General features: G+C 40.4%; 1 protein-coding gene across 1 annotated transcript; it reads left to right on the top strand.

Annotated features, from left to right (window-relative positions):
- The first annotated feature begins 17,395 nt into the window (after positions 1 to 17,395).
- On the top strand, positions 17,396 to 45,697 carry CPO (carboxypeptidase O). Its single transcript, XM_060193401.1, has 9 exons — positions 17,396 to 17,465; positions 17,576 to 17,685; positions 31,827 to 31,928; positions 35,627 to 35,731; positions 37,461 to 37,571; positions 38,863 to 38,953; positions 41,332 to 41,534; positions 44,024 to 44,108; positions 45,242 to 45,697. The coding sequence occupies exons 1-9, from the start codon at positions 17,396 to 17,398 to the stop codon at positions 45,502 to 45,504; spliced, it is 1,140 nt and encodes a 379-aa protein (XP_060049384.1). The 3' UTR covers positions 45,505 to 45,697.
- Positions 45,698 to 72,089: the final 26,392 nt, after the last annotated feature.

The raw sequence follows: 72,089 nt of genomic DNA, 5'->3' as shown, positions 1-72,089 counted from the left end.
AAAATCAAAATCAAAATTGCATTTGGCTTCCACAATGCCATAATAGTTTTAGTGACAATTATGTCCTTATGCATAAAATTAATCACAGCTTGGAGCTAGGTGGTGGCACACCTGGTAGAATGTATATGTTATCAGACACAAGCCGCTGGCCCCTATTTGTTGTGGAGAAGATTCCTAAGTGGTGATGCAGTGCTGCAGGTATCTCTTGCTTTCTCCCTCTCTTGCCTCTTTTTTAATTTATCTCTGTCTCTATAAAATAATAAATAGGGGGGATATAATAAATAGACATTAAAGTAAATAAATCACAACTTATGAAATAATGTAGGACTCTCCTTTCTTTTACAGAAATTATTTTAGAGACACAAGAAAATTGATGGGAACAGAATATAAGAATTACATTTGATTTATTTATTTTTTGCCTCCAAGGTGATTTCTGGGGTTCAGTGCCTGCACCACGAATCCACTGCTCCTGGAGGCCATTTTCCCCCTTTGTTGTCCTTGTTGTTTATTACGATTGTTATTAGTATTATTGTTGTTGCTGTCATCATTGTTCGATAGGATGGAGAGAAATTGAGAGAGGAGAGGAAGATAGAGGAGGGGAGAGAAAGATAGACACCTGCAGACCTGCTTCACAGCTTGTGAAGTTACCCCCTTGCAGGTGGGGAACCAAGGGCTCACACCGGGATCCTTGCACTGATCCTTGTGCTTAGCTTCGTGTGCGTTTAACCTGCTGTGCTACCACCAGGCCCCCAAGAATTGCATTTTATTAAGGCTATTTTCCAAGTGAAGTTAACTTTTCTGGAATAAGTTCTCACTTTATAAGTGTTATTATATAGTTTATACATGTTTATTTCTTTTTAAAAATTTTAAAAGTATTTTATTTTTTTTATTATTGTGTAGAGACAGAGAGAAATTGAGAGGGAAAGGGGAGATAGAGAGGGAGAGAGACAGAAAACTACAGCCCTGCTTCACCATTCATGAAGCTTCCCCCCTGCAGGTGAGGAACAAGGGCTTGGTCCTTGCACATTGTGATGTGTGCCCTTAACCAGGTGTGCCACCGCCTGGCCCCTATATATGTTGTCTATTTCTGTAACTAAATTAAATTTCATTTTCAATAATAGCTGTATTTCAGATATGCATTCAACAATATGTTTTTATAATATTTATAAAAGTAAAAGGCATGTCCTGTTCTGCCTTTAAGACAATCTTTAGAAACAGTCTGGAGATATGGATCAACCTGCCAACATCCATGTCCAACAGAGATGCAGTTACAGAAGCCAGATCTTCCACCTCCTGCACCATATAAAGAATTTTGGTCTATGATCAGAGGATTCTGAAACCCAATTCCATCAGGACCCAGAGAGAGAAGAGGGAAAAAGGAAGGGCATTCAGAAGCAGTTACAGGTATAGGTGTCACATAGAAAGGAAAACAAGGCAGGACCGTGGGGGGGGGGGGTGTGGACAGGAGCCGGCGGTAGGGCAGCGGCCTCATGGGCAGGGGGTTCCCTCCACAGGCGGTGAAGCAGGTCTGCAGGTGTGTCTCTTTGTCTCTCCCTCTCTGTCTTCCCCTCCTCTCTCCATTTCTCTCTGTCCTATCTAACAATGACAACGTCAGTAACAATAATAATAATTACAACAACAATGAAAAACAACAAGGGCAACAAAAAGGAAAATAAAGAAAAATTTTAAAAAAGAAAAAAAGGACAAATAAAAATAAATAAATAATAATCATCCCATATCTGTGGCATTGGTAGAACCACTTCAGTTTCCAGTGGAGGGAATGAGGACACAGAACTCTGGTGGTGGGAATGGTGTGGAATTGTGCCTTCGTTACCTTATAATTTTGTAAAACAGTATCAAATCACTACTAAAAATCTTGTAGTCAGTTTCATAAATATTATGATAAAAGAGAAAAAATTCACTTTTTTTTTTCTACTTGAAGTGTTTGTTTCTTCTTTCTCTGTAGAGTGTGATTATCATGTTAGAGGAATCCTATGTAGAACTATAATTTAGTTACAGATCTTTGTGATTATTGTCAATAATAACTTGATGGTTTTTATAATCTTTAGAGACTTTCATACATATACTACTTCATTCAATAGGCTCTACAAATTTGAACAGGAAGCCATAATTATTTTTGAAGGAATTCACATGAAGTTTTCCTCAAATAAAAAATTATTCAGAAATGGCAGAACCAGAGTTAAAGCCAAGGCTTCTGGTTTCTAACCCAGTGTTCTGCCCTTGGCCCATATAAGGTTGCTCTGAGATGCTGACAATGAATGCTATAACTTTCCAAAACTGAACCAAGAAGAACTACAAAATCTAAATGCACCAATCACAGACAAAGAAATTGAAACTGTTATTAAGAATCTCCCCAACAACAAAAGTCCTGGACCAGATGGCTTCACAAACGAATTCTACAAAACTTTCAGGAAACAGTTAGTACCAATACTTCTTAAGCTTTTCCATAAGATTGAAGAAACAGGGATACTCCCTTCCACCGTCTATGAAGCCAACATCACCCTGATACCAAAAGCTGATAAGGACAGAACAAAAAAGGAAAACTACAGACCAATCTCTCTGATGAGCATAGATGCCAAAATATTAAACAAGATCACGGCCAACCGGATACAGCAACATATCAAAAAGATTGTTCATCATGACCAAGTGGGATTCATCCCAGGAATGCAAGGCTGGCTCAACATCTATAAGTCAATCAATGTCATTCACCACATCAATAAAAGCAAAGCCAAAAACCACATGATTATCTCAATAGATGCAGAGAAAGCCTTTGACAAAATCCAACACCCATTCATGCTCAAAACTCTACAAAAAATGGGAATAGATGGGAAATTCCTCAAGATAGTGGAGTCTATATATAGCAAACCTACAGCCAACATCATACTCAATGGACAGAAGCTGAAAGCATTCCCCCTCAGATCAGGGACTAGACAGGGCTGTCCACTGTCACCATTACTCTTCAACATAGTATTGGAAGTTCTTGCCATAGCAGTCAGGCAAGAGAAAGAAATCAAAGGAATACAGATTGGAAGGGAAGAAGTCAAGCTCTCACTATTTGCAGATGATATGATAGTATACATAGAAAGACCTAAAGAATCCAGCAGAAAATTACTGGAAGTTATTAGGCAATATAGCAAGGTATCAGGCTACAAAATCAATGTACAAAAATCAGTGGCATTTCTTTATGAAAACACTACTGAAGAAGAAGACATCCAGAAATCACTCCCATTTACTGTTTCAGCAAAATCAATCAAATACCTAGGAATAAAGTTGACCAAAGAAGTGAAAGACTCGTATGCTGAAAACTATGAGTCGCCACTCAAGGAAATAGAAACTGATACCAAGAAATGAAAAGATATCCCATGCTCATGGATTGGAAGAAAAAATATCATCAAAATGAATATTCTCCCCAGAGCCATATACAAATTTAATGCAATACCCATCAAAGTTCCACCAAGCTTCTTTAAGAGAATAGAACAAACACTACAATCATTTATCTGGAACCTGAAAACACCTAGAATAGCCAAAACCATCTTGAGGAAAAGAAACAGAAATGGAGGCATCACACTTCCAGACCTTAAACTATATTATAAAGCCATCATCATCAAAACAGCATGGTGCTGGAACAAAAATAGGCACACAGACCAGTGGAACAGAATTGAAAGCCCAGAAATAAATCCCCACACCTATGTACATCTAATCTTTGATAAGGGGGCCCAAAGGATTAAATGGGAAAAGGAGGCTCTCTTCAATAAATGGTGCTGGGAAAACTGGGTTGTAAGAATGAAATTGAACCACTTTATCTCACCAGAAACAAAAATCAACTCCAAATGGATCACAGACCTAGATGTCAGACCAGAAACAATCAAATACCTAGAGGAAAACATTGGTGAAACACTTTCCCACCTAAACCTCAGGACATCTTTGATGAATCAAACCCAATTGCAAGGAAGACTAAAGCAGAAACAAACCAATGGGACTACATCCAATTGAAAAGCTTCTGCACATCCAAAGAAACTATTAAAGAAACAAAGAGACCCCTCACAGAATGGGAGAAGATCTTCACATGCCTTACATCAGACAAGACACTAATCACCAACATATATAAAGAGCTCAGCAAACTTACCACCAAAAAAGCAAATGACCCCATCCAAAAATGGGCAGAGGATATGAACAAAACATTCACCTCAGAGGAGATCCAAAAGGCTAACAAACATATGAAAAACTGCTCTAGGTCACTGATTGTCAGAGAAATGCAAATGAAGACAACACTAAGATACCACCTCACTCCTGTAAGAATGGCATACATCAAAAAGGACAGCAACAACAAATGCTGAAGAGGATGTGGGGACAGAGGAACCCTTTTACATTGCTGGTGGGAATGTAAATTGGTACAGCCTCTGTGGAGAGCAGTCTGGAAAACTCTCAGAAGGCTAGATATGGACCTTCCATATGATCCAGTAATTCCTCTCCTGGGGTTATACCCCAAGGACTCCATAACACCCAACCAAAAAGAGGTGTGTACTCCTATGTTCCTAGCAGCACAATTCATAACAGCTAAAACCTGGAAGCAACCCAGGTGCCCAACAACAGATGAGTGGCTGAGAAAGCTGTGGTATATATACACAATGGAATACTATGCAGCTATCAAGAACAATGAGCCCACCTTCATTGACCCATCTTGGACAGAGCTAGAAGGAATTATGTTAAGTGAGCTAAGTCAGAAAGATAAAGATGAGTATGGGATGATCCCACTCATCAACAGAAGTTGACTAAGGAGATCTGAAAGGGAAACTAAAAGCAGGACCTGATCAAATTGTAAGTAGGACACCAAAGTAAAAACCCGGTGGTGAGGAGTAGACATGCAGCTTCCTGGGCCAGTGGGGGGTGGGAGTGGGTGGGAGGGATGGGTCACAGTCTTTTGGTGGTGGGAATGGTGTTTATGTACACTTCTAGTAAAATGTAGACATATAAATCAGTAGTTAATTAATATGAGAGGGGGAAAATCAATCGTATGTCTCAAAGTTTTTCAAAACACAAACTGAATCTTTTTAATATATAGGCTGTGCAATTGATATGCGGACTCTCTCAAAAGCCTAGACCAAGTAGATCAGAAGCAACCAATAGCACAGCTATATACAAGATACTGGGTACTGTACAGCAAACCCTAACAAAAGGACTTTTCAAAGTTAACCCAATTACCAAATAATGTGATGATAACATTAACTATGGATTGTCTTTTGGAACCCTAAGACAGCAGGAACCTCACATCTCCACTATAGAGCCTCTACTTCCCCCAGTCCTGGAACCCTTGGATAGGGCCCATTTTCCCACATGCCTCTCCCAATCCATATCAAATAATATTGCATTTGCTGATCACAGCCTAACCAACGCAACGATTGCCACCCCAACATGCTTCACTTCAGACTGTGTCCAGAGACTTCACATGTGGAATGACAACCCTTCAGCTTCATTATTCGGGTGAGACCTTTCCTTTCATAGTATACTCTAATTTCATCTCAGGTGGTTCACTTTCTAACAAAGTCCCAAAACCTAGATATACACCAGTTTCTGTGAGAGAGAGCATAAACTACTGCAAAATATATACCTGAAAGCAGAAGTACACTAGAGTTTGCAGTGAGTACCTCCCTAACACTTCCTCTCCACGGTTCCAAGCTTTGGGTCCATGATTGCTCAACAATTTGTTTGGCTTCATATGTTAACTCTCTTTTCAGTCACCAGGTTCCAGACGCCATCAGGATGCTGGCCAGGCTTCCCTGGATTGAAGACCCCACCAATGTGTCCTGGAGCTCAGCTTCCCCAGAGACCCACCCTACTAGCAAAGAGAGAGACAGACTGGGAGTATGGACCGACCAGTCAACGCCCATGTTCAGCAGGGAAACAATTATAGAAGCCAGACCTTCTACCTTCTGCAACCCACAATGACCCTGGGTCCATGCTCCCAGAGGGACAGAGAATGGGAAAGCTATCAGGGGAGGGGGTGGGATATGGAGATTGGGTGGTGGGAATTGTGTGGAGTTGTACCCCTCCTACCCTATAATTTTGTTAATTAATCCTTTCTTAAATACAAAAATGAATGCTATAACCTGTACTAACATATTGTTGAATATATTAAACATAACTGAGAAATTGTAGATCAGTAACTTTAGGGTAAAATTCAGATAAGAGAAGGAAGTTTACTTGAATTATGTTGTCTTCCATTATATAACTTTTTTAATTCTATTGAGTTAAAAATTATACAGAGCATTTTGGTATTTATTTATTTATTCCCTTTTGTTTCCCTTGTTGTTTTATTGTTGTAGTTATTATTGTTGTTATTGATGTCATTGTTGTTGGATAGGACAGAGAGAAATGAAGAGAGGAAGGGAAGACAGAGAGGGAGAGAGAAAGAGAGATACCTGCAGACCTGCTTCACGGCCTGTGAAGCAAATCCCTTGCAGGTGGGGAGCCAGGGCTCAAACCTGGATCCTTATGCCAGTTCTTGCACTTTGCGCCACGTGCGCTTAACCCGCTGCACTAGCACCTGACTCCTGAGCATTTTGTAATGTACACCTTAGGTGTACCATATTTGATATATCTCCCTACTAGAGAGTGATTATCACTGCATTGCTTGTTAACAGCTCTCTCACATTGTTTAAAACCTGCTCCCATATGTGTATGTGTGAGTATCTCCTGTCAATATCTCCAGCCAGAATGGTACCTGCATTCAATTCAGTCTTTCCTGATACATCACTGTCACCTAAGATGGTCATAAAGTTTATAGGTCATAACACTGAAGAAAATGTTGTGTAATCTATGGGTTTGGAGAAATTACAATGAAATATTGCCATCATTACAGTATCATACAGAGTAGTTGCATTCCCCTAACACTCCTCTATGCTCTACTTTTTATCTTTCTCTTCCTCCTGGCAACTACTGATCTTACTGTCTGTACTTTTATCATTCCCAGAATATCATACAATTGTAATACAGTATGTAGTCTTTTCAGATTGGCTTTTTAAAATTATTAGTATGCATTTGTAGTCCCTTCATGTCTTGTCAGGACCTGGTAATGCATTTATTTCTATTGATAACACTTACTAATATTCTATTGCTCTCTGTTCCCCATGAGTGGGGGTCAGGGGATGCTTCTCAAGCAGTGAAGCAGGTAATTCAGTGTCTCTCTGTCTCACTCTCTTTCTATCTCTCCTTCCCCTCTCAATTTCTCTCTGTCTGAACAACCTGTCCAAAAATTTATGTGGAACCACAAAAATCCAGAAGTACCAAAGCATTTCTGAGAAAAAAGGAAAAATATGAAGACATCACACTCCCCAACTTCAGCTTATAATACAAAATAATAGTAATCAAACAGCCTGGTAGTGGAATAAAAACAGACACTTGGATCAATGGAGCAGAATCAAAAGCCCAGAAATGAGCCCACATATGTATAGCCATACATGACAAAGGGACAAAAACCATTCAATGAGAGTAAAGAAGAGCTGTTCAACAGGTGGTGCTGGGAAAATTGAACAGCGCTGTGTAAAAAAGTGAAACTAGAGCATCACTTAACACCATGCATCAAAGTCAAATCAAAATGGACCAAACATTTATATATTAAGCTAGAAACTCTAAAATTTATAGAAGAAAACTTTAACTTTGGAGGATCTTCATATCAAAGATATATTAGGAGACTCAACCTCCCCCCATCATGGGAAAATGAGAATAAGAGTAAATAAAGGGGATTACATGGAACTAAGAAGCTTCTACACATCAAAAGCAAACTACACAAGGGTAACCAGGAAACCCAGAACATGTGAAAAGATATTTACACACTACGTAGTTGACAACTCATACCAAATATCTGTACAGCATTTGTACAGATCTACAAAAAAAAAAAAGTAAAAATAACCCAATAAAAAAAGTAGGGTCAAAGAACTAGACAGTCTTCTAAAGAAGAGGTACACATGGCCAGCGGCTGGTCGTTGGTGAAGTGGGTTAAGGAGTAAGGATTCCAGTTCGAGCCCCTAGCTCCCCACCTGCAGGGAAGTTGCTTCACAAGTAATGAAGCAGGTCTACAGGTGTCTGTCTTTCTCTCTCCCTCTCTGTCTTTCCCTTCTCTCTTGATTTCTCTCTCTCCTATCCAACGAGAGCAATAACAACAATGATAAGCAACAAACAGTGGAAAAATAGCTTCCAGGAGCAGTGGATTAGTCGTGCAGGCTCTGAGTCCCAGAGATAACACTGGAGGCAAAAAAAAAAAAAAAAAGAGGCCCACAGACACATGAGGAAATGTCCCACTTCACTTATCAATAGAGTAATGCAAGTTAAAACTACACTGAAATACCATCTCACACCTGAGAAAATGGTAAGGCTGTGGAGAAAAAGGAACTGTGCTACACCGGGAATGCAAACTAGTGCAGCCTCTTTGAAAGACCACTCTTAGGCATTTGTCCAAAGAATACCCAAACAGTAATTCAAAGGGACATTCACACCTTTATGTTCATAGCTGAATTACTCACAATAGCCAAAGACTAGAAGCAATCAAAATGTTTGTCAACAGATGACTAACTAGAGTTATTGTAGGATATCTATTCCATGGAAAACTACTTTGTAATCAAAAAGACGATGTTGTGTCCTTTGGAACAAAATGGACGGAACTGGAGGTGATTATGTTTAGTGAAATAAGCAGAGATGAAAGGCAACTACCAGATTGTTTATTCATGTGTGTAAGGTAGAGAATGGATACACATGAATTTGAAAAAAACAAAAATAGAAACAATAGAAACAAATAATAATAAATAATAAAATAAATAAACCAAAAATAATAAATAATAAATAAATGGAAACAAGCAGTGTTTTTTTATACGGTGGTTATCTTTTGAAGGTGAGAGGGTGGGGGATGCAGAACTTGGTGGTGGGTGTGATGGAATTGTTCATTGTAATCGTACGATTTTGTAACCTACTACTAATCACAAATTAAAATATGAGAAAAAAAGAAAATTGTAGCTTTTTTTTTTAAGTCAGCTAGTATGGTGTGCCATTTAGCTAACATGTAGTTCGTTTTCAGGCTGAGTTTAGTCTGGCCATGTGAGATTGCCATACTTTTCCAAATGTTAGCTTTATTTCTACAATTATCCACAAAGTCCAGAAAGTTCCTATGACTCAAGGCCAATCACAGTTACTTATTTTCATTTGTCCTGGAATCTGGCTGATATGTAGGCCAGATCATATGAGAGGTAGTTGCCAGCCAAGATATAAAATTAAAAGGAAAAGAGATTATAGAAAGTAAATGAAACTTAGAGGGGATAATCCTTATGAAGGCAAAAGTGAGCAGGACGTGCAAGGAGAGCTTTCAATCTATGAAAAGAGAAAGGGAGGGATGGAGAATGGAGTAGAAAGAGCATTGTGTTGTGGTGTAGCTTCAAGAAAGAATCTAACACTGATACACTGGTGAGGCCTTGTGACATTTATTTGCTTGGTCATTCACTGGGAAGTGTTCAGGTTACATTAAGTTTCAGTATTAATATTAAATCATATGCTGAAAGCACTCAGAGCCACAGATTGGTAGCAATTTCTCTCTTGAATATAGATCTTAGTAGGGGACATTTCCACAGCTACCATATATGAGCAAAGGAGGGCAAACAGTCAAAGAATGTTAGGTGCATTTTGTATATCTGAGAGATTAGACTAAGTCAATGAACTTAGGCCATCTAATAAGAACATCGATACAGTCACAAATACATTATCCATTCATATAGTCATTTCTTCTTGGATCCATAGGCCCATCCATTCGTTTGTCCATCCTTTTGTTTGTCCATCTGTCCATCCGTCTATCCAATCACTTATTTCCCTGGATGACAGCAACAGTTTTTAAAGTTCCTGTTGGAACGGGAGTCGGGTGGTAGCACAGTGGGTTAAGCACACGTGGCACAAAGCGCAAGGACCGGCATTAGGATCCTGGTTCCAGTCCCGGGTTCCCTACCCTCACGGGAGTCGCTTCACAGGAGGTAAAACAGGTCTACAGGTGTCTATCTTTCTCTCCCCCTCGCTGTCTTCCCCTCCTCTCTCCATTTCTCTCTGTCCTAACAACGACGACATCAATAACAATAACAACTATAACAACAGTGAAAAACAACAAAAGGGGGAGAAAAGTTCCTGTTGGAACTACAACCTGCAGTTGGTACAACCTGAGAAACCATATCTATGTTTTGACTCTTCTGCTATGTAGGCCACAATTCTGTGTGACAACCAGCCTGTAACTCTGCTGTATCTGCCCCCATTTTGCTTCTGTCCATAAGTCAACCTAAGACACAGCTGAGGCTGAGTTGTTAATCCTACCTATCTGCCAGTATAACAGATCCCTTACTTGAGCCCTACTGTATTTTTCTCCATTGGGTACATTATAATTCTTGCCCCAGTCATTGGATGCAGTATTCTAGACATAAAAGGTGCATGGCAAGTGATAGGGTTCACTGTTTTATTCTAGGACTCAGGGTCAGTGAAAGCAGCTAAATTGGCTTAGCTGTGTGTTTTCCATATCCTAAGTCATTTAAATTCTTAACCTTCAAAATGACCCTGATCTGTAGTGATAGCAGTTCATAGTAACCTCTCTCCTTAGAGCACATTATTCCAAGGGTGAAGCAGGTGGTCTAGTGGTTGTCAGCTAATATACAGAGGTTAATCTTTCAAATAGATATTTCTACTAATTAAAATATAGCTGTTCTTTTAAATCACCAATGTCTAATGCATTCATAATCTATTACTCATGCTATCCATGAGCAATGGTCTCACACCACAACAGGAACTAATTCCCATTTTAAAAAGAATAATATTTACATTTTGGCAAGGCCCTCTCACATACATTTTACAGAACCACATGTGCTTGCAGGCATTCTATCAAGTAGTTTAGAAAACATAAAACTTGCAGCAATATTTTTTGGGAGTAAATTTTATTGTTATGGGTTCAAAACAATCAAATAAAAACAAGAATTCCTCTAGTAGTTAAATATTGTAATAATAGAGTTGAGAATAAATTTTACTGCTATAGGAACTATAAAAAAGCAATAATAAAACACATTATTATTGTGAGTAAATTGTGTTGGAGTGACTAACTAGAAAGCTATAAAATACAATGATAAGAAATGATCTAATCACCAGGAAAGATGTCATAATAATTCATCCTTGTTAATGAGGATCTCATGGTTCCAATTCATTGGCCTTGAGTGCTCTAGGTTACTGCTTGCATTCTACAAGGTTGCAGAAAGATAAAAAGAATCTTTGGCCAGTATTTTGGCAGGAGACCACATTTTACAGTGAAATTGGACATGGTAACTGAGGGAATTCCAATTCTCAGTGACTATTAGGAAACCTATGTTACAATGCTAAATGTCCTTAAAACATATTTTTTAAAAAAATCACTCACAAGTTTATATTATTTGGTCACATTATTGTGTGTTTACTTTTGTATTACTTTTCATTATAAATAATTACGTGGAATTACAAATCTATTAGGGATCTATTTCGAGTTTGCTTCCTATTTAAATCATCTGTGCCTTCTGCTTTTAGTCCACTATTATTCCTACTCCAATAAGCTTGAGAATGGAATATAAACACTCTCAACTTTCAAGTTGCATTTCTCTGACACTCACAGTTCCATTAAAACCCTGGTTTCAGTTAGAACAACAAAGATGGCTGCTCTGCCATACATTTGAGTGAGGGGAAGTCTTGTGGGTGCTGCATTTAACCCCTTGTTCTGAATATCAATAAAATCTAAATGAAAGATTTCTGAACTGATTAACTATCTTATTTTTTAACTATTTATAAAAAGGAAACATTGATAAAACCATAGGATAAGAGGTGTACAACTCCACAGAATTCCCACCACTAGATCTCCATATCCCATCCCCTCCATATCCCATCCCCTCTGGGAGTATGGAACCAAGGTCATTATGGGTTGCAGAAGGTGGAAGGTCTGGCTTCTATAATTGCTTCCCCACTGAACATGGCCGTTGACAAGTCAATCCATATTCCCAGCTTGCCTCTCTCTTTCCCTAGTAGGGTGGGGCTCTGGGGAAGTGGAGCTCCAGGACACATTAGTGAGATTGTCTGTCCAGGGAAGGCTGGTCGGCATCATGTTAACGTCTGGAACCTGGTGGCTGAAAAAAGAGTTAAAATACAAAGCCATGTACACATCTATTAAATTGTAGTCATATAAATCACTATTTAATTAATATGAGAGGGGGAAAATTGATTGTATGTCTAACAAAGGGACTTTTCAAAGTTAACCCAATTACCAAATAATGTGATGATAACAGTAACTATCCATTGTCTTCTTGAACCCTAAGACAGCAGGAACCTCACATTTCCACTATAGAGCCTAAACTTCGCCCAGTCCTGGGACCCTAGGGTAGGGCCCACTTTCCCATATGCTTCTCCCAATTCTGATCAAATAATATTGCATCCGCTGATTGAAACTTAATCAACGCAACAAGTGCCACGCCAGCATGCTTCACTTCAGACTGTGTCCAGAGACTTCAGGTGTGGAATGACAACCCTTCAGCTTCATCACTCGCGTGAGACCTTTCCTTTCATAGTATTCTCTAATTCCATCCCAGGTGGTTCACTTCCTAACAAAGTCCCAAAACCTAGATATAGACCAGGTTCCAGGAGATAGAGCATATGTTCACAGATCCATAAACTAAGGCAAATATATACCTGAAAGCAGAAGTACACTAGAGTTTGCAGTGAGTACCCCGCAACACTTCATCTCCACTATTCCAACCTTTGGGTCCACGATTCTTCAACAATTTGTTTGGCTTTGTATGTTAACTCTCTTTTCAGCCACCATGTTCCAGATGCCATCAGGATGCCGGCCAGGCTTCCCTGGACTGAAGACCCCATCAATATGTCCTGGAGCTCTGCTTCCCCAGACTCACCTACTAGGGAAAGAGAGAGGCAGACTGGGAGTATGGATCAACCAGTCAATGCCCATGTTCAGCGGGGAAGCAATTACAGAAGCCAGACCTCCCACCTTCTGCAACCCTCAATGACCCTGGGTCCATGCTCCCAGAGGGATAGAGAATGGGAAAGCTATTGGGGAGGGTATGGGATATGGAAATTGGGTGGCGGGAATTGTGTGGAGTTGTGCCCTCCCATCCTATGATTTTTTAAATGTCTCCTTTCTTAAATAAATAAATAAATAATATGAAATATAAAGCCAAACAAATTGTTGAAAAATCATGAACCTAAAGGCTGGAATAGTATAGATGAAGAGTTGGGGGGATTCTCCATTTTCTAGATAACTAGTAGGTATATTTTAGTTATATTCCAAAAGGCCTATACTAGTTTTTTTTTCTTTTTCTCCCCCCCCCCCCCGCCTGAAATCTGATATGCAGGTGTATCCAAGTTATTGTCTGGGGGAGATGATATCATAACTGGAAAAGGAACAGAAAGCTGGATAAGGGAAGAGAGTAGCTCCCAAATTTGGGAAAGGGATATAAATATTGCTGACTTTAAACCCCATCGATATCTTTATAATGAAGTTTCTTGTGAGCACCATTATATTAAGCAACCTATCTAAGCTTTCCTATACTCATTTACTTCACTCTGACTTTCCTCCCTTTCTTTAACCAGCTCTAGTCATGGTTTTATTCTTGCCACATGTTGACTGCAATTGCTTTTTCAAAGGCCAGGAGGACCCTCTGTCCTACTGGATGTAGATAGTAGTTCTCAATCCTCATCTGCCTTGACTTTGTTATTTAATTATTATATTTATTTATTTATTTTCCCTTTTGTTGCCCTTGTTATTTTTATTGTTGCCGTTGTTGGATAGGACAGAGAGAGATGGAGAGAAGGGGGAAGACAGAGAGGGGGAGAGAAAGACAGATACCTGCAGACCTGCTTCACCACCTGTGAAGCGACCACCCTGTAGGTGGGGATCTGAGGGCTCCAACCCAGACCCTTATGCTGGTCCTTGCGCTTTGTGCCATGTGCGCTTAATTACTGCGCTACTGCTGGACTCCCCTGGCTTGACTTCTAAACAGCACTTAGCTTAGTTGGTCCCTACTTTCTGAAAATGTTTTCCTCAATTGTTTCTAAAAAAACAATAGTCTCTCAGATTTCCATATACCTTAGTGACTGTTTTTCCTCACTTTGTTACTGGATTTCCTCTTCTATTAAGACATATTATTCCGGGCCAGGTGGTGGAGCACCTGGTTGAGTGCACATGTTACAGAGCACAAGGAATCAGGTTCGAGGCCCTGGTCCCCACCTGCAGGGGAAAGCTTCATGAGTGGTGAAGCAGGTCTGCAGGTGTCTCTCTCTTTCTGTGTCTCTCTCTATCACCCCCTTCCCTCTCAATTTCTGGCTGTCTCTATCCAATATATAAATAAAGATAATAAAAAATTTTAAAGACATATTATTGTTAGATTGACCCCAAAACTCAGTCTTTATTATTCTCATGCAAACATATATCCATACCTTAAATTAACAGCTTCATGACTTCAACCACCAAATGCCTCAAGTCTGGGGGCCAGGTGGTGGTGCACTGGGTTAAGCGCACATAGTGTGAAGTGCAAGGATCAGAGAAAGGATCCTGGTTCCAGCTCTCAGCTCCCCACCTGCAGGGGGGTGGCTTCCTAAGAGGAGAAGCAGGTTTGCAGGTGTCTGTCTGTTTCTCTCCCTCTCTTTCTCCCCCTTCCCTCTCAATTTCTCTCTGTCCTGTCCAACAACAACAGCAGAAGCAGCAACAACAACAATAATAACAACAACAGCAACAATAATGGGAAAAAATGGCACCAGGAGCAGCGGATTTGTGCTGCAGGCACTGAGCCCCAGTAATAACCCTGGAGGCAAAATATAAATAAAACAAAACAAAATAAAATAATAAAATAAAAGCCACAATTCTGAGCACTCAACTCCAGAGTCCTCTGAGCTTTACTGTTTTAGCTGAAGTACATTTGATCATTCCCTGGATTTCTACTAAGAATTTCAAATTTATGAAAGTCAAATAGTTATTTTTATAGTTTATTTTTGTGTTTCTGTAGTCTGTTAATTTACTTTTTTACCACCTAAGAATATATTCATTCAATATTTATCTTTTTTATATGACTTATGTCACTAAAAATGATATCCTTTAGGTTTCATGTATGTTATTATAAATTATAAGTTTTCACCTTTTTTAATATAATGGAGCAATATTCCACTGTGTGTATATGCCACATCTTATCAATTTATTTTAGAGAGCCAGAGAGCCGGCAGGGAGTTGGGGGGGGGGGGAGAACAGAGCACAGCTCAGCTCCAGTGTTTGGTGGTACCAGGAATTGAACTTGGGACTCCTGGAGCTTCAGGCATATAACTCTGGTGCACTACTGTTGCATTATCACACATTCTTCAGTTGTTTCCAACTCTTGGGTATTATAAAAATTTATTGACATTACATATTTTCAATCTGACTCCTTCCGCAATTTTTTCTATCTTATGAATGTCACCACTCCCTATCATGACCTTCTTGATCCCCAAGTCTAAGGGTTGTTCTTGAACTCTGTAATAAACTTATACTTGATACTTATCTCATAAACAAATGTGTTAGATTTGCTTTTAAAATAAATTACCAGTGTGACTATGTCTCACCCCATAGGAATGTTGCAGATGATTGCTTTGATTACATCCTGACCATGCTAGGCAGACGGCCTCACCAATGTGTCCCAGAATTTCACCTGTTCAGAGCCTTACCCCACTAGGGAAAGAAAGAAACACACTTGGGGTATGTATGAACTTGCCAATGTCCATGTCCAGTCACCAGAGAAGCAATTACAAAAGACCTTCCACCTTCTGTACTCCGTAAAGTCTTTGGTCCATACTCCCAGTGGGATAAAGAATAGAGAGGTTTTCAGTGGAGGGGGTGGGACTCAGAGCTCTGGTGATGGGAACTGTATGGAATTATATCCTCGCTATCTTATAGTCTTGTTAATCATTATTAAAATTACTAGACTTCTAGAAGATCCCTCTCTCCACTGTTACTGGTCATATCCATCAGGAACAACATAGTGTACCCCTTTGTGGGCCCCTATAAGACTTTGTCCTCAGTGTGGATCAACAATGGTAGGGACAGCCCCATTCTATGAAGGGAGGTTGGGCCAACATACTCTACCACTCGAGGGAGATGGGTCCTGCAATTAGTGCAGCCTAGAATGTTTCTAGCCATGACCACAGAATGTGAGCTCAAACCTACAGGAATGCAGAGGTTCACAGGCTCCTGTGCTAAATATGGGCCCCAGATCAAATCAATGGGGTTTGCAGTTAACAATATTTATATACTTTTCCCGTATTTGGAAATTATTCTCTGCTTTGATGCAGCTTTCTAGTCCTATTCCCAACTCTGACACCATCTTCCCAGACAATAACTTTGGTCCACCTGCATGTTAACTGTTGGGCTCAGGCAAAAAGTAGCAAAGTCATGGGCCCCTTGGAATATACCTAAAATAGACCTACTAGCTTTTTCCAAAATGGAGACCCCAAATCTCATCTATTATAGTCTTCACAATTACTTAACAATTTATTCTGCTTTATATCTTAGTGCTTTTTCAGCCACCAAGTTCTAGATGCTGCCATGATACCAACTTGATTTCCCTGGGCAGAGGATTTCACCAGTGTGTCCTGGAGCCCCACCTCCCCAAAGCCCTGTCCCACTAGGGAAAGAGAGAGAGAAGCTGGGAGTGTGGATTGACCTGCCAACGCCCATGTTCAGTAGAGAAGCGATTACAGAAGCCAGACCTTCCATCTTCTGCACCCCATAATGATCCTGGGTCCATGCTCCCAGATGGATAAAGAATAGGGAAGCTATCAAGGGATGGGGTGGGATATGGAAATCTGGCAGTGGGAATTGTGTGGAATTGTACCCCTCTTATCCTATGGTCTTATCCATATTTCCATTTTATAAATAAGAAAATACAAAAAATAAAAGGAATAAAGAAAATTGTCTTTAATCAGTCTAAAGAGCTCTCTCTCTCTCTCTCTCTCTTTATGTATGTATCTCTCTGCCTATCCAAAGCACCCATGAGCATCCTTTGCCACCATACTTTGATTTTTCTTTCCTTGAAATTGTATTAGTTGCCTGTACACCTATTTATTCTGTTCACACATGTTTACTTTGAATTCTATGGAGGTGGGCAATGTTTGCCTCATTCATCTTTGAATGGTTTCATCTTTGTATTCATGCCTGGTAAGGAAAGCAAAGTCCTTACACTTTTTTTGTAGAAAGAATGAATGCAAAGCAAAGAGTTTAAACTGAGGCCCCAAATGACTAAAGTTCAGTTTAAGTTCTCTACTTCTCTGCAATAGAATTTGCTTTACTGAAACGTAAATTAAAGCTACAATGAGACATCACATCACACCAGTGAGAATGGCCTACATGGAAAAGACTGGAAACAGCAAGGCTGACAAGGGTATGAAGAAAAAGGAACTCTAGTGCATTGGTGGAGGAAATACAAACTGGTACTGTGTCTATGAAAGCAAAGTACAAGTTGCTTAAAGTACAAGACTGGAAATACCCTAGGAACCAGCAATCCCACTCCTCAGCATTTGTCTGAAGGACATGAAAACACTAATATGAAAGGATACATGCACCTCTTAACTGATAGCTGCACTATTCACCATAGTCCAAAGGTGAAATCGACCTACATCAGCCATTGATGGAATACTAGATGAAGAATCTGGTAGAGGGGTGGGCAGTGGTGCACACGGTTAAACACATATAGTACTAAGTGCAAGGACCTGTTCAAGAATCCAGGTTTGAGCCCCTGGCTCCCCACCTGCAGTGGGAATTCTTCACAATCTGCCAAGCATGTCTGCAGGTGCCTACCTTTCTCTGCCTCACCCCTCTCAATTACTCTCTGTCCTATCTAGTAAAATAAAAAAATGGCCACCAGGAGCAGTGGATTCACAGTGCTGGCATCAAGCCCCAGCAATAACTCTGAAGGGAAGAAGAAGAAAGAAGAGGAGAAGGAGAAAGAGGAGAAGAAGCTAGGAGATGTGCTTAGTGGAATTCTACTTTGACGTTTTGAAAAGTGCATTACAATGCTTTAGGAAGATATACGCCTACGCCTACACTGAACTTCTCTGTTCCAGACTCTTGGAAACAGAGTTGGCAGTCAGCTGAGGTAAAGAACAACCACCTCATCACAGACCCCTGCAAGCGTCAACCCGGCTTTGACCTAACACGTTATGATTGGGCCCTCCTCAATCGCTATCGAACAGGCCATGGCCAGTGCGCCGCTATGTTCCATCGCTGGGGAGCCAGAGACGACCCGAACTGCCCCTGAGGCTACAGACAGACTATGACCCACATAGTCAACGACTGCCACCTCTCCAGATTCAAAGGAGGTCTCGAAACTTTACATCAGGCTCAACCTGACGCTGTTGACTGGCTACAGAAGAAGGGCAAACGCTAGAAGAAGAAGGAAGATATAGGTGGAACTGGAGGTGATTGTACTGAGTGAAATTAATAAAAGACACTACTAGATGGTTTTTCTCACATGTGGAACATAAGTAGCTAGAAACAAACAAAAGCTTTCAAAGTTGTAATGTAAATAATCAAACTAACTCTCAGACTCTGAAAACTATGTTATTTATCAGAGGGCAGAGGGAAGGAAAATGGCTGGACCGGCAGGAGACTGAGGGGAGAAGTAGGGTAATAACACTGGAGCTTTGGTGATTGTGGGTGACAAGGAGTGGAACCCATATATATAATGTGGGTGTGGAACTATACTCATAAAACTTTATGATAGTGTAAACCAGTAAAAACTATAATTAAAAACACAAAGGTTATTTTACACAACTGGACCTCTAGCAGTAATTTTATCTCTATATATGCTGGTCACTGTCTAAAATTCAGGAATATCCTTGATTTATCTGAAAATGTGGTGGAATATCTGGTCAATACCTTTATGTAAAAGGGAGTGCAGAAAAAAATCATGAATAATAATTTTAACTGTTTTTGCTTTGCCTAGATTTAGAGAATCCTGCATTTGAGTCAAAAAGTTGGTTCTGTGGTCTATCGGAACAAAAGAAGGCATTGGACAAAGTCACTAAACAAAACCACAGAATGCATTAAAGAATGGAGCCTCTGAATAATACCTGTTCCCACCATACCAAAGCAGAAGACATGTCACCAATTACGTCCCAATATCTATATGGAGGGAACAGCAGGAATGGATGGTCAACTCCTGAATACAAGGGCTTTGATTAAGAAGACACGTCCTATCAGTCTGGTGGGATCAAAACCTGTTGCAAATTTGTTGTTGTTTTTTTGAGTAAAAATTAAAAGGAATATGGCAGTGTTTTCTGCTGCTGAAAAAGCTGTTTGAGGACAGGATGGAGTTAATGAAGGGACAACTCATATCCATTTCTGTCTGTTGAGGTGTTCGCTAACTGACTTATCTTATCTTGGTTGTGGGAAGCAACCCTTAGGTGTACCTAGAGACATATGGCCTGCTGGTCTGTAGGGGAGACCCAGGTTTTTCAAGCTCTTTTTACAGAAGAATGAAATACCTGCTTGGGATCATTCACCTCTTGTGGTTACTCATTCCTGGGGTGCCAGGATATGATGGGTGAGTATGGCATGCAAAGAGGAGCTGGCTACTGTGCTTTAGAGTAGATGGAAAGACTTTCTTTTAAAAATTTTATTAGTTATTTAATAATGATTGACAAGATTATGGGATAAGAGGGGTACAATTCCATATAATTCCCACCACCGGAGTTCTGTATTCCATCCCCCTCCACTGGAAAGTTCCCTATTCTTTATCCTTCTGGTAGTATGGACCAAAGATCTTTATGGGATGCAGAAGGTGGGTGGTCTGACTTCTGTAATTGCTTCTCTGCTAGATATTGGTGTCGACAGGTTGATCCATACCCCTGGCCTATTTTCTAGCATTCCTTTATTAGGCAGGGCTCTGAAGAAGTGTGGTTCTAGGACACATTGCTGAGGTCGTCTGCCCAGGGAAGTTAGGTTGGCATCATGGTATTATTTATACACTTTTCCCATATTCAGGAGCTACTCTTTGCCCTGATTCAGCTTTCTGGTCCTATTCCCAACTCTGATACCATCTTCCCAGCCCTGCACATTAGCTGATGGGCAAAGGCAAAAAATTAGTAAAGTCATGAGCCTCTGGAAATATACCCAAGGTAGATTTCCTAGCTTCTTCCTACACAAAGACCTCAAATATCATCTGCTATACTCTTACCTTTAGATTCCTGAGTATTAAATAATTTGTTCTGCTTTATATCTTAATGCTTTTCAGCCACCAAATTGCAGATGCTACTATGACACCAACCTGACTTCCCTGGACAGACTTCTTCAAGATTAATATAACTTGATTCTCTCCTCTTCCTACCTATACACACCACCAAAAAATGATAATAACATTTGCTGATATTTTACCATTGCACATTTAAATCTTTGAGTAGAGATATTAAAATGTTGCTTAGCACAATGTATGAAAAATGCCAGTAGATATGTCATGATTTGTGACTAGAAAAAGAAAATTATAATGAAAAATCTATTACCCCCCCCAGCCACCTAGTTTCTCAATTAGCAACTTTCATTATTGAAATTGTCGATAAGAAAATGCCTACTAGCTTTAAATTCCAAATAATTTCACCAAGTCATAGTTACTGTTTTTTGAGGCAGATAGGTAATTATGCACATAGTGCTGTTGCCAATATTTTTTACTAAATTATGAAATTTAGAATTCATTTAATTTTAATTTTTAAATTTATTTTTTGTTATTTGTTTATTCTTGGGTAGAGACAAATTGAGAGGGAAGGGAAAGACAGAGAGGAAGATGGACAGAGACACCTGCAGCACTATTTCAGTGCAGGTGGGTCTGGAAGCTTGAATCTGGGTCCTGAGTACATTACTTAATGTGTGTGTTCAAGCCACCCAGCCCCTGTAATTCATTTTAAGATTTTACAATTCTAATAACATTTTATCATTGCTATTCTATTGGGTATTTAGTGGATTTTTACTTTATTTTTTTTTTCTAAGTAATCTCATGATGAACATCCAGGTAGATAAAATTTTTGCATATGTTTGAAAACATCCATGACATGTTACAAGAACTAGACTTACAGGGTTAGAAGCAGATAGAGAATGTTATTAGACCGTCATATTGCCCTCAAGAGAAGTTGCATCACTTTATATTATAGCTCCAAAACCAGTGTATGAAAAGGGTGGTTTTGTTTTATTTTGCTTTGCTTTTGTTTGTTTTCCAGAGCACTGCTTAGCTCTGGGTGTGGGGGGATTGCAGAAGCCAGACTTCCCACCTTCTGCACCCCATAATGTTCCTGGGTCCATACTCCCAGAGGGATAAAGAATAGGAAAGTTATCAGGGATTGGATACGAAGTTCTGGTGGTGGGAGTTGTGTGGAATTGTACTCCTCTTATGTTATGGTTTTGTCAATATTTCCATTTTATAAATAAAAATTAAAGGGAGTCGGGCGGTAGCACATGTGGCTGGAAGCACAAGGGCTGGCGTAAGGATTCGGGTTCAAGCCCCAGCTCCCCACCTGCAGGGTGGTCCCTTCACAGGTGGTCAGCAGGTGTCTTTCTCTCTCCCTCTCTGTCTTGCCCTCCTCTCTCCATTTCTCTCTGTCCTATCCAACAACGACATCAATAACAACAACAATAATAACTACAACAATAAAACAAGGACAAAGGGGAATAAATAAATAAATAATTTTTAAATAAATAAAAATTAAAAAAAGAAAATATCTAATGGTGTAGGAAGGTCTACTTTATACTAAAAAAAAGTTTCAGCACACAAGATGTAATGAAAAAGGAAGAAAAAAGATACTAAAACAGTCCTTGACATCTTTCATTAGTGATTTTCCCAACTGTTCTTCATTGTACACTTATTCTACAAGAAAGATTCACAAAAACTGTGTTTTAAAAATTGACAGTTAAACTCAGGTTAAATTATGAAAATGATTAGAATCAGATGGTGGAACTCAGACTAGATGACTTTCATTGAAAAGCTCTTCAGGACTCTGCATTCAAGGAAGAAAATTTAAATCTCCTAGGTTCATTCTAGCTGGCTGTTTTCCTGTTTCAAGAATGTTTACTAATACAAAATTATGTCCACCTATATATACATCTTTTATCAATTCAAAACAATGACCAAGTGCCGTTGTATATTATTTTCACTCCATGTGATGTAATGGTACTTTAGCAAATTCAAAGAGGTGGTTTCTCACATTTCAGTGTGAATCTGTGAAATGCCTTGACAATGTTCCCCCTCTGACTAATTCTTCCTAATGGCCTGTAGCTCAAGAAAATAGTCAGAAAAGATTTACTCAAAAAGTCATTTCCAGAATCACTAAGAAGAACAAGAAAGCAAAAAGGAAGCTGGCTTAATGTCCAGCATAGGTGACAATATTTAAAATTCAGTGATGCCACTTATTATGTGGTATATTTATGTACAGATATACATGACTTCCTGTTAAATATTATGCTGTAATTAAAGGTAGCATTTATAAAGACTTTTTGTTGATTTGAGCAATACAGACAATTTGAGAATACAGAATTCAGAAAGTGAATACAAAATTATAGGTAAATATAATCTTTACTGTATTTAATAAAAAATATCATAGGTAACTGAAAGAAAATAAAATATTAACAGTGACTAACTCTGGGAGGTTGACTTATTGTGAATTCTTTCTTTTTTTAAATCTCCTCTATTTTTCACCTCTCTATACTTATAATTTTTTTTTACTATAAGTATATGTTAATTTTGTAAACAGTGTATAAAGTTTAAAATTTACATTACTATCATGAAATATTCATGTAACTGTTTCTTTGCTAAGTATTTAAAATACAAAACTTGCCTCAACATTCTTTTTTTTTTCAGGGAGGTTTCCTCTTTATACATTCTAGTCCAATTCCATCAGACAATCTTTGATATGCAGTATTTATTAATAATGTACCCAAAGGATCATGTTTTCTGTTAAACATTTTATGAATTCATATTCAAAAGGAATACACAAAGTATAGTATTCTTTTCATTTCATGGGTGAGATGAGACTGGAGATAATTTGGGGGATTAGCCAGCTTTTCCTTTTCCTTTTCTTATATATTATTCATCAACAAAGAAATTCTCTAGAAACAGGGCACTTGTCTTTTACAAAAATATGGTTTAAATATTTCTTCAACTCAATACTTGGGTTTCTAAGGCTTAATTATTGTGTATAATCTTGTGTAGAAATGATAAACACTTTAATATCATGGGGTTTTACCCTTATTCCACAGAGTAAGCACACTTAAAAGTCATTTTATAGGAAGCTGGGAGGTAGCTCAAGTCGGGTTGAGCACACGTGGCGCTAAGAGCAAGGATCTTGGTTCCAGCGCCCGGCTCCCCACCTGCAGGGGTGTCGCTTCACAAGAGGTGAAGCAGATCTGCTGGTGTCTATCTTTCTCTTCCCCCTCTCTGTTCTCCCCTCCTCTCTCCATTTCTCTTTGTCCTATATAACAATGACGACATCAATAACAACAACAATAATAACTACAGCAACAATTATAAAAACCAACAAGGGCAACAAAAGGGAAATAAATAAATTCATTTTATGGAGGGAGAATGATGCTTTACAGGATAGTTATTGACACATGGGAGCAATTTCTTATCTCTCTATGATAGGAGTCTGCACACCACTCCCACAATCGACTTAAGTTCTCCTCTAGCAATATACACTGGGCCTCCTGCATTCTCTCTACCCACTCCCACCTATCTCTTTCCCAGAGTCCTTCTCTTTGCTGCAATACATCAAGCTCAGTCCAAGTTTCACTCTTGTGTTCTCCCTTTCTTAGTGTCTTCTGTAAGATCATTTGATATTCCTCTTTCAAACATAATTCCTTTAAAAGACCTTCTCCATCGAGGAGATTTCAAATTTACAATTTTTTAATTATCTTTATTTATTAATTGGATAAAGGCAGCCAGAAATTGAGAGGAAGGGGGAGAAAGAGAGAGGGAGAGACAGAGATACCTGCAGCTCTGCTCCACCACCTGTGAAGCTTTCCCCCTACAGGTGGGGGACTGGAGGCTTGAACCCAGATTCTTGCACCTTGTAATATGTGCACTCAACCAGGTGCACCACCACTAGGCCCCACAAGAGTTCACATTTTTTGCTCATTATATGGGCAGTCTTTCAATCCCAGGACTAGAAGACAACAAATGGGACTGGGAAAATGGCTCACCTGGATACTGTGGCTGCTCTGTCACTCGAGCAACCCTGCTTCACTGAATGGGGTCCCCGCTGCACGTTGAAGGAAGCTTTGGTGCTGTGGAAACTCTACTTATGTCTCTCTCACTTTCTATCTGAAAAAATTTGATGCACAGTGATAAAGTAGCATTGAGGACAGAAGAAGGAGGAGGAGGAGGAGAAGAAGGAGAAGAAATGCTAGCACACACTGCAGATATTAATAAGGGAAAAGTCAAATGTTGATACACTATTCAGTTACTTTTAATTTGTTTCCTTCAATTTTGTGAAATTCTCAAGGAATACCAACCTAGCTGAAACGAGAATTCACTGTGTGCTAGCTGTGCTTTTATTCATGTACTCACTTTCTCAGTTCACTGAATAAATAACAATGACAAAGAACCAAACACTAACAGAACCATTTAAATGATAGAATAGGATCCCTCTGAGTGGCCAGCATCCTTGGCTCCTATATGGTTGTGTTGGCTTTTTTAATGATTATAATAAATAAATACATATGATGAGCAAATAAAATAGTTTCATTACAACATTGATGAAAATAAAACAGTCCTGACTGATGACATTTTTTAGAGGAACTTCTTTCAGTATATTATATGTTGCCTAATGTTGTAGCTTCCAAGAATCTATCCAGGACATTAAGGACTATGACTGGGAAAGGACACACACACACACACACACACACACACACACACACACTCCTTGCAAGTCCTCAGAACAGTACAAGTATACATAATTGCTAAAAAGCTTTATTTTTATTCTGGCTATTTTGGGGTTTGAACATCTCTTTCCCCATCCTCAATCATATCTTCTTTAATGGCTTAATTATTTTTAATTTCATGTCTTGCTTAGTTATGTCTTTTTTCCTTTAGTATGTTCAGCTTTATAAGAAATAAATTCACTTTTCTATTACTATAACATATTTAATAAGATATCTCCACAGCTCTCTTTACTAATGTCTACACATCTCTAAATATAATTTACTGGTATTACTATTATATATAGTGATAGGAGTAACAACCTTCTGAGTTATTGAATTACTTAAATAAGATGATTGTGAAAATGCTTTGACAAGTGCTATATATATATAGTATATATATATATAGTAATAAGAATTAAATATATATAGTAATATATAGTAATAAGAATTAAACACTATATATAGTGTTTAATTATAATATATATTATATATAGTATATATACATATATATACTATATATAGTAATATATATTATATGTAGTAATAATAATTATATATATAGTAATAAGAATTAAACACTGTTATCCAAATACATGTATTTGATGACTATTTGAAAATAGCTTGAACTGTTGAAAACTTATGTGTAGATTGAATGCTTATGAATATTAAAAACACCAAGGAATTTATGTTTTAAAAATCAATCAGTCTCAAAATATTGCTTAGATATAAGTTTTTTTGGATATAATTTTTTTATTGAAAATGGCTCATTCTGAAGGACTTGTATTTAGTTTTAAAGTCAAGCAAATGAGAAATATTGGAATCAAATCCCTAAGTAACATAGATAAGCACACTACTACCATAGTTTTAATAACATGTTTCCTTTAGCCTTTTTGCTAAAATTCATTTTTATTGTTTTCATGTGTTATTTACACAGTCCTGTCCATGATATTTTCATATAAACCAACTACATACGGTAAAATTCATACAACAATGTCTCAAGACATTTACGATCTTGAGATCAAAGATCTTCTACTAGGTTCAAATTATCATTATTAGTAGTCATAATTCAGATATTAATATGCTTCAAATTTAAAGTCATGGAATTGTCTGGAGAAATTGGTTTTCATAAAAGTGATGATTGTGGTTCATGCTGCTAAGTGAACCCGAGTAAAATATTAAAATTTAGTCAGTATACTTACTGGAATTCTGTAGATATAAATGGAACTGGAGCTTTAATTAAATCTATCAAAACATTTTGTCCTGTAGTACAATTTGAAGGTAGTGCTAGATAAATAGCTAAATTATTCTCTGTATAATCTTTATTATTAATATCATTACAGCTAAATAGATTTTTTTTCTTCTCTTTGTTTTGCATTTTTACTATTTGTTCGCTTTTATTAAGCACTGGCTGTATCATAAACTGAGTTAATTATTAAACAAATGTGTTTACTACTCATGAACATCCTTTGGGAAGGTATTATTTATCCCATTTTACAGAATAGGAAATGAAAGCTTAGAGAAAGGGCAAATATAACACTATAAATTTTTGTCATCACGGGCAAAATGTGGGAGGACCGATAAAAGTCACTGAAACACTAGTTAATCTGATTGTTAATATGTTACATCTTAATGAAAGTTTACTATTCAAGAATTTATATACATTTCTCCAACAGTCCATAACCTTGTGCTATTTAGGTAAAACTCATCCGATACATAGTTGTTGAGTGAATTAGTTATAAGATAGTATGCTATGATAACCAAAATCTAACACAATTAAAAATATTTGAGTTTTGTTTTTTAGCTTGAGATAGAGTGAAAGAGACCACAATACTGAAGCTTCTTTCAGTGTAGTGACAGCTGAGTTCAAAATTGGTTTGAGCACATGGTGAAGCAACACATTATCCAAGTGACCTATTTCGCCACCCCCCACCACCACCAATTTTTGTTAAATAAAGCTCATTAGCTAGGGAACCAAAATATTCAAGTCACATCTTTTACATTATCTTGGATGAAACTTGGAGACATCATGTTAAGAGAGATACACTGAAAAGAGAAGGAGAAATAGTGAATGATTTTACTTATGAGTGAGATCTAATAAATAGGGACAGGGAGAGAGACTGCAAAGTGAAACAGATGGGGTGTGGTGTGATACAGCTAAGCAGAGAACTCTGGGGGAGAAGGGGGACAGAGGGGTGGAGGACAACTTTGGGGTCCTTGGTGCACATTGGGTTGTATCATGTGTCAATATCTGCTATGTAAACCATTAAGCCCCTTCAATAAAAAATGAGAAAAAGAAATAAAGGAAATGAAGGAAGGAAGGAAGGAAGGAAGGAAGGAAGGAAGGAAGGAAGGAAGGGAGGGAGGAAGGAAGGAAGGATAGAAAGTCTCTTTACATTTGTACTCTTCCTAAAGAAAAATGAATTCTTTATGAGTATTGAAAAAATATTCTTCAGATATTTGTGTGAATTACAAGCACAAACAATTGTATGACTTTCTAGTTCTGTTTGCAAGTTACTTAAGTTCTCCTGGTGTCATTCTCCTGACATCGATTCAGATGGTAACACTTCACAGGATTATAGGGATAATAGAATATATAATTAAATAATGTGCATGAATGTGTCCTCTTAGATGATGGCATAATACTTATCATAGAGTTGTATTGAGTCACATTATTGAACTATTTGTTAAAAGATAAACCACAAAAGTATAGACTGAGTAGGTTCAGATAAAGCACGTTGATTGAGAATAGCTTTTCAGGATAGAAAGTACCAGACCCGGAGGCTATTTTTTCCCTTTTGTTGTCTTTTTTGTTTTTCATTGTAGTTATTATTGTTGTTGTTTTTGCTGGCGTTGTTGTTGGATAGGACAAAGAGAAATCCAGAGAGATGGGGAAGACAGAGAGGGAGAGAGTATAGACACCTGCAGACCTGTTTCACCGCCTGTGAAGTGACCCCCCTGCATGTGGGGAGTCGGGGGCTTGAACCGGGAACTTTACTGGTCTATGTGCTTTGTGTCATGTGTGCTTATCCCATTGTGCTACCATCCGACTCTCTGTGCTTTTTTTTTGGGGGGGGGGGTGCAACAGAATTGAAAAGAACCCACAATCCTGAGGCTCCTTTCAGTGTAATGTGACGAGGTCCAAACCTGGGTAGCGTAGCACATATTCTTCTTCTAGCGTTTGCCCTTCTTCCGTAGCCAGTCAACAGCATCAGGTTGAGCCTGATGTAAAGTTTCGAGACCTCCTTTGAATCTGGAGAGGTGGCAGTCGTTGACTATGTGGGTCATAGTCTGTCTGTAGCCGCAGGGGCAGTTCGGGTCGACTCTGGCTCCCCAGCGATGGAACATAGCGGCGCACAGGCCATGGCCTGTTCGATAGCGATTGAGGAGGGCCCGATCATAACGTGCTAGGTCAAAGCCAGGTTGACGCTCGCAGGGGTCTGTGATGAGGTGTTTGTTCTTTACCTCAGCTGACTGCCAACTCTGTTTCCAAGAGTCTGGAACAGAGAAGTTCAGTGTAGGCATAGGGGACCAGATTGGGTGACGAGACGTCAAGCGTTGGACAGGGTGGGCGAAGATATCCGCGTATATTGGCAGGTCCGGTCGAGAGTAGACGTGGGAAATGAACTTAGATGATGCCACATCCCGACGAATATCTGGCGGGGCGATGTTGCTAAGAACTGGCAGCCATGAAACCGGGGTGGAACGGATGGTTCCAGAAATTATCCTCACGGAGGAATATAATTTGGAATCGACCAAGTGGACATGGGGGCTACGGAACCATACTGGGGCACAGTATTCTGCAGTGGAATAGCATAATGCCAGAGATGATGATCGTAGTGTGGAAGCGCTCGCGCCCCATGAGGAGCTGGCCAGTCTTGCAATGATGTGATTCCTCGCGCCCACCTTTGCTGCAGTTTTTATGAGATGTTCGTGAAATGACAGGGTGCGATCGAGAGTAACGCCAAGATAGACTGGCTGGGCTTCATGCCGGATTCTTGTATTGCCAAGCTGCACATTAAGCTCACGCGAGGCCGAGGCATGGTGTAGATGGAAAACAGATGATACCGTTTTTGCAGTGCTAGGGATTAGTCGCCATTTTTTACAGTAATCAGATATCAGAGACATGTCTTTTGTGAGTGTTTCCTCGAGGATGTCAAACTTGGATGCCTGAGTTGCACAGCAGATGTCATCAGCGTAGATGAACTTCCTTGAAGAAGTTTCTGGGAGGTCATTGATGTAAATATTAAATAGCGTAGGAGCCAGAACAGAGCCCTGGGGGAGGCCACTTGAGACAAGTCTCCATCTGCTAGACTTGTCACCCAGATGCACCCGGAATCTTCTGTTTACGATATAGTGTTGGGCACCCATGGAGGCAGGCATCTTGAGATCTTGACTAGGAGACCACGGTGCCAGACTGTGTCATAGGCTGCTGTGAGATCAACAAAGACAGCACCCATCTTTAAATTCTTCTAGAATCCATTTTCAGTGTAAGTTGAGAGGGCCAGGGCTTGTTCGCAGGTAGATCTTCCTGGGCGGAAACCAGCTTGGGCGGGTGATAGGAATTTCTCTGTAAGAGGAGAAATACGTGACAGAAGCAGCCTCTCAAGGAGTTTGTAACACACGGAGAGGAGAGAAATTGGTCTATAGCTGGCGGCCAGTGTTGGGTCTTTCTTTGGTTTCAAAACTGCTATTATCTTCACACAAAGCCAAATTTTGGGCATAGATTCAGATTCCAAAATGTGGGACAGGAATGTAGTGAGCCACTTCTTTGCCGCAGGGCCCAGGTTAAGAATGAGTTCTGGGGTGATGTTATCATAGCCAGCAGCCGTTCCTGGTTTAACACATATGACATAACAAAGCACTATCCAAGAGAGCTATTTTGCTGATCCTCTTTCTGTGCTTTCTCTCTTTCTTCCCTTTGCAGATCCCTAGCACAACAAAGAGGAGAATCTCTAGATAACACAGCGAGTCCATGGAGGAGTCTAGAGACGTATTCTTATAACAGATACCACCCCATGGGAGAGGTGAGTAATGACACGTGGGGGAAGGATTGGTGGTAGGCATAGAATACTCGGGAATGGGTAAGAGCTTCCTGATAATATCCAAGGACTAAAGAGGCTGAGAAGTTGAGAAGCACCTGTGACCTGAATCTGAGCAGTCCCCAACACCATCACTTGAGCAACACTATTGAAGGTACAAATTTGAAACAAGGAAATAAAAAGGCAAGTCAGAAAAAAGAAATGAAAGAAAAAACAAAAAAAGGACATCTCTACCAATATTGTTCTTGTCAATGTGAAACTATATTGAACTCTTACTTTTGCTCATTAAGTCTTTAGCTGGCAGGACCAATGTGTGTATGGGTGTGAGACATCGAGTGGGAAAATCATTTGAGTGAAGCATACATAACTGAAAAAAGGTGGTGTTTTCTGTAGGACTCAGGAAAGACAGGCAGCAGATAACATGCATATCCCTGTCAAGTAGTCTTAAGAAGGAAAGGTCTTTCTTTTCTCTTCTTTTTTTTTTTTTTTTTGGTTTATTTTTTAAAGTTAATTTATTTATAAAATAAAAAATAGTAAATATTGACAAAACCATAGGATAAGAGGGGTAGAATTCCACACATTTCCCACCACCAGAGTTTCATATCCCATATCCTCCACTGGAAGCTTTCCTGTTCTTTTTTGTTTGTTTGTTTTTTAATGTTTATTTATAAAAAGGAAGCACTGACAAAACTATAGGAAAGAGGGGTACAACTCCACATAGTTCCCACCACCAGAATTCTATATCCCATCTCCTCCCCTGATAGCGTTCCTATTCTTTAATCCTCTGGGAGCATGGGCCCAGGGTCATTTTGGAGTACAGAAGGTGGAAGTCTGGCCTCTGTAACTGCTTCTCCCTTTGGACATGGGTGTTGGCAGGTTAATCCATACTCCCAGCCTGAGGAAATGTCTTTCAAAGAAACACTTATATCTTGCTAAGTTTGGTGGTTTCTGAAAGTAGATACCATTTTTTTAAAAGCCACTCTATATTGTCTGTGACTTTATGCAAAACTTCTTTGAGGTAAAAATTCTAATAATAGAATTGCTGAGTTAAATGATCTTTTTTTTTTTTAAGTACAAGTTTTCCTCCAGACAGACTTATTCATCAATCATCTCAGTACTGGGAAATATCTCAGTATTTTTCAGGAAAAAACTCAGTGAATTCAGGAAAATATTTATGCAAGAAAGTACATGGAAAAATTGAATCTGGGAGGTGTCCTGTCATATTAAATGACTGTCAATTTGTCTGTGTTTGTGAATTTCTTTATTACATCCATTCTCCAAGAACCCCAAACAAACACTTGTAACTATGTCAGCATCTACCTAGGTATGCTGGGTTTCATTCATCAGGATAATTGTCATGCTTTGGTTTAGAGACTTCCATTGACATGGTCTGCTATTCTTGGAAACATGGACATTAGCGCACAGTATTGTTGGGACCCATAAATACTGAAGAAGATTCTCAAACTAAGCCTTTTCTGGGGGGAAAAATAACTGAATAACTGGCTTGATGTCATCTAAAAGCAAATTCTAGTGACCATGTGAAGAAAGTGTCACCGTAAAATTTTAACTCTCACTAATCATCTGTAAAGTTTAATGGGGTTTTGGTGGCAAAGTAGATCTCCAGAGAAAATGAGATGGTGGTGGTGGTAATGACTCTTTGGTTTTATCTTCTAGTTTGTTTAGCTCTATGCTGTTGTTAGGTAGAATGGAGTCCAGAGTTCAGCATGTCAGTGAAGGAAGGTGCTATCTTAACTAGAGGCTAACAAACATTCAGCTTACTGATAACAGCTGTCCTGTTGCAGATCTATGAATGGATGAGTCAGATCAGTGAGAAGTACAAGGAGGTGGTGACACAGAATTTCCTAGGAATGACCTATGAGACCCGGCCAATGTATTATTTGAAGGTGAGATGGCTCAGTGTCCCTGGAGAAGGGAGTGAGGGGCTTTCTTATAGGTGGAGGGGATCCAGGGATTTTTTTCTCTATTCATGTATGAGTTAAATATGATGATCATATAAATGGTGCTTCAGAAGAGTTAACTGCTGGTTTCATCAGGAATGTGGACAAGATTAGAGAAGCAGTGCATGACTTGCAAATAGCTCAGGTTAATGTGCTGCATTGCCATGTGGGCATCCCTGCTTAGAGCCCTGCTCCCACAGCATTGAAGGAAGCTTTGGTGGTACTGTGGTTTCTTCCATTGATTCTCTGCCTCTGTCTTTAAGAAATGAAGTAATATAAAATGGAGCAGTCAGGCAGTAGAGCAGCGGGTTAAGTGCAGGTGGCACCAAGCACAAGGACCGGCGTAAGGATCTTGGTTTGAGCCCCCGGCTTCCCACCTGCAGGGGAGTCGCTTCACAAGTGGTGAAGCAGGTCTGCAGGTGTCTATCTTTCTCTCCCCCTCCCTGTCTTCCCCTCCTCTCTCCATTTCTCTCTGTCCTATCCAACAACAACAACCATCAGTAACAACAATAAGAAGACAACAAGGGCAACAAAAAGGAATAAATATCAAAAAAAATCTAAAAAAATAAAAATAAAAAAATAAAATGGAAGCACTGCAGAATCTTTGCCTTTTCTACCTCAAAATGGATTTTTAAAATCCCAAAGCTGTGAATATCCATACCTTAATAATCTAGATAGAAGTAGAGCCTGAATTTCTGAGAATCTGGAATAAGTGGGTGGGACCCAGAGCATGGAACTTAAAAATAGCAAGGCCCAATGTGTCCTCGAGCCCCACCACCCCAGATCCCTGCCAAGACAGTCTGGGAGTATGGATCAACCTGCCAAAGCCCATGTTCAGCAGGGAAGCAAATACAGAAGCCAGACCTTCCACCTTCTGCACCCCATAATGACCCTGGATCCATACTCCCAGAGTGATAAAGAATAGGAAAGCTATTAGGGGAGGGGATGGGATGTGGAGTCTTGGTGAAGGGAATTGTACCCCTCTTATCTTATGGTCTTGTCAATATTTCCAGTTTATAAATAAATATAAGGAAATAAAAAGCAAGGTCTACAAGTGGAAAAGGTTATTTCTTGGTTGTCTTTATGCTTAGGCTCCTTTGTCCACCACTAAGTATGAGGAGGTCAGATATGTAGATTTTGATTCATTACCATCCTAGATATTCTACTTGAGTGTTTTTATAGCCCCTGTCACATGAAGGCTGGAAATCTCCACTGCTCCCAGGGAGGTGGGAGAAAAGGAGCCATATGAGAAAAACTCCCCTATTCTTGCATCATATAGTATCTGTTCATTTTTTCATGCATAATTTGAGTTCTTAAAAAATTTTTTTTTGTGATCTGGGAGATGGTGCAGATCAAGCATTGGACTGTTAAGCATGAGGTCCTGAGTTCAGTCCCTGGCAGCACAAGTACTAGAGCGATGCCTGGTTCTTTCTCTCCTCCTGTCTGTCTCATTAATAAATAAATAAAACCTTTAAAGAAATTATTCTTTTGTGGGGCATCAGACTAGCTCAAGTTCATTTAAGCCTAAACCCCACTATATTGAAAGAAACTTCAGTGCTGTGGTTCCCCAGCTCAATACTCTGTCCCTCTATAGTTATCTGAAATTGTTTTGCTTAAAAAACAGGGTTTGTTTTTTTTTTTAAAAATTATATTTATTTATTTTCCCTTTTGCTGCTCTTGTTTTTCATTGTTGTTGTAGTTATTATTGTTGTTACTGATGTCATTGTTGTTGGATAGGACAGAGAGAAATGGAGAGAGAAGGGGAAGACAGAGAGGGGGAGAGAAAGACACCTGCAGATCTGCTTCACTGATTGTGAAGCAACTCCCCTGCAGGTGGGGAGCCGGGGGCTTAAACCCAGATCCTTACTCTGGTCCTTGCGCTTTGTGCCACCTGCGCTTAACCCGCTGCACTACCGCCCGACTCCCAAAAAACAGTTTTAAAAAAGAATAGACACTTTGAAGTTTGAGCTCCTTCATTTTATGATTGAGAAAAGGCCTGAAGAAGTGAGGTCACTTGTGCAAAGTCACATAAAGAGAAGCACAGTCATCTGCTCTCCAGGCTCTATACTCCTTCTGCACGTGACATGATGAAAAAAACACTTTGAGAACTGACTACTCTTCTATAGGGCCAACTCTTTGGGACTCCTGCTTCTGACCCAGTGATTTTTCAATCCGGGTTGCACTTTCAAAGCACTTGAGAAGTTTCTAAATAATGCCTGGTCCTTAACTATGGGGATTCTGAACTGATTGTCCCAGACAGGAGGCAGCTGTGCTTAGAAAGCTCCCCAGGTGATTCTAAGGTGTAGACAGAATGAACAACCACTGGTTGTTCTTGTTAGTCTCTGGTGATGCTGTAACTGCTGTCTAGAGACTCTGTATGAGAACTACTGTAAAAAAAAAAAAAAAAAAAAAAGAACCATTGTCAATACCAGTTAGGTGTTAGGAAGGGGTATTACTTCATCCTTGTCTTTTTACTAGTTACAAAAGACATAGAGAATCACAGTGAACACCCCCAAATAGCTGAGGTTGAGCTGAGTCAACCATGAAGCTGTGGAAACATGCCCCTAGCCATGGCAGATTTTTCTTTTTCATTACCAGGGTTTCACCACTGGGATGACTTTTTCAGACAGAGGAAGAGTCTGAAAGTATGAAAGCTTCCTAACAGAGATGAAAGGACAACAAATGATACATAATAAAAATGCAATAAGCTCATAACATGGGATAATTATAAGAGAGTATTTGAGTAAAAGGTGGATCAAGAATTATGCTAGCTGCTTTAAAAATGCCTGAGGCCAGGCTTTGGCTATGGAGGCTCAAGCCCTATACTTACCTCAGCTTGCAAGTTTCTCAGAAATAAAGAAGGAAACTCCTCAGGTAGGCTCACAATATTTTTCAGTGAGTGACAGGAGTTCAGATCACTTACAAATCCAGAACAGATGTGATTATTGCTAACATGGGCATGTTCTCAACCTCTTCTTTACCAAAGATAATCCCTAACTGTGGGTTAATTCCTATACGACGCTCCCCTGTGAAAGAGGAGTGGATCCTTCTAACAGGAGTGAGGGTAAACTGATATATTGATACAAGAAAGACACATGGGGAAGGAAGACAGGAAATGGAGTTGGCTGGAAGTGGAGAAGTCTCTAAGGGAAAGAGGATTTAAATATTTAATAAATATTGTAGGATATTATGTATTTGAAGTTCCAAGAAGTCTACTTGAAGACTGAGATTCATTTTTACTACCTATGATTCTTAGACTTTCTGTCTTGGGCACTTTTTCATTCTGAGTAAAGTGAATCCTTTGTGGAATGTTTTTATGTTTATAGACATTTGATTTCTTGATTTGTAGCTTAGGGTTTTCTGCCTTCATCTACAGTGCAGTTAGAGAATAATTTAGTGTCTAAAGAAGACCAGACTTTGGTTGGGGGATTAGGTGAATCAGCATATGGTTTTAGCAAACAAGAAAAATCAGAGAGAGAGAGTCCTATTCATGGGTTTCACCACCAGCACTCTTGCCTCCTACTTGAAGTCACATGTGCAGTAGAAGAAAGGGACCTCTCAGGGGACTACAACCTGATAATATTGTATGGTGACATACAATTATAAGTGATCGTTCAACAATGGAGCATATTTATCCCTTCCAGATCAGTCAACCATCCAATAACCCCAAGAAGATCATTTGGATGGACTGTGGAATTCATGCCAGGGAATGGATTGCCCCCGCTTTCTGCCAATGGTTTGTGAAAGAAGTAAGAGTCTTTAATGTCAGTAGAATGGTTGAACACCCCACACAACACCTAGAGTGTCTTGGATATTTAGAAAGAGCTCATGTTAGGTGTCGGGATGACACAATATGTAAGGACCTGGGTGTGAGCTCCAAGTCACTAAGAAGAAGCACAGCTTCATGAACGGTGTTATGGTGTTGTCGTATATCTCTTTGTTCTCACTGTCTCTCTTGCTCTCTCTTTCTGCTTTTCACCTCTATTTGAAGGAAAACAACAACAACAAAAATTTCTTCCTGGAGCAGTGGAATCATGCAGGCATGAAGTGGCCGATGAAGCCCTGAAAGCAAGGGGGAGGGAGTAATAAATTTTTCAAATGTTGGCAGCACAGCTCTTTTTATTAAGCAGCTCCTTCACCCTAAGGGAAATGGACTCATAAATAGCTTCACTGAAAACTGAGTTAGGTATTCTGTTCTCCTAACCCCCCACCCCACCTCTGTCTTTCCTTCTTGCTGCCAGGATTATCACTGCGGTTCAGTTCCTGTATGCTCAACCACTCACAGTGGTCTCCCCTCCCCCACCCCTCCCCACCTTTTGCTCTCTTTTTAGTATTGGGTGAGAAGTAGAAGAGGGGGAGAGAGAGAGCAGAGACATCTACAGCACTACTCTCATGCTCGTTAAGTTTCTCTTTGCACATGGGGGTGGTTAGGGGTCTAGAACCTAGGTACTTGCATATGGTAACTTGTGTGATTTACTGGGTATGCTACCACTCGGCCCCTCTGATCACTTTCTAGTACACTCAAAATCATTTGTAGCTGACAAACACCCAAATGTAGATGACAATTCATATGAGATGTCAGAGACCAGTGTGAGCCCTGATGCTGTCTCTTTCTAATAGTTTTAGGCAATTTTTACTAACACTGGACCTTTAATTTTTCACTTGTAAAAGGGAATGAGGTATTCTGTAAGGATCTGGGGAGTGGGTGAAGACATTTGGCATGTGGAAAAGCTATCTAGTATAGTGACTTTCACATATCACATATCTCTTCCTCAGAGAGAGTAAGAAATACGAAGAAGTAATATATAGCGATATTTTTATGTCAGTCTCTCTAGAAATGTGAGCTGAAGGGTAGTTCTCAAAGTGTGATCCTTACACTGATGCCATTAGCATAGGGAGAACTCATTAGATGCACAAATGCTTGGGCTCCATCTCACTGGTTACTTCTGACATAACACATCAGACCTAGGAGTTAAAAGGGAGAGTGTAACCAGGTAGATTATATGTAAACAAATTCTCTGAGTGATTCTAGTTCTTATTTAATTTATTTTTTTATTACATATATTATTTATTATTATTTTATTTCAATAAATATATTGAATAGAGACTGCCAGAAATCAAAAGGGGAAGGGGAGATAAAGAGGGAGAGACACAGAGAGACACCAGTAGCACTGCTTCACCCCTTGTAAAGCTTTGCCCCTGAAGGTGGGGACTGGGGGCTTTAACCCAGATCCTTAGGTATTGTAACATATGCACTCAACCAGGTCTGAAACTGCCAGGCCCTGTTCTTAGTGAATTGTGAGAACAATTACTAACAGCAAATAGCACACCTGAGGTGGGTTGGAATGCTGGAGGCTGTGGGCTGCAGGATGAAGTTTTGACAGAATCTCTTAGAATTAAATTGGAATAGTTAAAAAGGAAAGAGAGAAGAGACCTCTTGCCAGCGTTATTCCACATAATCTTGTCTTTAATTTACAGATTCTACAAAACTATGAAAACAATTCAAAGATAGGCATTTTCCTCAGAAACCTGGACTTCTACGTGCTTCCAGTTCTTAACATCGATGGTTATATCTACTCTTGGACAACTGTGAGTGTATTGGGATGGGTCCTGAGATTGGTTGTTGAACTAGATCTTGACTTAGGTTCATTTGTCTGAACTCAGTAACTGCAGCTATAAAAATGTTTTGGCACAAAGCAGAACTTGGGTTTGGTGTGTTGTAGCAGAGTAAAGGGCTGGGGGGCGTGGAGGGATTTTTAAGTTCTGGTTTATGATGGCAGAGGTGGACTTAGGCAGGGGGTTACAGAGTTTTGCAGAAAACTGAGATATTTTACTACACATGTATCAATAACTGCATTTACTGTTTACTATAAACCATTACTACCTTCAATAAAGAAAAATAATCCAGGGGCCAGGTGGTGGCACACCTGGTTAAGTGCATACATTACAGTGCAAAAGAACACAGGCTCGAGTCCCTGGTCCCAGCCTGCATGGGGAAAGCTTCACAGGTGGTGAGGCAGGACTAAAGATGTCTCTCTGTCTCTCTCTCCCTCTCTCCCTCCTCCTTCCCTTTCAATTTCTCTCTGTCTCTATCCAGTAATAAATAAATTCAAAACATTAAGAAAAAAGAAAACAAATCGGTTGTCATCTGGGATGTGTTTCTCAGATTGAGTGCAGTGCTTGTATATATGAGGTTCCAAGCTCGTGCTTTTTATCTGCTGAAGAACTCCTTTAATGTATTTCTAAAGCATGTCACTCTATGAACATGAGCACGTTTCTGGAAAGAACCTATTCCTTCCCCTGCCCATCCCACTCCAAGGTTCTGTGTGATAGTCCTTTCTTCCAGCAGCCTTTCTGGCTCAGGGTGTGAATCCAGTTCTCCTCTCTGAGTTTGTTTGGCAAAACCTATCTCTATCCTCACCTCCAGTCATCCGTCTCCCTCCCACTTCCAGAGATGCAGACCATTTCTGATGCACCTGGAACGGCCTTGTTCCATCTGCCACACTACTTCCCTTGCTTTCTGTGTTGCTGGAACCTAAAAAAAAAAAAAAAAGACTCTCTGAAGCTTTCTCCTGATTAAGCAGATTACATCCACCAGGCACTGCTAATCTGGTCCCATGGGAAAGGCTAAACTATTCCTCCCAATGTGATTGTTGACACATACATACACTTTTGACTGTACAGCTATTCTTGTTACAGGGAAGGAGGTTGCAAACTCATCTAGGAGAGTAAAAATTCTGTGCATCAGTTTCATAATGGTCAAGCAAGTTCTTCCAGACAACCTAAAGGATCATTTTACGTGTTTGAGACCCACCTGTCATCGCTAACAGTTATTTATGAGACCTTAGAACGGCAACAACCCAATGGTCTTCTGTTACAGGATCGGCTTTGGAGGAAGTCCCGTTCAGCACATAATAATGGCACATGTTTTGGGACTGATCTCAATAGAAACTTCAATGCATCTTGGTGCAGTAAGTACATGCTTAGTTGATGCATCGAACAACAACAAGAAATAGAAGAGGAGTGAGGAAAGAAGGGATAGTGGGATGGATAGCATAATGTTTGTGCAAAGAGATTCTTATGTCTGAAGTTCCAAAGCTCTAGATTCAGTCGTCCCTATGACCATAAGCCAGGACTGGACAGTACCCTGGTATATGAAAAAAATAAATTAATAAAAGGAAATAGAAAGTTACTACAAGTAACAACTTTTGAAAATAAACAATTATTTTATAGAGCTTCTGAACTGCCAGACCAATGTTTTTTCCCTCTAAAGAAAAGCTGTCTAGACAGTGAAGAACAGAGTACCCACGTGCAGGATGTCATCAAGTGTGATTGGCTAACTAAGATGTGGACCAGTGTGAATGTTTGAAATTTAATATTTTGTTTTTCAACATATGGATTATCCCAAAGAAAAGAAATATGGGATTTTTCTTTACAGATTATTTTACAGCAAGAGTACAAGGCAAACATTTTCTTCTCCTTAAGGCATTTTTATGTTTCTGAATCTCAACATGTTCAGTTTCAGTGAATGAAAAACACATAAAGACCCAGGGATATATCTTCGGGAACCAAACACACCCATCCCAAAAGATGTGTGTCTACCTATGTTCATAGCAGCACAATTTGTAATAGCCAAAATCTGGAAACAACCCAGGTGTCCAACAACAGATGAGTGGCTGTGTAAGTTGTGGTGTTTGTACACAATGGAATACTACTCAGCTACTAAAAATGGCGATTTTTGCCTTCTTCACCCTATCTTGGATGGAGCTTGAAGGAATCATGTTAAGTAAGATAAGTCAGAAACAAAAGGATGCTTTTGAGATGATCTCACTCACAGACAGAAGTTGAAAAACAAGATCAGAAGGGAAAACACTCAGCAGAACTTGTGCTGGAGTTGGCGTATTGCACCAAAGTAAAGAATCTGGGGTGGGGGGAGGGGGGTTCAGGTCCTGGAACACGATGGCAGAGGAGGACCTAGTGGGGGTTGTATTATTATGTGGAAAACAGGGAAATGTTATGTATGTACAAACTAATGTATTTTACCATCAACTGTAAACCATTAATCCCCCAATAAAAAGTTAGAAAAAAAAAAACATAAAGAGGCAGTGATGGTCAAGAATTTGGCTAAAAGCAGATTTTGCAACTGTGTAATCTTGATTTTGGGGAAATTGCTTCATCTCTGTTTTAGTTTCCTCCCGCTTAAAATATGGCCTGAAGACTAGCTGAATAGCACATCTGGGTAGTGCTCTGCTTGGTGATACACAAAGCCTAGGTAAAAGCCCAGTCTCCAGAGGAAGCTTTGGTGCTGGCTGGCGTGCCTTTCCTTCTCTCTCTCTGTCTTTCCGTCTCTTTTCATTTGAAGTAAAAGGAAAAAAAAAAAAAAACTGACTCAGAGCAGTGAAGCCCTGGCAGAGAGCAAAATAAAATTAATTAAAAAAATAAAATAAAATGTGGCCCTTAGTGATAACTAGTATAGCAACATGTTGTTGTGCCGATTAAACAACATGCCACAGAGGGACACACAGCACAGTAGGACAGAAGTGCTCAGTGGATGGTGTTTGTTACTGTTGGTGAGGGGAACAGACTGCAAACTAGCTTTTGGCTTACTCATTCATGGGAGTGGGATGGGGATCCGTACAAAATAGCTCTGGGGGGGCCGGTTAAGCACACATAGTGCTAAGTGCAAAGGACCTATACAGGAACCCAGTTCAAGCCCCAGCTCCCCACCTGTAGGTGGGACACTTTGCAAGTGGTGAAGCAGGTCTGCTTGAGTCTATTTTTTCCTCTCACCTTATCTATCTTCCTCTCCTATCTTAATTTATCTCTGTCCTAACAAATAAAATAGAAAAATGGCTGCCAGGAGCAGTGGATTTGTAGTGCTGGCACTGAGCTCCAGCAATAATCCTGGGGTGGGGGGAAGACTTAAAATAATAGCTCTATTGAGACTCAAGCCTGTAAGACTATGTGACAGCTTAACCTCAGTACCTGGGGACTGCTTTCCAACCTTCCGTTTCGGGGGCCCCCACTGTACATGTAAGTAGACAACTGACAGTGCTATTCATTGGGTAGTTTCCTCCCCCTGCAAGTAAACATTAAAATACATTAAGATCTGTTTCTAAATTCTAGCATCTCTCCACCTGTTTCTGTCTGTCTCAGAGTTCACTGGCAGGGCCACTACTCCAGCCTGACAATATTCTCCACCTGTTTCTGACAACCTCTTGGAATGATCCATTTCACCAGGACCAACTCAGAAGAGCGAGGACAGGCTTTGATTCCGCACGTAGGTTTACCTGTGTCAGTCCTAACTGGAGATCACGATACTCTCCTTGGGGCTCTTTGTCTGTTTCAGGTATCGGTGCATCTAAAGACTGCCAAGATCTAACTTTCTGTGGAACAGCACCAGTGTCTGAGCCAGAGACCATAGCCGTTTCCAGCTTCATAGAGGCCCATAAGGAAAATATTGTGTGCTTCCTGACCATGCACTCTTATGGGCAGCTCCTCCTCCTGCCTTATGGCTACACAAAAAATAAATCAAGTAACTATGAGGAACTGGTAAGATGCGAGAAATGAGGGCTTCATAGAAGCCTCAGTGGAACTCCTGCCTTCTCCCTGCATTTCCTTTTCAAGGTCTTGACTCAAACCCTGTTTTTGTTCTCTCTACTTGTCCTGATTTTCTTTCTCCTGCTTTTTTTTTTTTTTTTTTTTTACACTTTGCCAGATGCCTGCTGGGAAAGCTTGAGGTTAAATGCTGCTTTACCTGTGTTAATTAACTTACCTGTTTCCTAAAGTGTCAAGTGGGGAGACATCTTAGGTATCCATCTATAATACAAATGAGATGATTATGTTAATAATCTGCAGGAATGTGCTTTCATTTCTGTAAATTTTCTTGAAGCTCCGTTAGCAATTATAGCTTTGGAGCCATGCTTTAAAGAATTCGCCAGCTGTTAGTGGAATATGGCAAAATCTAAAATAACACGGCTAAATGGTATCTGCTCTCTTTCCTGCTAAACACAATGATGTGTTTTCTTCTAAACTCTGCCTCTGGTATTTGCCTGGGAATATTTGTGAGGGGCAGTGCTTGTGAAACTCAACTGGGCCGAGGAAATTGTGCAACATCTTCCTGTCCTTCTCTGAATGAAGCTGGGTTTACCCAGGCACTGATGGGCAGAATTACTATCAATATTATTACTCTCTATCATCTTGGGATATCATTGCTCCATGTTGGCTTTTCAGAGAGAGACAGAGAGAGGGAGAGACAACACAACTTTTTCCAGTGTTGTAGGAGACAGGGTCATACGTGGACAGGAGACACGGTAAAGTAAGTGAGCTCTCCTTCTGGTTCTCTCTGTCCTTTTGCAAACTCAAGGGCAATATACAAAAATCAACAATTTTTTTTAGGTTTACTGTTATATTTATTAGCTTTTTTTGTTGTTTCTGTAGTTATTTCTACTTGTATAATGCAGGTAATATGAAATCTACTATTTTAACCACCTGTAAGTGGATAGTCCAATAGTGTTAAGTATATTTGGATTATTGTGGTACTGAGCTCCAAAACTTTTTCATTTTGTATAACTGAAGTGTTATACCAGTAGCAACTCTCTGTTCCCCTGGCCCTTAGCAACTGCTGTTCTATTTTCTTTATCTCTGAGCTTAACCACTTTACCCCTCAAAATAGTGAAACCAGGTGACACATGTTTTTTGTTTGATTGTTTGTTTGTTTGACTGGTCAACCTACTTCACTTAGCACTACGTCTTTAAGGCGTGGGTGAGCACACATATATCAGATCTGCTTGGTTCAGCTATCTATTTATGAGGATTGTTCCCACCCTTCAGTTATTGTGAACGATGCTTCTGTGAACTTGGGTGCACAGACATCTCTCTGAGATGACAATTTAAAGTCTGGTGAGTGCATACCTAGAAATCATGTACCAGTAGCTACAGGCTTTTTGTTATTTTTCACTAGGAAGTGTCTTTAGGCTGTGCAACAGAGACACTGGTACTCTGAGGCCTTGCCGTCTAGTGTCCAAAGGAGAGAGAAGAAGAATCAGGTGTTCCACTGTTTTCTGGGACAACCAGAGGAGACAAAGCACTAAAGAGATAACCTTTCGGGACCTAAACAAAAGGTTCCTTTTTTCACTGTTATAAGAAACTCCACCTTTAGAGCAGGATGGTAGCATACTCAATTGAGCACATGCATTAACATGCACCAGGAGCTGAGAATAAGCCTGAGTTCCCACCTGCAGGAAGAAAGCTTCATGAGCTGTGAAGCAGTGCTGCAGATAGCTCTCTTTCTCCCTCTCTATCTCCCTTTACTCTCTCAATTTCTCTCCGTCCTATTCAAACAAACAAATTCATTTTAAAAAGAATTGGTGAAGGGAGTCGGGCGGTAGTGCAGCAGATTAAGTGCAGGTGGCACAAAGCGCAAGGACCGGCGTAAGGGTCCTTGTTCAAGCCCCCGGCTCCCCACCTGCAGGGAAGTCACTTCACAGGCGGTGAAGCAGGTCTGCAGGTGTCTATTTTTCTCTCCCCCCTCTGTCTTCCCCTCCTGTCTCCATTTCTCTCTGTCCTATCCAACAACGACTACATAAAGAACAACAGCAATAATAACCACCAAAAAAAAAAAAAGAATTGGTGAAGGGTATGTAGACGTATTAGACTTAGTAGATGATGTCAATAGTCCATTTCAGAGGTATTGATACAGATAAAGGGTGGTGACACTGGAAATATAACTTGATAACTGAGTGGAGGGGAATCAAAGACAACTTTAAGATTTTACTTGTGTTTGGAGGAGCATAATGGGCCAGAAGTAAGAGGATAAGAACAGTCTAATTATTAGAAAGATCATTAAACTGGGTTTGAATATATTGATCTGAAACACTAAGCAGGCGGTTTAGATTTGGATGTGCATGGGTCATCTATAATGGGAAGTTGGAAAGATGGTCTTGAACTCAGAATAAAGACTTGGACAAAATATCAAACCCTCTGGATTGTTACATTTAATTTTGGCACTAGATATCTGTCTCTGCATTTCCCACCTACAGATCCAAGTTGGACAGAAGGCAGCAAATGCATTGAAAGCAAAGCATGGAACCAATTATAGAGTTGGATCGAGTGCAGACATTCTATGTGAGTATCTCTCTCTCTTATGCTTCTTCAATAATATCTAAGACAAGAAAAGAGCCCGTGGGCTTTGGGGAGTGAGGTGGGCAGGAGCAGGAGAGAAGAGATTCTGGTATCAACAGGAAGTTCTACAAATCAAAATGATCAAGGAAGTCTTTACAAATCCAGAATAAGGTCTCTAGGGAGAAGGTATAAACTTACAGAAATAAAAACCAATAATATACTAGCTGAGAACAGAATTCCTTTAGCTTTAGTTGAAAAGAGCTATAAAGTAAGTAGGCACAGTTCGCAGAAAAAAACCTGTCCAGTGAGCCTTGGTCATTTGATTCAGTTCACAGAGGACCCATTAGGCCCAGAAAGCGGAGTAGGTGGAACCCAGAGACAGAATCTAAAAAAATAACAATCGAGTTGAATGTAGAGTGCACTGCTTGCCTCCAAGTCCAGCTACCACCTCATCCACCCACCAGAGGACCACGAGTATAATCACGGTGTGAGAGTTTTCCTGTAGGCCATTCTGTTTCTGTTCCATTCTGTTTCTGCTCAATCTTGCAATACTAGGGTGTCTGGTCTGATTCAGTTGAAACACTAACGGAGTCTCTGCTCTGTGCCAGGCATAAATCCAGGTATTCTGAGTGGTGGGGTCAATGAGGAAGCTGAGCAAGATGTAATCCCTGCCCATGGGGTCAGGCAGTGGTGTGCCAGGTTAAGAGCACATAGTACTAATCACACATGCTAAATACACATAGTACTAAGCTCCAGGAGCTGCAGAAGGATCTGGGTTAGAGCCCCTAGTCCCCACCTGCTGAGGGAAACTTCATGAGCAATGAAGCAGGTTTGCAGGGGTCTCTCTGTCTCCCTCTCTACCTCCCTTCCCCTCTCAATTTCTTTCTGTCCTATCCAGTAAAAGAGGGGGGAAATGGCCACCAGAAGCAGCGGATTCATAGTGCTGGCACCAAGCCCCAGCGATAACCCTGCCCTAAAAGGGCTAAATATCAAGGAGAAGACAACTATCCACAAGGCCCTGCTATAAAAGAGTTTATTTACTTAACTGAACTGAACCTTCATTCCCTGAAATGACTGCAGCAATGTGCTCTTTTGCAGTCCAATGTTAAACTCTGCTTTCATGTCTTCATTGATAGATTCCACATCAGGGTCTTCCAGAGACTGGGCCCTGGACATTGGCATCCCTTTCTCGTACACTTTTGAGCTGAGGGACAATGGAACACATGGATTTGTTCTTCCAGAAGATCAGATTCAGGCCACCTGCGAGGAGACCATGGATGCTGTGCTCTCCATCCTAGAAGATATGCACGGGAAATACAAGGGTTCAAACAGTGCTGGGAAGGTGACACCTACCACTGTGGTGCTGAGTCTGCTACTGCCTTTCATTTTTCTTCTCTAAGCCCAGCCTATCCAGACCAACTCAAGCCTGTCTCATCTGTGACCATAGAGAAGGAATTTGTCTGTGGTTACAGAGGGACCAAATAAATTTTTAAAAAGTCTTATTTTAATACAGACAATTTGTGCTTGTGTTTTTAATGTTTGCTTTGCTGGTCATTGTTTTGTATTAATTTAATAAACTATAATTCTAGTGATTTTTTTTTCTTTTGCTCTGATAGCCCCACAAACCCCAGGATTCTAAAACTCACTAGTTCCATGGACAGCTAGGAAGTTCTGCTGATCAGTGCTATGTGCCCTTAGGCATATCTGGCTGGTTTCAGGGCAGCTCCTATGGGATCTAAATTCTTTGAAAAACTTGCCTGTCTTTGAACCAGGCCCATGCTTAATTTTGTGCTACTGAATTAGTAGTGACATTCAGAAGATAAAATTATCAAGTCTCTTCATGTACACCCTTTATTCATTTATTTAAGTATGGAATTATTTCTTTTATCATTTTTTGTTGTTGTTGTTTAGCATGACAGAGATGCAGAGAGATCGATACAGAGAGAGAGAGAGAGAAAATGACCAGGGCACTCCACTGGTTTATGGTGGTTCAGAGGACTGATCTGGGACCTAGGAGCCACTGGCCTGACAGAGAGTCTTTTGCATAGACATTATCCGATCTCCCTAGCCCTTATACCTCTCATTTATTTTAAAACATTTTGAGTGACAATGTGCTAGGCTAGGCTAACAGAATGCCCCAACGCTCAAGAACACAAATGAATAAACTTCCTATTGCAGCTTGTGCAGGTGCTGTGAGAAATAAAAAATAAGAAGCAAGCAAGGCACAGATCATATGTTTCACAGAGCGCAGATGTTTAACTGTGTGCTATGGTCTAGAAAACTTTAAGTGGCCTTAACCTAGCATCTATGATTGTCATCGCCTGTGAATCTCGGTGTGACATCTTGACACTGTGCTAAGCACTTCTCAAGCTTTGAACAATTGTGTCTGTGACCAGTTGACAAGACATCCTTGGGTGTTCAGTCACCCATTTCTGAATTTTCTTGTTGGTCACAACCACAATGCACTTCTTGCTTGTAACCCTTTTATAGCCTTTCTTTGCTCTCTTTGTTTCTTCATGTTTGGCCAGTGAGTGGCTGATAAGGGTCACAAAGGAAAATGTCAGGGGGCACTGGGGCTTACTGAATCAGAGAACAGCTATTTACATAAAAATGCCAACTCCACCATTGTGATATTGTCAGGAGAAAATGGTTGGGTTTCATCAATGGTGAGACTAGACCTAGTGTGACCATCAATGCCATACATTCAAGAAGAAAGCAGGAAAGCTGTGCTCTGAGACAGGTTATCAGCTTCAATCCAGCCTGTGTTTTAGTTGCTAAACTGTCTTCTAATAATGTGAACCTCTGAGCACTACAGGGGCTTGGAACTACAAAGTTTGGCTCATATCTAGTGATTGAGTCCACAGTCAAATAATGTTGCAGGGGAACCAATGGAAATAAAAGTTATCAGCTTATCAAGAACCGTTCACGCGGATTCTTCCAGGATTAAGGACACAATCACAGACAGCTTCCTTGAAGGGCTTTGATGAGAGCATGTGGTGTGAAGTCCTGACATTTTTTTTTCTTTATGGGGGGGGGGGATTAATGGTTTAAAGTTGACAGTAAAATACAGTAGTTGGTACACGTGTAACATTTTTTCAGTTTTCCGTATAACACTAACCATCACCACCACCACCACCACCTAGGTCCTCTTCCACCATCATGCTCCAGGATCTTCATTTCCCCTCCCTGCCCCCACTCCAGAGTCCTTTACTTTGGTGTAGTACACCAAATCCAGTCCTGATAGGTTTTTGCCTCTTCTGAAAGTGTTTCATTTCTTATGAAAGTATCCCTGAGTTCAGGGATAAAAAGGTGGTGAATGATAACTGTGGCGTTTTCATCTTCCTAATCTTCAATGGTAATCCTTTGAGAAAAGTCTCAAAATCAATGCATCTCATACAATCTTGGGTCATAAATTTGATTTGACCTTTACGTTAAAGTTAAGGAATCCATCTGTTTCTGTCTCAAGAGTTTTACAAGATATCAGACTCTTGGGTCAGGGATAAAAGATATAAAAATTCACAGGACTGTAAGCAACATCAACATCAGCATAGTGAGACATCATTACTCCTTGTTCCCAAGCTCAAAGAGGTGATGCAGAGAATCCAGATGGCATCTGTGAATGCAGTGAATTGTGCAGCAGGGAAAAACAAAACACCGAGCTCGAAGATTTCACCACTTTTACAGCAAACATTAAGCAATTTGATATTTATCTTGGAAAGAGATGTTTTCTCATCAATCTACATTGCTTGTTGCACTCAACTCTGTGTAAAGGTCCTGGTCAAAAATGGTCAGGATGACCTTGCACACTTGATATAGAAAGCCAGATGAGCAGTTCCAGCCCCCGACTCCCCACCTGCAGGGGAGTCGCTTCACAGGCGGTGAAGCAGGTCTGCCAGTATCTATCTTTCTCTCCCCTTCTCTGTCTTCCCCTCCTCTCTCCATTTCTCTCTGTCCTACCCAACAACAACGACAACAATAACAACAACAACAGTAACTACAACAACAGTAAAAACAACAAGGGCAAAAAAAGGGAATAAATAATTAAGCAAATAAATATTTAAAAAAGAAAGAAAGAAAGAAAGCCAGAAGAGGAGGAGCAAAAGAAACGCATAGAGACTATCTCCCCAAAGGCTTTAAGCATTACATTGAATTATACAAGGTTGATTTTTTTTTTTTTTTTGGAGTTCTAAAAGTCTCAGTAGTGGTTTTTATTATTATTTTTTTAATGGAGTCAGGTACTTGATTTCATTACTCCCAGGTCACTTTTATGCATTTACAAAGAAAGACCAAGAGACAAAGAGAGACCAAATCCAGACCAGTTTCTTCTTTGTGTTTTCTGGGTTTGGTGTATCGCACCAAAGTAAAGAACCCTGGGGTGGGGTAGAGGAGGGTTCAGGTCCTGGAACATGATGTCAGAGGACCTAGAGGGGGTTGGTTTGTTGTGTGGAAAACTGAGAAATGTTACACCTGTACAAACTACTGCATTTTATTTTTTTGTTACTGTATTTTGTTGTTGACTATAAGCCACTAATCCCCCCAATAAGATATATATATATAAAGATATATATATATATACATATATACATATATATATAAAGAAATGGAGAGAAAGGGGGTAGAGTGGCAGTACAATACCAGGGCCTCCACCAATGTCATGGCACCTCCTCCCATGGGGATCAAACCTGAGCCACACATAACAAAACATGCCCTACCAGGTGGCCTATCTCTGCAGCTCAGCACTCTGCTTCAACTGGACAATTAACATTGCTTCAGTGCTAATTCAGATGCCTCCACTTCTTCTTCTTCTAGCGTTTGCCCTTCTTCCGTAGCCAGTCAACAGCGTCAGGTTGAGCCTGATGTAGAGTTTCGAGACCTCCTTTGAATCTGGAGAGGTGGCAGTCGTTGACTATGTGGGTCATAGTCTGTCTGGAGCCGCAGGGGCAGTTCGGGTCGTCTCTGGCTCCCACTTAAGATGGGGTGATGGCATAATGGTTATGCAAAAGACTTTCTGCCTGAGGCTCTAAACTCCACCAGCTTTAATCACAGCACGGTCATAAACCAGAGCTGAGCAGTGCTCCAGTCTCTCTCTCCCTCTTTCTCTCTCTGTATTTTTCTTTCTGGGTCATTTGTTTACTAAAAGTAATAAATAAACACTTATTTTTTAAAAGATGCCTTCTCTTTTATCGTTGATGAAGTCTGAATGTACTATATTTCACATTACTATATCTTTCTACCAAATTCTATTAGTACTGCTTTTCATAACTATTCCTTACAAAAGTGCTAGGTCTTCGTGACCTATATGTGACTGCAGTTTTTGAAATGATGCGAAATGATAAATTCAGATGACATACAAGATTCTAGTTCTGAGTTTTGCAGCCGTGTCAGAATGACTTATATTCTTGCTACCACAATATCTGAACAACTCCCCAGTCTCTTTATTTTCCAATAGAGCTTAGCAATCTCATGCTACTGAAAATGCATTCCTCATTATCACCCCAGAATTCTTTTTTATATTATGCATACATTTTGAATCAAAAATAATATTATAACACTAAGAGAAAACCCCTGCCCCAGCATATACAGTTATAATACTATATAGAAGTGAATTTTAAAAATTAATATGATCATTAACCTCTGCTATAGTAGGCAATGATTGACACACATATATTATTTTATATAATGCTCACATGAATCCCCGGTTCATTGCTTTCCTTTATTTTCTTAAACTGAGATAAATGGAATATATATGTAGCATGCCCATGGTAACACTGTTCATAGTAACTGTAGATAGATCAGTAATATATTGGGGTAAAGATTTTCTGGCTTCATGATATCAGAAGTACATTGGACATAGTCAGTACATCATCCAGAACTTTCCATCTATAGCCCTCTTGTTGATTTTTCTTCCCTCTAACAGTTCAGCAATGTGTGACTCTTTTTCTGATGACTGCCTTTGAGGTGTTGACTGCATTTTTATCTGCAGCAGCAAAGCACTAGAAGTACGTAGGAGTTGCCCACGACCAGACGCCCCTTGGCCCCTAACTGATGGTCAAGGAGTATGAGTCTGGTCCCTTTGCAGTGGGTTGAGGAAAACTCCAAAGTATTAACTCATGTTTCAGAGACTCTGAAGGATCAAGATAATGTGACCTTCCAAAGAAATTTCTTTCAGGGGTGCATTCATGTTTGCTTTGCTGGGCTTTTTTGTTTTGTTTTTTGTTTTGTTGGTTTTCCTATCCTGCTGTTCTACCTCCTTATCTGTTCTACTTGGGAGTTTCTCCTCAACAAACCAATTTTACATGAATTTTCATTTCTGGGTCTGCTTCTAGGGAACCCAACTTGGGGAAATCCCTTTCAGAATTACTATTAAAACATAATGCAAACTTGACTTGTAAGGTGACATGTAATAGACCTTTATAGAAGTTATGATGACTGTGGACCATTGGATAGTGTCTAGATACATATTACATAATTACTATCATTTAATATTTAGAATATTCTTGGAATTAATAATGGACATTTTCATTTGAGAAAGGGTGATAAATCACCCAGTAGATCATACATGAGAACCCAGGTTTAAGCCCTTGGTCATAAGCAATGGAGCTTCCTCTCTCTCCCTTATCTTCCTTTTCTCTCTCTCTTCTATTTCCCTGTGTCTGTCACTCTCTGTGAAGAAAACATATGACTATTGGGGACCATAAGCATCAAATCCTAGCAATAACTTTTGTAGGAAATTTTTAAAAATCATTTATTACTCTAGAACATAAGTAATCATTTTCTGAGTAAGATTTTTACTTTAGGAAAACACATATGTTTACAGTTCAGTCTATATTACTATAAAGTAAAAAAAAATAGCCTTTATAGACTTGTAAACTTTGAAATATTTTGTGTTATGATAAGACTTTATGACTAAATAATAGGCCCTTAGAACAATTTTTCATGCTACTGTTATTAATACAACATAATCTTTTCATTGTTGCTCTGAAAAAAATTCTATTTCTTTCTAAGGATTCATTTATTTAAAATAGTAACAATAACAAATTACAAAGCTCCAAAAAGCTTAAATTTTTATTACATTAACTCTCTATCTACCTGTGCATTTCTTCTTCCTGGAACTCCTGTGTGCTTTTTTCTGATAATTTCTCTTGAAAAACTATATTTGTGTGAGTCAGCTTCAGAATTAATGGTGTAAATCAAAGATGAATCGTATGTATTTTTCTCTTTACATAGATGGTGAAAAAGCAACCACAAAGCACAGAGGAAGCAAAGGATAATGAGTTCTCATGGGCTTGACCATCTCCCAAATAAACTCAGTGACTAGTTGTACGATCCTAAGGCAGAGTCTCTTCAACAAAAGGTGTTGGAAAAAATGGGTTGAAACATGCAGAAGAATGAAACTGAACCACTATCTTTCACCAAATACAAAAGTAAATTCCAAGTGGATCAAGGACTTACTTGGATGTTAGACAACAAACTATCAGATACTTAGAGGAAAATATTGGCAGAACTCTTTTCCACATAAATTTTAAAGACATCTTCAATGAAACAAATCCAATTACAAAGAAGACTAAGGCAAGTATAAACCTATGGGACTACATACAATTAAAAAGCTTCTGCACAGCTAAAGAAACTACTACCCATCCCAGTTCGAACCCCGGCTCCCCACCTGCAGGGGAGTTCGCTTCACAGGCGGTGAAGCAGGTCTGCAGGTGTCTATCTTTCTCTCCCCCTGTCTTCCCCTCCTCTCTCCATTTCTCTCTGTCCTATCCAACAACGACGACAACAACAATAATAACTACAACAATAAAACAACAAGGACAACAAAAGGGAATAAATAAAATAAAATATTTAAAAAAAAAGAAACTACTACCTAAACCAAGAGACCCCTCACAGAATGGGAGAAGATCTTTACATGCCATACATCAGACAAGAGGCTAATAACCAAAATATATAAAGAACTTGCAAAACTCAACAACAAGAAAACAAATAATCCCATCCAAAAATGGGGGGAGGACATGGACAGAATATTCACCACAAAAGAGATCCAAAAGGCAGAGAAACACATGAAAAAAATGCTCCAAGTCTCTGATTGTCAGAGAAATGCAAATAAAGACAATGAGACACCACTTCACTCCTGAGAGAATGTCATACATCAGAAAAGGTAACAGCAGCAAATGCTGGAAAGGTTGTGGGGTCAAAGGAACCCTCCTGCACTCCTGGTGGGATTGTCAATTGGTCCAACCTCTGTGGAAACTTGGTAAAAGCTTTAAAAAAAAGTTTAACATACAATCTTCACCACCTTCGTCTGCACATGAGCTAGTTCACCCTATGACATTTATTTTATAATTAGGTTTGCAAGTCTGGCACTTTAAAGGTTGCCTATTTTCTCTTATGGCAGTTGCTTAAAAGATCTGTGTTGTAGCAGAATTCTCATATTGAATAAAAATTTACCTTAAACCGTAATGTATATGTCATATAGAAGCAATATTGCTCCATCTGATCTTAGAGCTGGCCAGCCAGTGGGTCTGGAGATGCTTCTCAGAACTGTCCCATAATTTCCCTGCAGTCCCAAGGACATTCTGTTTCCTCTCTAGGTCCTTGTTTATCCACCCAAGACTCTCCCTATCAACCCCAGAGTAAGTGCTCAATAAGTGTCAGGGATTAAGATGAATTATTATTCTTACTAGCCCAACCCCAGCTTTCACAGGGGGAAATTCTGAACTAGACAAAAGTACCTTTTTGCCTTCGAGGAACAATAAAAGTGATTGACACACTCTAGAGTCTGCTGAGCCACCAGCTAGCCTGCCCCATGCTGCTATGCCTTCCCTACAGTAGGCCAGATGCAACTGTAAAGGATCAAATATCCCCATATTTTGTATTTTACCTCCCGATTGCTCAGCATTATGTTATTGTGAAATCAGCAAGACGTGTCACAAGTGGCACCATTGAGAAGAAGATATACAAGGCTGGTATACAAGGCTGAGGTTCTGTCGGGAGATAGGATATAGAGGAGTGACTTTTTCCAAAATGTATTACAGGACCTCCAGTTATTGTTGCCCTCTGGGGCTGTACACTTAATCTGAGGCTCAAATATCAGAAGTTACAAGGTAAAGAAGACTCAGAACTTCTTTCTTGTAAGAAGAATCTATTGCCCTATTCCTCATACTGTCTCTTTCCTTGACTGACCAGAGTCACTTCTGGCTCTTTGCGGGCTCTCTTTTCTCCTCCATTTAAGAGAGATTTCTGTGTTACTGTGATTAGTCACACACATGATCATCAAGGGGCAAAGAGCAAGTTGTCAACAGTTTCTTACACATTGTCTTAAGTTAGGAGGAAAAGGAGATGGAGCCTAAGACCATTGTCTGAGCTTATCCAGATGGAATGCTTCTGAAGGGGAGAGAGCATAAACTCAGTGAACAAAAATTTAATATCTGGAAAGTCAGTCACCTCTTCAGGCAATGACCTCGACTTGACTCTTCACATTTTATGAGAGAAGTAGTATTTTTTTTGCCTCTGGGGTTATTGCTGGGGCTCAGAGCCTGCACCATGAATCCACTGCTCCTGGAGGCTTCCCCCCCCCCTTTTGCTGCCCTTGTTGTTGTAGACTTGTAGTTGTTGTTGTTGTCACTCATTGTTGGACAGGACAGAGAAATGGGAAGAGGAGAGAAAGACAAAGAGGGGGAGAAAAAGACACCCGCAGACCTGCTTCACAGCCTGTGAAGGGACTCCCCTGCATGTAGGGATCCAGGGACTCGAACTGGGATTCTTCCACCTTGCGTTTTGCGTCATGTGCGAGCACCGCTGCAGTACCGCCCCACCCCCAGTATTTGTTTTTTTATCTTTTTCCTCCACGGTTATTGCTGGAGCTCAGTAGCAGCATTACAAATCCATCGTTTCCAGTGACCATTTTTTTCTCTTTTTCTTTTCCTATTTTATTTCAATAGGACAGAAAGAAATTGAGAGGGAGGGGGATATAGAGAGGGAGAGAGAAATAGATACCTACAGAAATAGATACCTATTTATTTATATAAATAAATAAACCCATGGACTACATCAAATTGAAAAGCTCTGCACAACAAAAGAAACCACCATCCAAAGAAAGAGACTCTTTACAGAATGGGTGAAGGTCTTTATATGCCACACAGCACACAAAAGGCTAATAACCAAACTATATAAAGAGCTCACCAAATTCAGCAACAACAACAACAACAAAAAATGACCCCATTCAAAAATGGGGGGATATATAAAAAGAATATTCACCAAAGAAGTGGTTTAAAATATCAACAGATATATGAGACTACTCCAAGTCATTGATTGTCAGAGAAATGTAAATAAAAACAACAATAAGATGCCACTTCACTCCTGTGAGAATGTCATGCATCAGAAAAAAACAATAACAACAAATGTTGGAGAGTTTGCAGGGGTAAAGGAACCCTCCCGCACTGCTGGTGGGAATATAAATTAGTGGAAGAAGTCTGGAAAACTCTCAGAAGGCTAGAAATGACCCTGTAATTCCTCTCCTAGGGATATATCTTAAGGAACTATACCCATCCAAAAAGATGTGTATACATGTATGTTTATAGCAGCACAATTTGTAATAGCTAAAACCTGGAAGAAACCCAGATATCCAACAATAAATGAGTGGCTGAGAAAGTTGTACATATACACAATGGAATACTGCTCAGCTATTAAGACTAATGAAGTCACCTTCTTCACCTCATCTTGGAAGGAGTTTGAAGGAATCATATTAAGTGAGATAAGCCAAAAGGAGAAGGATGAATATGGGATGATCTCACCTATGGACAGAAGCTGAGAAATAAAGAACAGAAAGGGGAAACACAAAGTATGACTTGGGCTGAGTTTGGTGTATTGACGGGGAGGGCAGTGACTGTTCATGTCCTTGTCTGTGATGGTGGAGGAGGAGGACCTGGGTTTGTGGTGAGATTATTTTGCAGAAAATTGAGAAATGTTATATACATGTATCTAGTTTAAACCATTACCCCCCCCCAATTATTAATGTGAGGTTGGGATAGTAAGCTGAGGTATTTTCCATGTCTGAAACTGACAGTTCCTCATGAAAGGAGAAAGCATATCAGTGAATATAACTAAAATCCCCCCTCCTCCCAAAAAAGAAATATTTTGGAGAGATGTAAAAAATTGTACAATATTGGGGAGTTGGGCTGTAGCACAGCGGATTAAGCGCAGGTGGCGCAAAGCACAAGGACCGGCATAAGGATCCCGGTTCGAACCCCGGCTCCCCACCTGCAGGGGAGTCGCTTCACAGGCGGTGAAGCAGGTCTGCAGGTGTCTATCTTTCTCTCCTCCTCTCTGTCTTCCCCTCCTCTCTCCATTTCTCTCGGTCCTATCCAACAACGACAACAACAATAATAACTACAACAATAAAACAACAAGGGCAACAAAAGGGAATAAATAAATAAAATAAATATAAAAAAATTGTACAATATTTTAAAATATCATTTCCTCAGTAATAGACAAATGATTAACTCTGAGTAGAACTCCAGAGTCAGAGAGAGCAGACAGCCTGCCTTCTGATAGAGTGATCCAGTCTTTACCCACTGTTTTTATTTTATTCCAGTCTTGTGAGTACTCAGAACTCCTTTTAAGACATTGTCTTAATCTTCTATATTTGTCTTTGCTTTATTAGCATAGACTTAGTTCTCTTGCTGAGCTTCTTGAACTCAGATCTTGATGTTTGGTGCTTGCACCTTTTTAAAATTTTGTTTACTCATTTTTTTAATTTTCATTCATTTATTTTATTTTTATCAGAACACTGCTCAGCTTTGGTTTATGGTAGTGCAGGGGATTAAACCTGGGACTTTGGAGCCTCAGGTATGAGAGTCTCTTTGCATAACCATTATGCCATCTACCCCTGCCCTACCTCCACCTTTTTTAAGACAGCACAGGATCCTGGAAGTATCTAAAGTTAGTCATGCTACCAAAATGGGGTACATCTCCCAAATTACCACTGAATAATGACTGAGTCTTGAAACATGATATTTGCATGTTTCAACCCAGTTTTCCCAGCACCATTTATTGAAGAGAGCCTCCTTCTTCCATTTAATCCTTTGGGCCCCCTTATCAAAGATTAGATGCCCATAGGTGTTGGGATTTACTTCTGGGCTTTCAATTCTGTTCCACTGGTCTGTGTGCCTATTTTTGTTCCAGTACCATGCTGTTTTGATGATGATGGCTTTATAATATAGTTTAGGGTCTGGGAGTGTGATGCCTCCATTTCTGTTTCTTTTCCTTAGGATGGTTTTGGCAATTCTAGGTGTTTTCAGGTTCCAGATAAATGATTGTAGTGTTTGTTCTATTCTCTTAAAGAAGCTTGGTGGAACTTTGATGGGTATTGCATTAAATTTGTATATGGCTCTGGGGAGAATGTTCATTTTGATGATATTTATTCTTCCAATCCATGAGCATGGGATATCTTTCCATTTCTTGGTATCAGTTTCTATCTCCTTGAGTAGCGACTCATAGTTTTCAGCATACAAGTCTTTCACTTCTTTGGTCAACTTTATTCCTAGGTATTTGATTGATTTTGCTGAAACAGTAAATGGGAGTGATTTCTGGATGTCTTCTTCTTCAGATTTAGTGTTTGCATAAAGAAATGCCACTGATTTTTGTACATTGATTTTGTAGCCTGATACCTTGCTATATTGCCTAACAACTTCCAGTAATTTTCTACTGGATTCTTTAGGTCTTTCTATGTATACTATCATATCATCTGCAAATAGTGAGAGCTTGACTTCTTCCCTTCCAATCTGTATCCCTTTGATTTCTTTCTCTTGCCTGATTGCTATGGCAAGAACTTCCAATACTATGTTGAAGAGTAACGGTGACAGTGGGCAGCCCTGTCTAGTCCCTGATCTGAGGGGGAATGCTTTCAGCTTCTCTCCATTGAGTATGATGTTGGCTGTAGGTTTGCTATATATAGACTCCACTATCTTGAGGAATTTCCCATCTAATCCCATTTTTTGTAGAGTTTTGAGCATGAATGGGTGTTGGATTTTGTCAAAGGCTTTCTCTGCATCTATTGAGATAATCATGTGGTTTTTGGTTTTGCTTTTATTGATGTGATGAATGACATTGATTGATTTACGGATGTTGAACCAGCCTTGCATTCCTGGGATGAATCCCACTTGGTCATGATGAACAATCTTTTTGATGTGTTGCTGTATCCGGTTGGCCAAGATCTTGTTTAATATTTTGGCATCTTTATCTCACCAGAAACAAAAATCAACTCCAAATGGATCAAAGACCTAGATGTCTGACCAGAAACAATCAAATACTTAGAGGAAAACATTGGTAAAACACTTTCCCATCTACACCTCAAGGACATCTTTGATGAATCAAACCCAATTGCAAGGAAGACCAAAGCAGAAACAAACCAATGGGACTACATCAAATTGAAAAGCTTCTGCACATCCAAAGAAACTATTAAACAAACAGAGAGACCCCTCACAGAATGGGAGAAGATCTTCACATGCCAGACATCAGACAAGAAACTAATCACCAAAATATATAAATTGCTCAGCAAACTTAGCCGCAAAAAAGCAAATGACCCCATCCAAAAATGGGCAGAGGAAATGAACAAGACATTCACTACAGAGGAGATCCAAAAGGCTAACAAACATATGAAAAACTGCTCTAGGTCACTGATTGTCAGAGAAATGCAAATTAAGACAACACTAAGATACCACCTCACTCCTGTAAGAATGGCATACATCAAAAAGGACAGCAGCAACAAATGCTGGAGAGGATGTGAGGACAGAGGAACCCTTTTACATTGCTGGTGGGAATGTAAATTGGTACAGCCTTTGTGGAGAGCAGTGTGGAAAACTCTAAGAAGGCTAGACATGGACCTTCCATATGACCCAATAATTCCTCTCCTGGGGTTATACCCCAAGGACTCCATAACACCCAACCAAAAAGAGGTGTGTACTCCTATGTTCATAGCAGCACAATTCATAATAGCTAAAACCTGGAAGCAACCCAGGTGCCCAACAACAGATGAATGGCTGAGAAAGCTGTGGTATATATACACAATGGAATACTATGCAGCTATCAAGAACAATGAACCCACCTTCTCTGACCCATCTTGGACAGAGCTAGAAGGAATTATGTTAAGTGAACTAAGTCAGAAAGTTAAAGATGAGTATGGGATAATCCCACTCATCAACAGAAGCTGACTTAGAAGATCTGAAAGGGAAACTAAAAGCAGGACCTGATCAAATTGTAAGTAGGGCACCAAAGTAAAAACCCAGTGGTGAGGGGTAGACATGTAGCTTCCTGGGCCAGTGGGGGGTGGGAGTGGGCGGGAGGGATGGGTCACGGTCCTTTGGTGATGGGAATGGTGTTTATGTACACTCCTAGCAAAATGTAGACATATAAATCAGTAGTTAATTAATATGAGAGGGGGAAATCAATTGTACATCTCAAAGGTTCTCAAAAGACAAACTGAATCTTTTTAATAGATAGGCTACGTATTTGATATGCGGACTCTCTCAAAAGCCTAGACCAAGTAGATTAGAAGCTTCCAATAGCACAGCTATATACAAGATACTGGGTACTGTACAGCAAACCATAACAAAGGGACTTTTCAAAGTTAACCCAATTAACAAACAATGTGATGATAATATTAACTATTGATTGTCTTTTTGAACCCTAAGACAGCAGGAACCTCACATCTTCACTATAGAGCCCCTACTTCCCCCAGTCCTGGCACCCTTGGATAGGGCTCACTTTCCCGTATGCATCTCCCAATCCAAACCAAATAATATTGCATCCGCCGATCACAAACTAACCAAAGCAACGATTGTCATCTCAACATGCTTCACCTCAGAGTGTATCCAGAGACTTCACGTGTGGAATGACAACCCTTCAGCTTCATTACTCGGGTGAGACCTTTCCTTTTATAGTACACTCTAATTTCATCTCAGGTAGTTCACTTTCTAACAAAGTCCCATAACCTAGACATACACCAGTTTCTGTGAGAGAGAGCGTATGTGCACACGTATCCATAAACTACTGCAAAATATATACCTGAAAGCAGGATTACACTAGAGTTTGCAGTGAGTACCTCCCTAACACTTCCTCTCCACTATTCCAAGCTTGGGATCCATGATTGCTCAACAAATTGTTTGGCTTTGTATGTTAACTCTGTTTTCAATCACCAGGTTCCAGATGCCACCAGGATGCTGGCTAGGCTTCCCTGGATTGAAGACCCCACCAATGTGTCCTGGAGCTCAGCTTCCCCAGAGACACACCTTACTAGGGAAAGAGAGAGGCAGACTGGGAGTATGGACCGACCAGTCAACGCCCATGTTCAGCGGGGAAGCAATTACAGAAGCCAGACCCTCTACCTTCTGCAACCCTCAATGACCCTGGGTCCATGCTCCCAGAGGGCTAGAGAATGGGAAGGCTATCATGGGAGGGGGTGGGTTATGGGGATTGGGTGGTGGGAATTGTGTGGAGTTGTACCCCTCATACCTTATGCTTTTGTTCACTAATCCTTTCTTAAATAAAAAATTAAAAAAAAAAAAAACATGATATTTGTTCAGAAGATAAAATGGAACATTATATTCATCTATTCTGAAATGATGATGTAAAAAATGAACAAATATTCTGTAAATAGAGAACATTAAGCTGTGATTCATTAGTACAATTATATTTTCCCTTCCTGTTTCATCCTGTGTCCTTCCATCTTCTAACCTGTTTTCCTCTCCCACTCTCCTTATTCCATCCAGTCATGTGGGGCAAAATCAGATATTAAGATGACACTTGTGGCCCTTTGTTCAATCCCATGATGTAATACAGTAGTGAGGTTGTATTTCAGCACCAGGTAAACTTGCTTAAAATCCCGACTACATTGCCAGTGAACTAGCTCACCTAAATGGAGCACTTGTTCTGCTGTAAGTACCAGGCCTTTTCTTTCTCTGGAGTAGTAAATCCATGAAAACAAAATAAAAATAGAAAAATTACTGCACTGACCCATAACTTGTTTGGGTTTTATGTCTTCATCTCTTTCTTTCTTCCTTTTTTCTTTCTTTTCTTCTTTCTTTTTTAAAAAAGAGAGAGAGATCTGCAGCCCTGCTTCACCATTTGTGATGCTTTCCCCTGTAGGTGGGAGCAGGGGCTTGAATCCAGGTCCTTGCACACTGTAGTGTGATCACTTACCTGGTGTGCCACTGCCTGTCCCCTCCCCTCAAATAAGATTTTAAAAGGTGAAATATCAAAAGAACTAAGGATACCTTGTTAATTAGAGTCTCTAAAGTTTCCATCTCTCTTAGAGAAATAGTGCTGAGGACCCAGAGACCTAGAGAAATGGCAGAGCAGAGGGAAGCTAGACGGTGAAAAACTCTTTGGAAGCTCAAATTCAGAAATACCCACAGTCCCTGTCTCTATTAAAAAAGGAAAAGACTTGGGGAGTCAGGCGGTGGCGCAGTGGGTTAAACACATGTGGCGCAAAGCACAAGGACCCGCCTAATGATCCCAGTTCGCGCCCTCAGCTTCCCATCTGCAGAAGCGTCACTTCATAGGCAGTAAAGCAGGTCTGCAGGTGTCTGTCTTTCTCTCCGCTCTTTGTCTCCCTTCCTCTCTCCTTTTCTCTCTGTCCTATCCAATAATGACGACATCAATAACAACAATAACAACAACAATAAAAAGGGCAACAAAAGGGAAAAAAATAAGTAAATATATATATACATACATATATATACATTATATATAATATATGTATGTATGTATAAAAGGAAAAGACTTTCTTGCTGGTACAGATAAAAACAAAAACCCAGAAACAAAAGCCTCAGGTTAAAAATGTGAACTTTTGGGAGCTGGGTGGTAGCGAGGTAGATTAAGCACACGTGGCACAAAGCTCAAGGATCAGCGTAAGGATCCCAGTTCGAGTCCCTGGCTCCCCACCTGCAGGGGGGGAGCTTTGCAGGTTTGCAGGTGTCTTTCTCTCCCCCCTCTGTCTTCCCCTCCTCTCTCGATTTTTTTGCTGTCCTATCCAGCAATAACACCAGCAATAACAACAATAACAATAGCAACAACAACAATAATAACAAGGGCAATATAATGGGGAAAATGGCCTCCAGGAACAGTGGATTCATGGTGCAGGCACCGAGCCCAGCGATAACCGTGGTGGGGAAAAAAATGTGAACTTTTGTACGAAATCCTCTATGTCTGTATTTTACTACTATTCTAACTTCAGCTTTTGCAGTTCACCTCACCCTTCGTGCCATGGGCTTCGCCCCCTATCTCATGCACGATGGTCCCCTGGGATAGTTGTGCCATACCACCATGACCATGTCAGGAGGTGGCACCTGAGGCACCCGACGCATGGCAAACTGCTCTCAATTCACGTTCATTACGGTTTCTCTCCGGGTGGGGAGGACATGTCCCTGCAGGTGTCATGACAGAGCCCTCTGTTCATCTGCTTCCCCAGAGCCAGGCTGAAGTAAGGTGTGATCACAGATTTCAGATGTCTGTCTCACTAAGTCCAGGATGTGAAAGGATGGATATTTAAACCTACTTTCAATATGAGATCAGGTGACTGAGGGGCTAGTGGTGGTGCACCCACTTGAGTTGCACGTGTTATGATGCATGAGGACCTGGGTTAGGGCCTCCAGTCTTCAAATGCAGGGGGGAAGGGAAGCTCTAAGGGCAATGAAGCAGGTCTGCAGGTGTCTCTCTGTCTCTCTCTCTTTCTCCCTTCCCTCTCAATTTCTCTCTGTTCTATCAAATAGAAGAAAGGAAAAAAAAATAATAGATCAAGAAACTGAAGAGCCAGGTTAATAACCCTGCCCACTCCTAATAGATGTCAGCTACCAGGTCAGCTCATTTGCAGGCATTTCCATGATTGCCTCCTCTTCCCCTAGAAATAGTTGGGAAGTCCAAAACTTTAATCCACATCTGTAAGGGAGTCTAGTTGCAAAAGGCAGTTTTTAATTAAATGTGGTTGCAATCACTTTGGCTTTGGCAAAAATAGTAAGGAGGCTGCGTAGACTTATTAAATTGTTTACAGAATATGTACACATTCTTCTGGAGAAGGGGCCTGCTAACTTTCAGGTATTTTCACAGGGATCTTAAAAAAAAAACAACCAAGAACTCTAATTGAGAAGGACACTAGTTGACTTTAAGCAATTTGGTCAATTAACTAAAATCAATTAATTCAGTTAATGAGAATATATCCTTGTCTTCATGGAGATAAGTGTGTATTTGCTGCTTCAAAGGAAAACTACTGGTAGAGAAATCTGTTACATCCTCATTCTTTTTTTTAAATTTTATCTATTTATTTATTTATTGGATAGAGACAGAGAGAAATTGAGAGGGGAGGAGAGAGAGAGAGAGATACCTGCAGCCCTGCTTCACCATTTAGGAAGCTTTCCCCTGCAGATGGGTACTTCCTCCTTCTTGCTCATGAAGTTGAGACTCCTGACTCCCTAAATTCATTTTGCCCATCTGGTCAAAACCAAATCAAAAAGCCAAACCAAAACCAAACAAGTAACTCTAATCAGTAAAACTGTGATTAAGAAAATCCAGTGTGTCTCTGAATCATAGGCATGTGTGCTGGTCTCCACATGCTGTGAGTTGAATTTAAAAGGAAGGCCACAAGTGGGTTTTTTTGGGGGGGGGGTATGCTTGCTGAAAATACCTCATTGGTGATCCTAATCCTTCTAGAAGGTAGGATCTCAGTAAGCGGTTATCATGAAATGAATGAAAAAAGAATTCAGAGCTATCTCCACTCTGTAAGACTGTTTGGCAAGTAACCTCTGTCCTGGGTCCCTGGTCTTGCCCACAATGATAAATTGAGTTGTTGGAAAAGTCATGATGCATTTTTACATAGAAAAATATGTAGTGACTTTTCCTACAGCCCAATACATAAGGTAGCTGCTGCTACTTCCAATCATCTAAATGAGCAGGATCACACTGGTGCCAGTACTCAGGTATATGCAGCAGTGCATGTTCCCCAAAGACCAGAGTGCTGGTCACATCCTGGCCAACTCTCTCTCTCTCTCTCTCTCTCTCTCACACACACACACACACACACACACACACACACACACACACACACACACACACACAGCCTTGTTTTTATTTGATCCATACTCCCAAAGGGATAAAGAATAAGGAAGCTTCCAATGGAGCGGATGGAACAGGGAACTCTAGTGGTGGGAACTGTATCGAATTATACCCATTACCTTACAATATCATTCATGAATCATCATTAAATCACTAATGAATTTTTTTTCTTTAAGAAGGAAGTACAGCACCTTTTCACTTCCTCTAAGAATGAGTGTGTTCCATGTTAAAGGGGCAGGAGAAGATAATGCTGGGCACCCAAGTTTGGCTCTAAAGATAGAAGGCCGTGGTCAAAGTCTTGTTTTCTGATCAGAGACAATGGAAGAACCAGGACAGCAGACTTCAAGTAAAGAACATTTTCCAGGAGATGGCAGTGCACTCCAAGCCTGGATCCTGGCTGTTCCTGCCTTCTGCATCAACCAAGGGATATTGTTAATTCAGACAGAACACTATAAAGCATTCTAGGCCACACAGATGCTCCAGTGGCACCGCTAAATGTGTCTTGCCAGTCTCAAAGTCTCTGTAACCATCATGGAGATAAGGAAGTATGATGGAGGGTGGGGAGAAATGAAATGGTTCTTGGAGACAATTGGCTTTGCTGCCCCTAGAGTCTCAATTCCTCCATGCCAGGAGCTCCCTGATACATATTTACAACCGCTCCTGAGTTCACCTCTGCAGACCAATAAAAAGATGCTGAAGGGCATGTATTGTCTGCATTTTAATTTCCAGGTTTACAAGAAATATTTCATTATTCTAATTCAGGGGGAAATGAAACATCTTCCCTTTTAAATAAAAGATCTCCTTGTTCAGGGTGAAGAGCACAGCAAATCATTCTCTCCCTCCTGAGGGAGAGGCAGGGCTGTTCCCCAGTCTGGCCCCAGGCTCCAGGCAGCTCAAAGAATGACAGTGGGAGTGATGGAGAGGAGGAGGGGGGAAAAAAGGAAACCTGTGGTGAATTGCACCAAAGTAAAAGACTCTGGGGGGGGGGGTGGAGGAGTGGGGAGGGGAGAATACAGGTCCAAAAAGGATGACAGAGGACCTAGAGGGGATGGTATTGTTATATGGAAAACTGGGAAATGTTATGCATGTACAAACTATTGTATTTACTGTCGAATGTAAAACATTAATTCCCCAATAAAAAAGTAAAAAAAAAAAAAAAAAAGAGGAAACCTGCTGGCCGTTGACAGAAATGCTGTTTGTGGCACTTTTGTTAAGAAATGTATTCACATTGATTGTGTTAGCCATGAGGCAGGCAGATACTTTGTTTCCCAAGGCCTGACAATGGTATCTTAGGGATCTAGGCCCAAGGAATGAGATAGCAAGGAGGTGAACCTGTACCCTGAACAAAGCCACTGGCTGAGGTGTTGGGCCTATTCATAGTAATGAATGAACTAGACAGGACAATACAAGCAAGCGGACAAAGGCAATGACTTCAGTAACATCACACCATTCACTAGATGTATTCATAGCTCAGGAATGGAATTTCTAATTCCAAGGTTCTTGCCTGTTTTTGTTTTTTTTCAATGTATTCCTCTTAGACTTTAACAGAGACTTTCATATGGATGCAAGAGCAGTGGATTGCTTGGGAAACCTTAACAAAGGAAAATGATGCAATAACAAAGACTGGGGTTGGATGGTGGTTGAGCTCACATATTACAATGTGCAAAGACCCTGGTTCAAGGTCCTGGTTCTCACCTTGGAGGGGGAAGCTTCACCAGCTGTGAAGCAGTGCTACATGTCTCCCCCCTCCCCTTCCCCTTCCCTTCCCATTCTCTCACTCCCTCTCTCTCCCTCTCCCCTGGCCTCTCGATTTCTCTCTGTCTCTGTCAGATAAATAAATACATAAAACAAAATATTTTGTTTAAAAAACCCACCCATTTTCAAAAGTCTTCGAATTCATCTCCAGTGTGTTTCTGGTTTCCCTCTAATTTTTGCAGACACCTAGTTGTAGTCCATTTTCCTTATCCTTCTTCTAGGGTAACTTGATTGTTTATTTTCTGCAAATCCTGTATTCTGTGAGGCCATTTATCCCATCTTCCTACCTAATTTTTTAAAAAATATTTTATTTTATTTATATATTCCCTTTTGTTGCCCTTGTTGTTTTATTGTTGTAGTTATTATTGTTGTTGTCGTCATTGTTGGATAGGACAGAGAGAAATGGAGAGAGGAGGGGAAGACAGAGAGGAGGAGAGAAAGATAGACACCTGCAGACCTGCTTCACCGTCTGTGAAGAGACTCCCCTGCAGGTGGGGAGCCGGGGTTCGAACCGGGATCCTTATGCCTGTCTTTGTGCTTTGCGCCACCTGCGCTTAACCCGCTGCGCTAAAGCCCGACTCCCCCTAATTTTTTTTTTATTGCCATCAGGGTTATTGCTGAAGTTTGGTACCTGCATTATGAATCCACCGCTCCCAGTGACAATTTTTCTCCCCATTTTTTCCTTTCTATTTTATTTCACAGTAAAGAGACAAATTGAGTGGGAAGGACAGAGAGAGAGAGAAATATAGATTCCTCCTGCAGATGGGGAGCAGGGGCTCAAGGATGGTAACTGTGCACTTAACCAGGTGTGCCACTGACTGCCTCCCTCCACCTAAGTTTAAGAGGAACCCTTGTATAGGTCTGCAAAAAGTGGACAGTCTGTGCACAGAAGTCTCACCATGGCTTGTTGACGCAATGGAGTTTGCTTGCCTTTGCCACAGCCAAGAGATGCTCTTAAAATTAGGAAACAGAGCAAAAAAATTAAAAATGGTAATTTTGTTGGCCCCAAAGATAGTTCACCCAGTAGGGCACAAGGATCAGACTGGAGGCCAGAAACCATGTGGAAGTGACAAGACATTGGATGAAACCTCAGTTCTCTCTCTCTGTGTGTGTGTGTGTGTGTGTGTGTATGAGAGAGAGAGAGAGAGAGAGAGAGAGAGAGAGAGAGAGAGAGAGAAATAAAAATAGTGGAAAAGTCAGGCTGAGAAGGATTAAAAAGAAAATCACACATGTGCCTGACTCTGGTTCAAAATAAAAATAGCTTTGAAGGGCTGGAAAATAGCTCACGCAGATAGTGCAACTGGTTTGCCATGAGCAGCCTACGTTCCCCACCAGACTGGAGAATGTGTCAGTGCTGTGGTCGTTCCCTCTGTGGTGTGTGTGTGTGTGTGTGTGTGTGTGTGTGTGTGTGTGTGTCTGCTTCTGTCTTCGTAACTGAATAGTGAGCCTGAAGTGGTAAAATCTTGGTGGTAACAAAAAAGAAATCGTTTTGAGTGCTGAAGTGATGTTCTTCTGCTAGCCCTTTCATTGCCAAGAGGCTACTGCTTCCACTCAGAAACAAGGATGCTTTCAGGGCACATAGGAAGATGTGTCCATTGTACAGAGTGAGAAGAAATAGCGAGTGTAAGGGGGATTGTTGAGCATGGGTGGTGTTCTAGGGGCTATTCAAGGCCAGCCATAGCCAAGTGAGATAGGTAGGGAAAACTTAGCCCAAAGGACTGCAACAATGACTGGGGATTCAGGAGTCAAATGAAGACTCCTCTGGGCAACACCAAACAGAATGTTCAGATTATCCAAAATGTTATTTTTAAGAGGAATAAAATGGAGACCTTGGAGGCAAGGTGAACAATCAGGAACGCATTGACAGGGAGGCAACAAAGCCCTACAAACAAAATAAGTGGACACTGGGCAGATCACAGTGGAAATGCATGTTCACTCTGCGATCTACATAATGACAGACAGCAAACACAGATAGGCCTGTGTGACACAGCCATTCCTGATGAGCTACTAATCACCAGTCTAAGTGACAATGCATGGTCCGTGCTGAACTCACTCTTGTTTCACTTATCTGCACTGGTCACTTCTGCTTAATGTTTATGAATCTTCAGCGTTAAATTAGTTCCCATAAATGGCATTTTGTTTAAGTCTTCATCAAAAGAACTAAGCCTTTTACTGATGCTAAAATATCTGAATCTCCGTAGTTCCTATTGACCATCTGGCAGGAATGTTATATCATTAGCCATATTTAAACTCATAAATATCAGCCAGGAAGATGGAGGAGATGGTGCCAGGCTTATACAAACTATTCACCAAAACCGGTGTCACTGTCTTTACAGTAAGGAGGCAAACCTATAAATTACCCCCTTAAATATAAGCAGGCACATGGGACACTTAATTTCTCTACCATAGTAGGCAGAAATAGAGAATAAGACTCACAGGAGAAATCTGGAGCATTTAGACAGTGCTAGTCTACAGTTTCCAAATGCTTGGGTGTTAGGGTTAGATTTCACAGGCCAATGGAAGAAAATCTATGGCAAAGAAAGTGAGTCATTCTTTACATAAGCATGTTACTGACCTAGGCTTCTCTGTGGTTGCTGTTGGTGGTAACATTTGCATTGAATCAGCTAACAGATCAGCACTAGGCATTTTTTTCCTGTTATTTTTAAGCTTAAATGGATAGGGTCAGGAATAACACAAAGTCATGGGGGGGGTCACTTGCTCAGTTGAATGTAAAAATTACCATGCAAAATTACCTGGGTCTGAACCCCTGGTCCCCACCTGCAGTGGGAAAGCTTCTCAAGTGGTGAGGCAGGTCTGCAGGTGTTTTCTAACTCCCCATTTTTCTCTCTCAATTTCTAACTGTTGTATCTAATTAAAAAAAAAAAAAAAAGAAAGAAAGGAAAAAGAAAAAAGGGCTGTCAGTGGATTTATGGTGTAGGCGTGGAGCCCCAGTGATAACCCTGCTGGCAATGAAAAGGAAAGAAGGAAGGGGGGAGGAAATAAATAATAAATTCATCTGTCCCAACTCTGATATTTTAGCTGTGTAATTCTTTGGGAAAAAATTAACAAACAAAAACAAATTACACATAGTAATGAAACTTTATTCACTTATTGTTATTTGGTTGTAGGCAATAGAAACTAATGAACTAACCAAGGCATAAGGGAATTTACTAGAAAGATATTAGTACTTTCTTATTATTGAAGAGAGGGTGGAGGGATGAGGCCAGGAAGACACAAGACAGCAAGGACTGAAATGGTATTAGACAAACTCTAACCATTTATTTTGCCCTTGTACTCACTAGTTAAAAGTTAAGACTGGGGGCTGGGCAGTAGCCCAGCAGGTTAAGTGCACATAGTGTAAAGCACAAGGATCAGCAAAAGGACCCCAGTTCGAGGCCCCAGCTCCCCACTTGCAGGGGGGTGGGTTGCTTCACAAGCAGTGAAGCAGGTCTGCAGGTGTCTATCTTTCTCTCCCCCTCTCTGTCATCCCCTCTTTTTTTGATTCTCTCTGTCCTATCCAACAACAATGATAACAATGACAGCAACAATAAACAAGAAGGGCAACAAAAGGGAAAAGATGGCCTCCAGGAGCAGTGGATTTATAGTGCAGGCACCCAGCCCCAGTGATAACCCTGGAGGCAAGACAAAAATTATTTAAAAGTCAAGACTTAGGCAGAGAGAATCTCACTTAGCCTGGGTAATGTGCTTGGCAAGACCTGGGTAGTAAGAACTTTTATTCAAAGGAATTGATAGCCTCTGCACTGATGGACAGGATACACTGAGGCTACAAATAATGTGGAGGAAATAATTCTCCAAATGGATGGGTGGTGGGATACAGCTAGAGTGGACAAATACATGAGAAGCAAAATACATCATTATCTTCCCCTCTCATCCTGTCACTGAAAGACTGAAAATGTTGAGCTGAGAAGCTTCTCAGAGGCAGCACTGAGCAAGTGAGTAGCCTTGGGTTACTCCACTCCCCGCACCACAATTTTAGAAAGGTGGCCCACTTACAAAGGGGGAGCAGTGCTACAGTGGTCTCTCTTTATCCCTCTCTCCACTCTCTTCCTCTATTTATCTCTGTTTCTATCATTTAAAAAAAGAAAGAAAAGTATATGCACCAGAAATGGTGGAGTCATGTGCCAACACCAAACCCCCTTGATGACCCTGGTAATAAAAATAGCTCACTAAAAAATTTCCCCCCCTCCCCCAACCCCTAGAGATTTTTACTTTTGTGCCACACTCCAAACTCAGTCAGATTCTGCTTTGCATCTCCCTTGCTGTTCTTCTTTCTCAACTTATGTTTAGGAGTGGGATCATTCCATACTTGTCTTTCTCTTTCTGGCTTATCTCACTTAACATGATTCCTTCTAGCTACATTCCAAACAAGTCAGAGAAGGTGGGTTCATTATTCTTAATAGCTGAATAGTATTCCATTGTGTATATATACACCACAGCTTTCTCAGTATCTGTTGTTGGGCACCTGGATTCTTTCCAGGTTTTGACTATTATGAAATAGGTGAAATATATGAAATAGGTGTACACATATATATTTTTTTTCTCCTCCAGGGTTATTGCTGGGCTCGGTGCCTGCACCATGAATCCACCGCTCCTGGAGGCCATTTTTCCCCTTTTTGTTGCCCTAGTTGTTGCAGCCTCGTTGTGGTTATTATTGCCATTGTTGACGTTGCTTTGTTGTTGGATAGGACAGAGAGAAATGGAGAGAGGAGGGGAAGACAGATAGAGAGGGGGATAGAAAGATAGACACCTGCAGACCTGCTAGAAGCGACTCCCCTGCAGGTGGGGAGCCGGGGGCTCGAACCGGGACCCTTAGGCAGGTCCCTGCGCTTTGTGCCACGTGCGCTTAACCCACTGCGCCACCGCCCGACTCCCCACATATTTTTTTAGATGGGTATGTTTGACTATTTAGGCTATATTGCTAGGAGAGGAATGACTGAGTCATAAGAAATGTGCATTTTTAGCCTTGGGAGGGCTCTCCAGACTGCTCTCTACAGGGGCTGGACCAATTTATATTCCCACCATCAGTGCAGGAGGGCCTTTGTCCCCACAACCTCTCCAGCAATTGTTGTTGCTGTTGTTTCTAATGTATGACATTTTCCATTTTCACAAGGGTGAGGTGGTATCTCACTGTTGTCTTTATTTGCATTTCTATGACAACCCGTGATTTGGAGCAGTATTTCATGTCTGTTGGCCTTTTGTATCTCTTCTGCAGTGGATATTCTGTTTATATCCTCTCCCCACTTTTGAATTTGGTCTTTTTTTGTTGTTGCTGCTAAGTTTGGTGAGCTCTTTATATAGTTTGGTTATTAGCCTCTTGTCTAATAGATGGCATGTAAAGTTCTTCTCCCATTCTGTGAGGAATTTCTTTGTTTGGGTAATGATTTCTTTTGCTGTGTAGACGCTCTCTCCAGAGCCCTACCCCACTAGGGAAAGATAGAAATGGGCTGGGGGTATGTATCAACATGTTAACGCCATGGCTGGTGGATAAAGAATTACAGAAGCCAGATCTCCACTTTCTGCACCCCATGAAGATCTCTGGTTCATACTCCCAGAGGTATAAATAATTGGGAAACTTCCAGTAGAGGGGATGGGATACAGAGTTGTGGTAGTGGGAAATGTATGGAACTGGACCCATCTTACTTCACAATCTTGCTGATCATTATTAAATCACCAGTAAAATATACATATATATATATACATATATATAAATTAAAAATAACTAGCTAAATAAATAAATATTTTTAAATGTCAAAAAAGTTGAGGAGAGAAAGTCAGGGGATTCTGGGACCCCAATCCTAAATCCCGGATGGCGGTTCCTGGCATACAATGCAAACCACCAGCCTGGCTATTTTTCTGACAAGTTGAAATAATAAGACGGGGGGTCGGGCAGTAGCGCAGCAGGTTAAGCACACATGACACAAAGTGCAAGGACCAGCATAAGGATCCCGGTTCGAGCCCTGGCTCCCCACCTGCAGGGGGTTCATTTCACAAGCGGTGAAGCAGGTCTGAAGGTGTCTGTCTTTCTCTCCCCCTCTCTATCTTCCCCTCCTCTCTCCATTTCTCTCTGTCCTATCCAACAACAATTACATCAATAACAATAATAAGCACAACAACGATAAAACAACAAGGGCAACAAAAAGGGAAAAAATTAGTCTCCAGGAGCAGTGGATTCATGGTGCAGGCACCAAACTCCAGCAATAACCCTGGAGGCAAAAAAAAAAAAAAAAAGACAATCTAGTCTCCTTCAGATTTTCAAGGAATGAATTCTGCCATTAAATTTCCTGCAGGAATTACTAGTATCTAAGGCACTTAAGAACAACTCTTAGTTATTCCTTTTGTTGACCTCTCTGGTGAAAACCCAAATTTGGCTCTCCATGTACAGTTGCCTGATCAGCCTGCAGTTCTTCGCCTGTTTTTATGGTAAGCGTGACTGTGTTTTGAACATGGTGCACAATTTGTCCCATTTTCTGTCTGCTACTGTAAGTCTGCAAGCACAGGGCAGATAAAACCTCCATGAGCCCTGACTGGTAAGAATTTTCCTGCTGGTCCAGCTAGCGTTACTGGATTAAGCCACAAAACATTTTGGAATTGTAATTGAATGCAGTCTAACCTTAGACAAGCCTTACAACTAATAGAACTAAGAGTTATTTTCTTATACTTGAGCTCATTGTCGTCTCCTATCTTTTCTCCCCCCAAAATACTAATTAGTTTGCTGTGGAACTTACTGGCAGCCCATTGGTCCTCTGTGACACTCCAACTCTCTGTAATGCAACCTCACTTTTTACATTTCAGTGGGTCTGTGTGGTGTAGGCGTAACTCTCGTTGCTTGGAAATAGCGGTACCCTAATTAATTCAAGCACCTTTTAATCCTTGTATCCCACTAGTTGATTAAGCCCTTTTTGAACCAAGACCTCTGACTCTCATCTGTCTGTTGGTTTGCATTTTGTTGTCCCTCCTCTATTGGAACTGACCACCATTTTAAGTTAGATTCTCTGGAACCAGAATCAAAGACAGTGATTCAGTGGTGTGATGTATTGAGGGGCTGCTCTTCAGCAAACAGTTGAAAAAATCAGAAAAAAAGGAACCCAAGGAGGTTTATCTGAT

The sequence above is a fragment of the Erinaceus europaeus genome, chromosome 7, assembly GCF_950295315.1.
Source record: "Erinaceus europaeus chromosome 7, mEriEur2.1, whole genome shotgun sequence".
In the NCBI taxonomy this organism is placed as follows: Eukaryota; Metazoa; Chordata; class Mammalia; order Eulipotyphla; family Erinaceidae; genus Erinaceus; species Erinaceus europaeus.
Note: the sequence above shows the minus strand (reverse complement) of the source record. Positions and strands in the feature narration are given on the sequence as shown.

Excerpts from the sequence above, each read along its gene's own strand:
- CPO (XM_060193401.1), top strand. The coding sequence starts at position 17,396 with ATGAGACATCACATCACACCAGTGAGAATGGCCTACATGGAAAAGACT. Across the intron at positions 31,929-35,626 it reads GGCCAATGTATTATTTGAAG|ATCAGTCAACCATCCAATAA; the intron begins GTGAGATGGCTC and ends TATCCCTTCCAG. Across the intron at positions 44,109-45,241 it reads ATCGAGTGCAGACATTCTAT|ATTCCACATCAGGGTCTTCC; the intron begins GTGAGTATCTCT and ends CTTCATTGATAG.